The following is a 72,089-nucleotide window of genomic DNA, read 5'->3' as shown; positions in this document are numbered from 1 at the left end:
CAACTCCATTCCCCATACACCCCCCATACTACATATATCAAAGAGACCATTTTAACAAGCCATGGATACCTGATTAAGTCTATTTAGAACATAAATATATAGCCATATGCATTTATACTTACACATACACAAATATATCTATGCACACACACACATATACATATATATATATGTATATATATATATATATATGTAAATATATATATATATATATATATATATATATATATATATATATATATATATATATATATAGTACTGTGCAGTATATAGTACAGTATTCTATCAATACCTATGTAAGTATATAAAGTAACTAGGTAGCCAGTGAATAGTAATAATATCTAGCATTTATGAAGTATAATTATCAAAGAGCTTTATATGGTAACCCATATGACACCTACAACAATCTGAGTAGGCGGAAACTATTGTTATTCCCATTTTATAGATGAGAACACTGAGGCAGACAATGATTAAGTGATTTGCCCAGAGTCACACAGTTAATAAGTGCCTAAAGTAGGATTTGAATTGTTCCATATGGCAACAAAAATATACATACATAAATGTAGATATATAAACATAAGTTTACTATGAATGAATACATGTATACATATGTATGTATATGTGTATAAATCTATGTGTGCACACACACACATATATATATATATATATATATATATATATATATATATATATATATATATAAAAACTAGCTGACCTAAGTTTTTATAACCCCTCTAAGTTTTACAAATCACTTTATAGAGATGATCTCATTAGATTGTGACATCAATACTGGGATTTAACTACTGTGGGTATCGAAGCAGATTAATAGATTTAGAGATGGAAACAACATTAGATGTCACCTACCTACCACAGACAATGTTGCAAAGATGAGGAAGCTGAGGTATCTAGAGATTTAGTGCCCAATATAGGTCATTCAATTAATAGGAAGCAGACCAAGCATTGAAGATCAGTCCTTCTGGCTCTAAAATCTTTCTGGTGTAGAAGAAATGGAGGGATAGCTAGACAAGAGACATTCCTGTGGTTACATGTGTCATATAAGTATCAGAAACTAAACTGATCCCAGGTCTATCCTACTGCTTCTTGCAAACTCTGAAGTCTAAGGACATGGGGAGATCCAATGTCCAAACCGAACAGGAAGATTCTAATGAGACCCAAACAAGCCAAAGAGTTCTTGTAATTAACCCCACAATATTCCAGTTTCTCTAGATACCTCATGCCCTCCTTTTTCTTTCTCTGGATCTCTCAGTAGTTTTGGTAGTGTCATTCAATATCTTTCGTGTAATATTTATTTTTCCTGTAATAAAGATAAGCACATTGGAAAAGAGAGCACAAAGGAACTTCATGTATGTTAGTGGAATAATTATTTGAACTCATCAGTGCTATTTAAAGATTTGGATAAAAGCTTTGCTCATGGGAACCAAGATGTGAAAGTAACTGCAAACTCCCTTTCCTGTATTGTAACTATTTGCATAACTAACAGGATACTGTGTCAGTTTGTGATGAATTATATTTTTTCACAGAGAAGGTTAAGACAAGAGCAAGGGATTATGGAACATTGTAATGAAGTGTTGAATTCTGCCACTCCACATCTATGCTGATGAAGAATTGGCTGCTTGTGGGGGTTTAAATGGTTTGTCCAATTATAAATGCTTTGAAAAAATAGAAAGCATATCAGTGGCAATTGCTATACTGCAGTTGAGTGAAAAAAATTCATTAAAACCTCACACTTGTTATTGCTTGTGATTCTCTGAACTTTTCTGATCTGAAATGGGAGTAATCTTTTCTCTTGTTCATTCACAATCCAAAATAATATTTGTCATGTTTCCAATACTCCTATTCTATGATGAACAAAAAACTTATCCTATGTAAAAAATATTAATTTCATTTAACTTTTAAAATAATGAATCCCTTGAAATAGTCAACCTGTGAGATGTTAAACTCTCTTTTATGTTATATGCTAAATCACACCAAATTTCTCCTAAAGTTATTTCAAGTAGCATTTATACAATGCTTTAAGCTTTGCAAATATTATCTTATTTTATCATTATCTTCAAAACAACCCTGGATGACAGGCTCTATTACTATCCCCATTTTAATGAGTAAAGAGAGGAAGAGAGATGTTAATTGACTTGTACAGAGTCACACATTTAGTAAGTGTCAGAGCTCAGCTTTTAATTCATATTTTCAAATCTTATACTCTATTCATTGTGCTATCTGGCAGCCTAAATTGTAATCATACAGAGAAAAGGATCTGTGTTTGTCCAAAATATTATAAAATTCTCTGGAGAAATGGCCCAAGTTTTTTTTTTTTTTTTTTTTTTTTTTTTCATTTCAAGCATGCGTATGTTTAATATTGAGCCTGTACTCTGGAATTCTCTCTGACATAAACAAAACTCCTCAAGTCTCTTTTGGGGAACATTAACATGCATGATGGTATTATGAATACATAGTTCCATCCTGGTCTGTACTCAGACACAATTGCTTCCTTTGAAAGAAATTCTGTATATATGAATTGAATATAGATAGGACTTTTTTGTTAGACTATGAAAAGGATTTCTTTTTCTATACCTAATAATTAGAGTAATGCTGTAACTGACCAACAGTTTTCTAGAACTTTGTGGTGTTAGAAAATAAAGTTCTATCTATATTACAATTCACTGAAATATTCATTGAGAATGATAAATTGGATCAAAGTATTTTTGCTTAAACCCACTTCCTTTGAATTCTGACTAAATTCTGGTCTTTGTTTCCTGTTTGTCCTTTATGTCTCAAAGCTACCATTGGCCACCCTATTCCTTTGATTCCTTAAATATAGACCCATTATTTGCTAAATTTAAACTATTACTTCTTTAGTTAAATGTTCTTTTGCTCTCTTGTAATCCCCCTCCTAAATCTGGTCATTCATGAACAGAGACTTTGCTACAAAACTTATTATTAAGTTATTACTTTAATTTGGTTATTTCTATATATTAAAAGCAAATGAATAAATAAATATAAAAATAAATAAATTTACCACAAAAACAACAACAACTTGATTATTTCTTTGGACATCAAACCTGAAAGACTTGAACTATTGATATGGAAAAGTTTTAGTGTATACTTTGCGAAAGGCTAACCCCTGAGTCTAAAACAAAGGGTATCCAAGGGAATAGCACTAATCTACACATGTGTATTGTAAAGAGAGTGGATGAAAGACAAATTAAAGGGGAGTTTTCTTTTACAAGGGGAAGAGCAATTTGAAAAGGATCCAGGTCAAATCTGTCACTTAGTCAATAAACATTTATTAAACACCAGCTGTACATCAAGATCTCTGTTGAATTCTGGGGATAAGAAGCAAAAGTGTATGTGTGTGGGTGTGCTGGAGTGTGTGTGTGTGTGGGAGAAGCATGAGGATCCTTGAGTAGGGTTAATTTGTGACCTGGAATTAATTTGTGACCTGGAATTAATGTGACATGGAAGAAATTCATTCAGAACAACAACAACAAAAAAAAAAAAAAAAAAAAAGAAAAGAAAAGAAAGACAGATTTTTTTTTCCCCTACATGTGCATAGAAGACCAAGGCTAGGATTTAAATCTTCATTTACTTTGAGTTTTATATTTTGTTTTTATTACACTGGTAACCGATTTTTCATTTGTTTCTTTAAATCCTAGTTTAATTTGTTTTACTGATTAGCAGTAGAAACTCCTTCAAATTCAGGGAACAAAAGGGAAAGGAAATAGGTGCTTGTCTTGTATAGAGCATAGTAGCACTGGAGGATTGTAGCAGATGAGAATATCATGACAAATTTCATTTAGAAAATACCACTTGATCTGATTCTTAAAGGAAAAGGGCTGAGGTCAGAAGGAAATACATGTCAGACATAGGGAATGTCCAAGGCCAAGACACCTAATGGGAAATGGAATACCATGTGTAAGGAACAGGCTGCATTATAGAGTGTAGAATGGAGAATTATGCTACTGAGGTTGAAAATTTAAGTTGGTGTCAGGTTTTAAGAATTTTAAAGCTTAATGTAGCAATTTATATTTGTTTAGAGAGGTAATAAAAAGTCATTGAAATTATTAATTAAGAGATAGATAAGGTTAGATATGGGCTTGATGAACATCACTTTGACAACAGCATGGAAACTAGACTTGCAATGGAGAGGCTGGAGGCAGGATAATTTAATAGTTTAGTAGAGAGGCAATAAAAGTCTAAACTAAGTTGGTAACTATGAGTAGAAGGGGAAAAAGGTTAAATGGGAGAAAAAGTTTTAGAAGCAGAAAAAGCATGATTTGGTGATTATCTAGGTGGAGAAAGAGAGAGAGTGCAAGGATAAGTCCAAGGTAACAAACCTAGGAGACAGGAAGAATGACAGTGTCCTTGACATACTATTTCCTTAATTAGAAAATAAACAGCTTGAGAACAGGGGAATTTTCTTTCTTTCTTGGTATTCATAATACTCATTAAAGTACATTTATTTGAAAACACTTGTTGATTATTTGATTTTTCTAATATTCTAATTTTTCTAAACCTTTTGTTTGATAATTTTTTAAAATGATGATAGTAATGAATTAATTGGTCAGTAAAATTTTATTAAGTATCTGCTTTTTAATAGGTACTGTGCTAACTTCTGGAGTTACAAAGATTTTGTTATACCCATTTGATCAATAAGGAGAAAAAGGCAATGGAACCCAGAGTCATACAGCTTATAAGGGTCTGAGTCTGCCCTCAAAGAGTTTATAACATAAAGGGTCTGCAAACAAGATCTGTACTCTACTTTCTTCAAAGATTTGTATTTTCCCTCTTGCACTAGGGTAAAGTGACTATGTAAACTACCATGTAAGTCAGACACCATCTATTTGAAATCAGCTTGAACTTTATCTCCATCTCTTCCTCTCTCAAGTGTTAAACTTAAATAATTATTATTTAACATTCACAAAATGGTTGCTTTTGTAGGTTTTTGTTTTTCCTCTTTTCCCCCCACAGTGATGGAAACATTGAGATGCAAAATGTGAGGGTGGCTCACTGCATGTACTGTATGTTGTATTCAACTTTAATGGGCTCTTATCAATATCTTAAGTGTTTATGGTGTGAGCATAATAATGTTGCTCCCAGATCCTCAAGTTTTCCATTTTTACTGTTTAAATTTGCACACATAATGATGTTTCATACTGTATGTTCTTTGCCTTTGGCATCTGGTCTACAACAGCAAAATGAAAAGAAAAAATAAAATGCATCAGAAACACCAATGTTTATAAGAAAAATTTTAGGAATATACCTGGTTTATCAGGTCCACCCAAGTACTTAAATTTCCACATTATTTGGATGTTGCCCCTGCTTAGGATAATTTTACCTTCAGCATCACAAATCACTAATATGATGCTGTTATCCACATATCATTTTCTTCAGTTAACAATGGGGAATAATTTCTGACCCTCATTGCTTCCTGTTTTCAGAGTAAATAAGCCATTATAAATGCCAAATGACATTACTAAATATTTAATTATGATTTAAGGGTTTTTATTGAGAAGTAATTATTATGTACTAGAGCATTTCAGACAGTAATTTTCACACATTAGATGGTAGTCAGCAAGAAATTTAATGTCCCTGGACTCACTTTTCTTATCTATAAAATGGATTGGATCAGATGATTTCAAAGGAACCAGATAGCTTCAAAATTCTAAGTTCAATGGTCTTTTCCATATTTAATATTCTATGATCTAAATTATACTTTTAAAATAGTTTAACAGTTTGTGTCTCATAATTTTCACCCAATTTACTATGAAACACTAAAACATGTTTACCCAAATTTTCATTAAGTGACAAAAATGATTGTTTTAGTGATAAGAAAAGTAAGATTACAATGTATAAGAAGTATATTATGATAATATATATATATATATATATATACAAATATAAAATATAATGTTAAAATTCTATTGTTTTTCTAGGAATGTCTACCACATAAAATGTAGTGATTTATATAGCTCCTCTCACAAGCCCCTCAATCTCATTTCATTTCCCTATTCAGGCAAAAAGCCCACATAGGAATACTAAGACTTTGCCTTAGGAAGTCAAAACATGGAAGGTGTGCATGCTTCCGTTCTGAGGTGGACCTCTGGTTCAGCATCTCTATGCATTGTCTAATCTTGTCTAAGCCCCATGCTGCCCTGAACCACGTGAGCACTTATGTTCCCTCACCCAGTTCTAGACCACTGTGGTACTGGAGTTCCAGCTTCCTTCCCCCATGTGATTGTCATATTCTCCTTCATGCTATTTCCCTCCCCACCCATAACCCCCTGCCTCAACCTACATATATACTTGCTTCCTTCTAGATATTTGTCATTATCAGACATGATGGAGACATATAGGCTAGGTACTCTGTGATCTAAACTCACAATCAGAACCTCTGAGGTATGACGATATTCATATAGGGTTGACTGTATTGGGGACTCATGTTATACCTTTCATAGAAGACATCAGTGATATTTCTCCCATACATATAGAAAGAGCTAAGGGTTTCTGCTTCATCTTATAGAAAGCAGTGCCTGAAGGTCTCTCTTCTAATAGTATCTTGTGTTTTGAGGGACCTCATTTCCTAAAAAATAAATATTATAATTAAATTTGACCTAGTTGACAGAATTTATGGTAATTACTCTGCCTACTTAATATTTATTTAAGTATTTCCAAGCCCTTGAACTGGGGTATGTATAAAATATACACATAAACACATATGCATGCATGTATATATACATATATATTTTAATATGTTAGATAAAGTAGATTAATTCAGTTTCTTGGACTGTGCTTTAAGCCAGAACTAGGCTCTACACACAAACATAATTTAAATGCATCTACACTGTTTCTGATAGCACCATAACTTTCTCCTCACCATCTGAATATTAAGCTGTTTATATGTAAAAGCATTGGTCTTGACTCCACAGTCCAATACTTCATAAGGAGCAAAAAGCCTGAGCCAATCTGGACCCTGGCCACAGTATGCCACTGTGCTGATAAGTGAATTTCAGAGTTTAGAACCCAAGGTGTTCAGGGGAGGAAGGGCTGGATCATTTGTGAAAGGGTAAAATATCCATTTGTAAACAAAATAGTATCATACACAAGTTCTGATGAACCAGACCAAGGATGCCTGTGCTAATGAAGCACTTTGAAATTGTCACTTCACAGTTGGGGTATAGGAATAGTTGGCAAAATGGTTACTAATTACTCATGTATAGTAAGCTTTTTTTTCTTTCCACGAATGTTGATGTAGCTTCCCACAGATACTTATCCTAAATACACTTGCCAGAAGTTTCCCCTTTATTATCAACTTTCATTTTGGGAATACCTGATTTGGACTGAATTTGAAAATAACTGAATCTAAAACAGAGCAGAATTAATTTCAACTCCAAATGTTTATTAGACACCTATAGTGTGCAACTCACTGTGCTAAATACTGGAAGAGGAAAATAGAAGATAAAGTAAAATATAATTTCTTCCCTCTTGGATCTTATAAGAGGAGTAGAATTTTAAAGTGGAAGGAGCAAGAAAGTTCTTGCTTTGTGACCTGGCTATGAGTTTGTAATAACCTGGCTAAATTACTAAATTTTTCTGAGTCTTACTTTCTTTATCTCTAAAATGGAGATAATGTGTCTTGATCTTCTTATTTAATAGGAGCTTTGGAAGGAAAATTCTATGTAAATTTTAATATAGTGTGTCAGTTTCAACATTTATTATATGCTTATAGGGAATATTGATTGATGTGGTAGAAGGAAATAGGAGGCAAAGGACATAAATTTATATAATTACTTTACAAAATAGAGGAACACAAGTCCATAGGATATATGCAAAATTAGTTCTATATGAATTACTTCAAGAAGATTGAGGAAGTTTACAAAGAAGAGATGACATAAGAGTTATATCTCGGAAAATGAGTAGAATTTAAACAGGTATTATTGAGGACCAAGTAAGAAACATTAATAGAATAAAGCTCAACACAAACAAAAACTTGAAGGCAGAAGAAAATTAAGAACATAAAGAATGTAATGAATAGCAAATACAGTTAGACTGGATCACAGTGTATATTGAAGGGAAGAATGAGAAGGAGGACTAAGAAGGCATTTTGAAGTGACTTTGAATGCCTTACTAAAGAGCTTGAATTTCATAGCAATCCAGAACTGCAGAAGACTTTTGATCACATTCTTGCATAAAATCTAAAATTAACATGAGAGTGATATAGAGATTGAAATTCAGAATAGCAATGTTACTGAGACTGGTTAAGACATTCTGCAATAGTTCATGTGGTTGATAATAAAGATCTGTTTTAGCATGACGGTTGGTTGGTTGGTTGCTTGGCTATTGTCCTTATTTTCTCACAGAGAACCAAAATTATATTACTATGTTAGAATCAAGTTAAAATGTGTCAGACTACGGCTGATCAGACCAATATGAGCTTGGAATGCTGTACCACAGAATGGACACAAATAGCCTATGTGAACAATTGGGGTGGATTCTCTAAATTTGTGCATCTCATGTTTGGGTTTTTTTGTTTTGTTCTGTTTTGTTTTTAGCTACTTCAATTCTGCTTTGCAGAAGGATAGTAATAAAAATAAAGAGTAGGGGTTGAATGTACAATGTATTGCAGAAATAGAATCAACAAGATTTTTTAATAATTTATTGTGGGGGAGAAATAAGAGAGAAATAACAAATCATATAATTCGCATATTGCACCCAGAATATATTTTATTACTTTTCATATCATAAGTATATGTGTTTTATATATATATATATATATATATATATATACATGCATTTATATATACATATATGTATATGTATGTATATATGCATATATATTACATATTATGTCCATACATACATTATTTATTATTATACATATGCTGACATAAGTAAATATGTTATATATATGTACATATACATATATATATACATATACCTATATATATATATATATAGGTGTATGTATATATATTCCATATACATATTTCAGTGGTCCACATTTGCCTGTTTGTTTGAAACTTAGGAGGATTTGCATAAAGTTTTTCAATGTATTATGAGAAACTGCAAAAATACCTGGGGAAAAACACAACATATTTCATTTTCTTGCACATCTGTTAAGAAAGTGGCTCTTCAGTTTGGCTGACATTCTTCAATTCTCCATGTCTCAAAGCACCATTCCCCAAACTTTCATAAACACAGCAATAGTCCCTCTTCTTTATTGCATTCCCAGGAAGCAAATAACCAAAAGAATACTTTGATTTTCTTTCCTTTAGAAAGTTTTACAAATATGAGTTCATCTCTGAACAGTTCATACACTTTATCCGCTCATATCAATACCAGGCGTATATTATAAAGAGACCAAAGAAAGAGGGGGAAAAACTTGGATGTCCAAAAATATTTATAGCAGATACCTTTTGTAACAATAAAGGACTGGAAACTAAAGGGATGCCCATCAGTTGGAGAATGGCTGAACAAAATACATATATAAATGTAATGAAATAACTTTGTATCTAAAGAAATGAGGGAAGGAACTGTTTCAGACAAACCTGGAAAGATGTATGAATTGATAAAGAGTGAAATGTGAAGGCATTTGTTATGATTAATACTGTTAAAAACAACACTAAAATTTAATTTTTATAAAGACTAAAGAACACTTATTAATGTGAGAACCAAATATGAAACATAATTACTACCTCTTGACAGTGAGGTGAACACTAGGTGCAGAATGGCATGCATTTTCATACATGAATATAGGCATGGATTTATTTTGCTTGTTTTTTAATTGTTTTGTGTATTTTTTTTTCAGCAATCTAGCTTTATTGAAATATACAATTATTATTACATTATCTTTTTAGCAGAAGTGTTTTGTTATCAAGGAATTCCATCCGCTAAAAGAAAAGACAATGACACAAATATTGTGTTTGAGAAGAGCAGAGAGAAGTGGAAAAAGAATGAATTTAAATGGTTATAACAGAAATGAAGTAGAGAAATGTAGCATGGGGCAGCTAAGTGGCACAACAGATAGAGCACTATGCTTGGAGGCAAGAGGACTCATTTCTGAGTTCAAATCTAGCCTTAAGTCATTCACTACCTGTATGACCCTGGACAAGTCATTTGACTCTATTTGCCTCAGTTTCCTCATCCTGACAGAAATGACAGAAAAAAGGCTAGAGGAGACACTGGAAAAAGTAGCACATGTTACTTATTAGCTGTGTGACCTTAGACACATCCACTCTCCTTTGAGCCTTTACTTTCCGCAGATGGGAATAATAATTCTTGCACTATTTTTTATCTTATAGGATTGTCCGAATGATTGAATAAGATAAGGAATGCAAAATGCATTATAAATGAAAAATTTTATAGAAGTAACAGTTATTGATATTTTTATCAGCTGTGTTTTTAAAGAAACTGCTACAGGGCAAAAATTTTGAATTCTTAAACCTGTTTAAGACTTGTCCTCCTAAGTTTCATGTCCAGGACTAATTACCACCCAATCACCCCCAAACAGCACATACTCTTTTTTTTTTCTTTTTTTTTATTATATATATATATATATATATATTTTATAATATTATCCCTTGTATTCATTTTTCCAATTTACCCCCCCTCCCTCTATCCCCTCCCCCCGACGACAGGCAATACCATACATTTTACATGTGTTACAATATAGTCTAGGTACAATACATGTGTGCGAATATCATTTTCTTGTTGCACAATAAACATTAGAATCCGAAGGTACATGCAACCTGGGCAGACAGATATTAGTGCTAACAATTTTCATTCCCCTCCCAGTGTTTCTTCTCTGGGTGCAGCTACCTCTGTCCATCATTGATCAACTGGAAGTGAGTTGGATCTTCTTTATGTTGAAGATTTCCACTTCCATCAGAATACATCCTCATACAGTATTGTTGTTGAAGTGTACAGTGATCTTCTGGTTCTGCTCATTTCACTCAGCATCAGTTGATTTAAGTCTCTCCAGGCCTCTCTATATTCCTCCTGCTGGTCATTTCTTACCGAGCAATAATATTCCATAACCTTCATATACCACAATTTACCCAACCATTCTCCAACTGATGGACATCCATTCATCCTCCAGTTTCTAGCTACAACAAAAAGAGCTGCCACAAACATTTTGGCACATATATGTCTCTTTCCGCTCTTTAGTATTTCTTTGGGATATAATCCCAGTAGTAGCGCTGCTGGGTCAAAGGGTATGCACAGTTTGATAACTTTTTGGGCATAATTCCAGATTGCTCTCCAGAATGGCTGGATTCTTTCACAACTCCACCAGCAATGTATTAGTGTCCCAGTTTCCCCACATCCCCTCCAACATTTGTCATTATTTGTTCCTGTCATCTTAGCCAATCTGACAGGTGTGTAGTGGTATCTCAGAGTGGTCTTAATTTGCATTTCTCTGATCAGTAGTGATTTGGAACACTCTTTCATGTGAGTGGATATAGTTTCAATTTCTTCCTCTGAGAATTGTCTGTTCATATCCTTTGACCATTTATCTATTGGAGAATGGTTCGGTTTCTTATAAATTAGGGTCAGTTCTCTATATATTTTGGAAATGAGACCTTTGTCAGAACCTTTGTTTTTAAAAATATTTTCCCAATTTGTTACTTCCCTTCTAATCTTGTTTGCATTAGTATTATTTGTACAGAAACTTTTTAGTTTGATGTAATCAAAATCTTCTATTTTGTGATCAATAATGATCTCTAGTTCTCCTCTGGTCATAAATTCCTTCCTCCTCCACAAGTCTGAGAGGTAGATTATCCTCTGTTCCTCTAATCTATTTATTATCTCCCTCTTTATGCCTAAATCATGGACCCATTTTGATCTTATCTTGGTATATGGTGTTAAGTGTGGATCCATATCTAATTTCTGCCATACTAATTTCCAGTTTTCCCAACAGTTTTTTCTGAATAATGAATTTTTATCCCTAATGTTGGAATCTTTGGGTTTGTCAAAGATTAGATTGCTATAGATGTACCCTTTTTTGTCCTTTGTATCTAATCTGTTCCACTGATCTACCGGTTGTTTTGTGTATTTAATAAGGGTTTTGTTTTTTTCTTTCTTTCAACTGAGGCAGGGATTTGAGAAAAGAGGGAGGAAGTCCTGAAATATCTAATTATTATAAAAGATATATGCACCACCTACTTAATTGTCAGTATTATTTCCCAGTAGCTTGAGGATAAGAGAGAGGGAAGACCAGAAATTGAATATAGGCAAAAGGAGACAAAAAGGTCTGAAAATAAATATAAAGTACTAGATTTTGTCTTTTTGTTGCCAGTGTTTATCATAGTATGTGGCATGTATGTAATGACATATGCATGTGATATATGTGACACATATTCTAGTAAGGGACATCAAACATGATATCTCCTCAGAGACTCCTCTTGACTTTATTTTGCTTTAATTTAATGACTTGTTTTTATGCCATAGATATTTCTGTATTTATTCCCTCATTTTTCTTTAGTTAGTCTTCCTTGACAATCAAAATTGAACAACAGTCTTACTGTATGCAAGATTCTACTTCCATAGTCTTTTACTTCTTCAATAAAATGGAAAGAGATAAAAGTGATAAAAAATAGACAGGGTACTAATTCTTTGGACATAATCACAATGTATTTCATTTCTTATATGAACTACAACTCTTGCACTTGATTTTGAATGTTCTGAATAAATTCTTTTTGTCATTGCCCTCTCATCTAAGGTAGCCACTTCATGACCTAAGTTACCTCAGGTTTGGCACCTTCAGGGAAAAGGTTGGATAAAATGTCCAGGTTTCTAAACCAAGGATGTCAAAAACATGAAACTTTCATAGTCAACCTTTCAAGAAATATGAATTATCATAGAAAATGCAAAACATGACTATTTTTTTCTGTGTGGGAAAACTGAGTGATTTGTTGCTATTCTATGATTTCCCAGGGGCAAGGAGGCTCACTTGCACACCAGAATTTGCAGCCACAATAGAGCAGGGATCCTCTCCAAAGTTCTAGAGCAGAAAAAGAGTGTTTTTGGAACTTCCAGAAAAAAATCACAGATTAGGAAGTAGTAAATGCACATCTACTTTGATCATACTGCCTTGGAAGAGCTAAAAAATTGCAATTCCTTAGCTGAAAACAGCTGCAAAAATTCATAAATATGGGGCAGTGTTCTATCCTAAAAGCAGAGCCTTATTTTGACTAAAACTTGAACATCAAGTAATAGGCTGGGGAAATGAGCAGACAACAGCAAAAATTTTGACCATTTAAAGGTCCCTGGTGACAAAGAAGATCAAACACACACACTCAGAAAAAAATAATATCATAGCTCCTACATCCAAAATCTCCAAGAAAAAAAAAAGAATTGGTCTCAAGCCATGGAAGAGTTTAAAAAGGCTTTGAAAATCAAGTAAGAAAAGTAGAGGGAAAATTGGGAAAAGGAATCAGTGAAGCAAGAAAATCATGAAAAAAAGTCAACAGCTTGGTAAAGGAGACATCAAAAAATACTGAAGAAAATAGCACTTTAAGAAATAGAACAGGTTAAATAGTAAAATAAATTCTAAAAGTCAGGGAGGGGAAGAATGTCTTTAAAAGCAAAATTGGACAAATAGAAGAAAAAGCAGAAAAGCTAAGTGAAGAAAATAATTTCTTAAATATTAGAAATAAACTGATGATTTTTATGAGTAAGAAGAAACAATTAAAGAAAACAAAAATAATTAATAAAAACACCTAGGAGACAATGTGAAAAATCTCAATGGAAAACAACTGACCTAGAAAATAGATCTAGAAGACATAATTTTAAATTATTGGCCTATTTGAAAGGAATGATCAGAAAATGTTCCTAGACATCATCTTTAAAGAACTTGTAATGGAAAACTGTCCTAATATGCTACAACAAAAGGGTAAGAATAGAAATTGAAAGAATTCACCAATCACCTCCTAAAGAGATCCAAAAACGATTCCAAGGAATATGGTAGCCAAATTCTAGAGCTCCTCAACTCAAGAAGAAAATATTGCCCACAACCAGAAAGAAACAGTGCAAGTTTTATGGAACTACCAGTTAGGGTGATACAAAATTTAGCAGCTTATATATTAAAGGGCCAAAAGCCTTAGAATGGGATGATCCAAAGAGCAAAGAAGCTAGAATTACAATTTTAAAAATCACCTATCCAGAAAAAAAATTCTTCTGGGGGAAGAAGGAATGGATATTCAATGAAATAGAGGACTTTCAAGCATCGTTAATGAAAAGACAAGAGCAAAATAGAAAATTCAGCTTTCAATTACAAGACCCAAGAGAAGCATAAAATGGTAAAAAGGAAATCATAAAAGATTGAATAAGTTGTGACTGTTTATATTTTCATAATGGAAAATAATACTTAATAATAGAACTCATATAGACGTATATATAGACAGGTGTTACTTGAATTGAAGAAATGATATCTAAAAAAAAATAATGGGTAAGAGAGGAATGTGTTGGGAGAAAGATAAAGGGAGAGATAAAATGGAATAACATATTTCAAATAAAAGAGGCAAGACAACACTTTTAAAATGGAGAGAGCTAAGAGAGAGTAAACCTTACTCTCATTAGAATTGGCTCAAAGTAGGAAAAAACTTACATATTCATTTGAGTATAGATATCTATCTTATTCTACAGGAAAGTAGAAGCAGAAAGGGAGAAAAGAAGATAAGGTGACAGGAAGAAAGGCAAGTTGGGGGAGAGGGTAGGCAGAAGCAACACACTTCTGACAAGAGACAAGACAAAAGAAAAGAGGGAATATTATAAATGGGGAGAATAGGATAGAAGGAAATATAGTTAATAATAGTAATTGAAAATAAAACAATAGTTGAAGCAAGTTTCTCTGATAAAGGCATCACTTTTCAAACATATAGAAAAGGGTGTCTAATTTGTAAAAAATAACAGCCATTCCCCAAATGATAATTTGATCAAAATATATGAACAGTTTTCAAATGAACTAATCAAAGCTACCTATAGCCATATGAAAGTATGCTCTAATTCACTGTGGACTAGAGAAATGAAAACTAAAACAATTGTAAGGTACGGACTCATACCTATTAGATTAGTTAATGGGACAGAAAAGGAAAATGACCAATAGTGAAGGGGAAATAAGAAAAAATGAGACATTAATGAACTTTTGGTAGATTTGTGACCCAATTCAACTATTCTGTAGAGCAATTTGGAAATATGCCCAAAGGACATAAAGCCATGCAAACTCTTTGATCAAGCAATATCACCACTAGGTCTGCATTCCAAAAGATATTTTTAAAAAATAAATAAAAGGTCTTATACATACAAAAACATTTATAACAGTTCTTTTCTGGGAGCAAAAAAAATGGAAATTAAGGGGATACCCATCAATTGGGGAATGACTGACCAAATTGTGGCATATGATTATGATGGAATACTATTGATGAGAAGGTTATTTTCAGAAAAAAAAAACTGGAAAGACTTCCATGAACTACCTTGTACATCTAATTTATACAAAGCAACAGCAATATTTTAAGATAATCATTTGTAAATGACAGCTATTTTCAGCAATACAATGATCCAAGAAAACTTTAAAGTACTTATGATGAAAAATGCTGTCATTTTCAGAGAAAAAAAAAAACTGATGGTATCTGGATAGAGATTGAAACATACTTTTTACTCCCTTTATTTTTCTTGAGTTTGTTGTATTGTTTTTGGTATCTATGTTTTCTTTCACAACATGACTATATCATGGTAATGTTTTGCATGACTACCCATGTGTAACATCTATTGAATTATTTGCCTTCTCAATGAGTAGAGAGTGAAGAGGAAGGAATGGAGAGAATTTGAAACTCAAAGTTTTAAAAATGACTGTTAAATTGTTTTTATATGTAGCAGGGGAAAATAAAATACTAAATAAATAGAAAAAAAATGAATGACTACTCTGGGGATGAGTTCATTCACTCAACTGCCTTTTCAAATGCAAATGAGTTACTGAAAGACATGTTCAGAATGAACCTCTCATATCTGAAAAAAACTAACAATTTAGTCTGAATTTGTCATCTAATGACCCACTCATATTATCTCTTTAATTTTTACTTTATAAATGGCAAATTTGCTGAAGTTTGAATATAGTAAGTGCATGCAGAATATTAGCTAGGTGGAACAATGCATGGAATGCTTGACATGATGTCAATAGGACCTAAATTCAAAACCCACCCCAGACTCTTACTAACTTTGTGATATAGGCAAGTCACTTAGCTTCTTTCTGCCTTATTTTCTTCAAGTGTAAAGTGAGGTTAATATTAGTACCTACTTCATAGGGTTATTATGAAAATCAACTGAGATAAGATTTGTTGAGTGATTTGAAAGCCTTAACTATAAAAATGCTAGTTGTTATTATCATAGTTATAAGGTGCTCGAAAACACATTAGAAGGGGTCTTAGCAAATAGAAAATTTGACCCAGAAGGATCTTTTGAATATTAGAAGAGGATTGAAGGCATATGGAAGGGATTATAGAGCTCATGTAGTTCAACCTTCTTGTTTTATAAATGAGGAAAGTGAAACATGGAGATTTCCCCAAGATTGCATACATAGAAAGTGGGATAATTTACATTTGGAATTGATCCTTCTCTTTAGAGAGGAGCAACACACTTCTGACAAGAGACAAGATAAAAGAAAAGAGAGAATATTATAAATGGGGAGAATAGGATAGAGGGAAATATAGTTAGTAATAGTAATTGAAAATAAAACAATAGTTGAAGCAAGTTTCTTGTTGAGTAATTTGTTGTATTGTTTTTGCTATCTAGGTTTTCTTTCACAACATGACTATATCATGGTAATGTTTTGCATGACTACCCATGTATAATATCTATTGAATTATTTGCCTTCTCAATGAGTAGAGAGGGAAGAGGAAGTAATGGAGAGAATTTGGAACTCAAAGTTTTAAAAATGACTGTTAAATTGTTTTTATATGTAGCAGGGGAAAATAAAATACTAAATAAAGTATTATTACTATTAAAGAAATATTTCCTTCCCAAACTCATTTTAAGTAATCATGGTATATGAAAACCCCGATGTTTGAAAAATAAGTGAGTTTTTAAGAAAGCCCCTTCTTTCTCTTTGGACTCTATCTCTCACAGACCTCCTAAAGTACCTTTTTCAATGTGCCATGATCATGTGCCAATTTTGTCTTTAATCTGTCTTCCTAAATCCAGTCTTCCATAAGAGAAACTTTTTATCTTCAGGAATTGGATTACTTGAAGAAGGACCTGGGACAGATTGCATAAACCAGGACAAGGCTATCAGTCACTCCAGCCTTTAGGTTTTAGGAAGAACCAGTCCTAGATGAGCATCTGGGTAGTGTAGTAGGTAGAATGCAGCCCTGAATTCAGGAAGACTTATCTTCCTGAATTTAAATATGACCTCAAAAACTTACTCTATGATCCTGAGCAAGTTACTTGATCTTATTTGCCTCAGTTTCTCTTCTACAAAATGAAATGGAGAAGGTACCAAATGGCAACCATTCCAGTATATTTGCCAAGAAAATGTCAAAAGGGGGCAGGCAGAGTCAGATGTGACTTAAAAAAAAAAAACAAAAAAAAAACAAAAAAAAAACAAAAAAAAAACAAAAAAACTCAACAACAAACCAGTAGTGAAATTGAACTACTTATAGGTACAGGACTCTACAATCTAGAGATAGGGAGATTACAGAACAAAAGCCTCAATCACATAGAAATTATGATAATGAAATGATGATTGCTATCATAATCATGAGTGAGTGAATCATAATGTCCTGTGGAAATCAAATAGAAGAGGGGGATTCTTGCCACTAGTGGGGAGAGGCAGATAGTCCTATTTGCAGATGCCATGACCATTTGTGTTGATGCTATCCTTATAATGAGTTCCATACCACAATTTCTTTTCATAACATCCACAGCCATTCAGAAGATACCATCCTAAAGCACCAAGTAAATAACCAAATCAAACAAAACCAAGGAAAAGGAATGAATAATGCAAACCGCAGATTTTGAATTTCAGTTTTTTGGGCATCCCATTGCATTTGAACATTGATAAATATATCTTAAATGGGCAATGAATGGTAAATCAATTGAGCTTGGAAATAACAATATATTGGGTTCCATTTAATTTGAGAAGGGGTATATAATTTTAATACTTCCAAATAATCATTGTTTCCCAAAAATCCTTATTGTTTTAATATCCAGTATTCTCTTGTGATAGAATATTCTTTTTAATCATTCAATATTATGATCTCAGAAAAATCAGAATCATATGTATAACATGATAAAAATACTTGCTACAAAAAGCAAGAAATAATAATTTATTTATATGTAGTTTTTATAATTTGTTAATTTTTATAGAAAAAAATTTGCTTTGATGTTCATAACTTCTCTGTGAAATAAGTACACAGTATATTATGATCCACATTTCATTGATAGGGAAACTAAGGCTCCTCAAGGTTTAGAGATGCATTTGTGGTTACACTGTTTACAAGCATCAGAAACATGTGCTAAACTCAATTCCTCCTATCTGAAAGTCCTCTGTTCTAGCCATTAGCCATTGATCTCACAGATAATTGACTAGAAGAAAAGTTGGACAAGACATGGATAGCAGAAAGACAAATTAAGCATATTACTAATCTCCACAAATTACTAAAAGTCCCAGAGAAGACTCCAGTCCATTACATCAATCCTCTGAGGAAGATTAATGGAAACACTTGGATAAAAATCACAAAGGATGAGAAGGCATGTAGGAATTGCTATTGTTACAAGTCAAGGGAGTCCCCATGAACATCACAGATCAATAGATGTATCAACATAAAAACAGCCATGATTATAATTATGATACTAATGGGTTGGTATGGCAATTAGAGAACAAAGCAAAATAGTGACATAATCACAAACTGGGGAATAGGGTCTGCTCCTGCAGATTCTAAGATGCTAATGAAAGGAGATAAAGTGAGGTTTAGTGCAGGCCAGAATATAGTTTAAAAAGGGGGTTATTACTGGTATCTTTATGAGAAGCAGGGTTACCTAGTAAATAGAATACTAAATTTGGAGTCAGATTTAGCTACTAATCCTATTTTAGACATTTGCACATTATTTGGCCATGGGCAAGTTATTTAACCTGTTTCATAAAAATAGAAGGGTTATTGGATCAAATAAAATTAAGTACATAATGCACTTTATTAGCCTTAAAATGTTATACAAATATCAGCTGCCATTGTTACAAAAGGAAGAAGAAGGTCTAGGTTAGGGAAAGGACAATGATCTTCCTCTATTTACTTTGCTTCTGTTGAGTAAGTGACAATGAATGAAAAAATAAATCTATTATTTACTCAGTACCAAAACTTACCCATAGATAAAATCACACAGGATGAGAAGGCATGTGAAAATTGCTTTTGTTACTACTGTTAGCACTAGTAATACAAATACTAAAACAAGATAATCACCACTCAACAAGGAGTTGATATTTTAATGGGAAGTGGTAGACAAAGAAGTGAGATGTGGTTTGGAAAGCTACAAAGAGGTAAGTGGCACAATAGGGCAGGTCTTTAACATATCCTTTCCATAGCCAATGATAAGGTTCATTTTGAAAACAGTTCACAGACTGAGACAGAAGTAGAGATTGAGTAGAGATTTAGCAGTGTAAGAATATGTAGAGTGAAAAAGAAGATTCATGAAATTAGGGAGTACAAACTGAATGATTTAGCTCCTCCAAGATGTGATCTCTCTGCCAGGCACTTTGCTATATGCTGAGAAAAATCCACTATAAGATATACACACACACACACACACACACACACACACACACACACATATATATATATATATATATATATATATATATATATACATATATATATATATATGTATATATATATATATACATATGTATATATGTATATATATACACATACATACACATATATATTATATATTATACATATATAGAAATTATATAATTTCTGCTCAGATGGAGTTTACACTCTAATCTAGGAAGACAAAGGTAAAGAGAGATAAAAAGTGAGGACAGAGAAGAAATATAAGGGAGGAGGAAGGACATGATTTTGAAGTCCAGAAATCAGGGAAAAGGCCCAAAGAGGAATAAAAGTTTCTTAGATCCCTCTAGGAAAATGGAGGGACATGGAGAAATCCATCTCTCTTAGCAGGCTTCCTCACAGAAAGATATAACATAAAAGGAGTTTTAGGAATGGTTGAATATTTCAAGATACCCCACATCCTGAGGCAAGTTCCAGAAAAAAAGCAACAATAAAGGCAAAATTTTGAAGTTCAAAAATCAGGAAATGGATTGGGAGGAGAATGAAACCTGACTTGGGTGATTTTACAAAGTTTGGAGCAATGAAAGTAGATTATTCACCCAAGGCTTATCTGCCACACTTTTATAAGGATCTTTAAGTATTAACACCATTTCAGAAGTAAGATCTGACATTTATAATAGTTCATAGTTTAATTGCTAAAATAATGTTCAAAATGCTTGTCTTATAACACTATGAGATAGAAAATAAAAATGCCATTATCATCAGTGATCTTGACACAGCTTTTCTTCTGAACTCCAATATGTCTTTATCTCTATCGCCCTTCAGATATCTCAAACTAGATGTCCTATAGACATTTTAAATTAAACATATCCAAAACAGATCTACAGTAGAATTGTTTGCTTTTAACCTTAAACCCTTTCCATCTTCTCCCTTCCCTATCATTACAGAAGGTAACACTATTTTCCCAGTTCCTTAAGCTCACATCTTAAGAGTCGTTCTTAACTCATCACTATTTCTCAGTCCTCCTAACTCTCCCATCCAATCTGTTTGCCAGGGCTTATTTATTTAATCTTTGTAATATCCTTTGAACATATCCCCTTTTTTCTGACATTGTCTCTACTCTGGTACTGGCTCTTATCACCTGGTCTTGATTATTGCAATAGCCTGCTAGTAGACCTGCCTGTCTCAACTCTTCTCATTCCAATATGTCCTTCATGCAGCCACTAAAGTGATTTTTCTAAAGTTCAGGTTTAAATTCATTCCTACTCCTTCCACTCAACAAATTCCAGTGGGTTCCTATAGTACCTTCAGGATCAAACATAAAATATTTTGTTTGGCATTAATCAAACCCCAAAATTTAACCCCACTCCTACCTTTCTAGTCTTCTTATATATTATTCCCATATATGTATTCTTCAAATGAGTGCCATTGGACTCTACGCTGTTCCCTGAATAAGATACCCCATCTCTCTGCTCTGATTATTTTCTCTGGCTGTCTCTCATTCCTAGAAGGCCTTCCCTCCTCAATTTCATCTATTGAAATCTCTGCCTTCCTTTAAATTCTATTCTTTTCTTTTATAAGAAATCTTTCTCATCACTCCTTATTTGGATGTTTTTCCTCTTGTAATTATTTCTTATTTACCTAGTATATAAGTTGAGCTGTTTATATTTTCATGTTGTCTTAAAAGATCCTTAAAGCAGAAACTATCTTTTGCTTCCTTTTGAATCTCCAGTGCTTAACGTAGCACATTATATTGCCTGGTATATATTAGGTGTTTAACATGTGTCTTTGGATTTTTTAGTAGAATGGTACCTCTCTAAGACCAGCTGGAGTGTTTGCAAGGGATCCCTTCATTCTATTATCCTATTATATTTTGTATATCAATATGGATATTAAAAAAATCAAAACCATAGATTTATAACTACAAAAGATCTTGGAGGTGATGAAGCTGTAGTTTATCCCAGTATCTATCCCAGAGTAAATCAGATAACAACTAGCAGAATTAGAATTTTGTTCAGGCTTTATTTCTCCAAATTCAGTGGACTTCTAATTCACTACACAACTTCAATCCATTAGCTTTGATCTAGGCATACAGTTAGCCTTTGTCTTTTTAGATTCTGGAATAAAAATGGCTCAGGATTAATCTTGCCTGTGGTTACAGAATATAATGATTGTTATTTGCCTAAGTCTTTACTTCTGAGGCAGAAAGTAGAGTGAGAAAGGGAAAGAAATCCATTTTGTGTGCTCTAATAATACCTCAGTGCTCGGAGTTCTAGTTGAGTTTCCTAACAAATGTTCCCACTTACAGTAAAACTGACAGGAATAGTTGTAAATGATGATATGTGGAGCCAATTGGAGCAATCTATCCTCAGTATGGTGTGCACGTTCCAGGGAATGTGGCTACAAAGACAAAAAGCATCTTCAATTATTCACAAAGGTCATTTTGGATGATTTTGTGTGAGATTCTATAAAATATTACCATTTTCAACAGGCATTAAGACATGGATTAAAATTTGAATAATAGCCAGGAAAGCGATTTGCTTGGTGTATTTCTGTCACCGTTTGTTAATTTTCTGAGTGCCCCCACCCCTCCATCCTTCTTTCTTTCAAAAAGCATGGAAGTACAACATGAGAAGGATGTTTTTAAAATGTAATAATAAGTTGGTTTGGGGAGTAATCCTTACTTGGCAAGTTGTCATGCCAGAGATTCTGTTCAGTTTGAAGAGATTTGAAGCTTCCTTCCCGAAGGCACACATTAAAGGGAAATAAATACACAGACAACAAGTAAAATTTGGCTAGAAGAAATGAAAATAGACAGATGATATAGATACATTCTTATTAATGTTGCAAGTAGACATAATAGAAAATTATCCTTTTGTATCTAGGAAGAAAAGAATTAGATCTGTGATTTCACTGGTACAGTAAACTATTGGGTAAAGAAACTTTTCTACCACTGCAAGTCAATATATCTGCAATTTATAATTATAGAGAATTGCAGAAAGAATTGAGAGTTGAAGTGACTTGTCCAGAGTTATATTATCAGTGCATGTTAGAAGCAAGATTTGAACTCAGGTCTTCTTTGTTTCAAGGCCTATCTTACTATCTATTTTTTCTTTATATCTAATGACATGGAAAGAACATTGGATATGGCAGTCATAAAATTATATATTCTTAAATTCAAAATGAACTTCAAAGTCCATTTGATCCAATCAATATCTGAACAAAAAATTATAGGGGCAGCTAGATGGTACAGCAGATAAAGCACAGGCCCTGAGGTTAAAAGGATCTGAGTTCAAATCTGAACTCAGATATTTAACCCTTACTAGCACACCCTTGAACTTCTTTCTAGTCATAAAAATTCTATATTATTTAACTCTAATGCTTTATCTGGAAATGGCTCCATATTTCAGAGTTGGAAAGAAACTTAGAAATTATATAGACTCATTTCCCCCCTTTTATAGAGAAGGAAATTTAATCCTAGTCTATGGCTTGTAGATACACAGAGAGAAGTAGCAGAACCATGATAAAAATCCACATTGTTTAATTTCAAATTCAGTCCTTGTTTTTTGACCTGTTTCATTTAGACACGGTATTGACTGAGAGTAAATTATCAAGTACACTGGGTTTATTTTACCAAAAGAAAATGGAATTTTAATTTGGATCCATGTTCATAGTTGAATAGACTAGATCTTGGTAAGGAAACTGAGCTTTGGCACTGCTCTGTTTTTGGAAAGAAATTTATTTCATCATTATATTTTCAATACAAGTCTCCAAAATAATCATTTGCATAAAGAAATTAGTAATAGATGGAATGACATGCAAGTTTTAAAAGGATAGTTCATTCATTCCTTTGAAGCCTAACTTTGCCCTAAGCAAGCTGCCATGTTCTCTAGATTTCTAACTAAAGATTTTTTTTATTCATTTTTCCAAATTATCCCCTCCCTCCCTCCACTCCCTCCCCCCAATGGCAGGTAATCCCATACATTTTACATGTGTTACAATATAACCTAGATACAATATATGTGTGTAAATACCATTTTCTTGCTGCACATTAATTATTAGCTTCCGAAGGTATAAGTAACCTGGGTAGATAGACAGTAGTGCTAACAATTTACATTCACTTCCCAGTGTTCCTACTCTGGGTGTAGTTATTTCTGTCCATCATTGATCAACTGGAAGTGAGTTGGATCTTCTTTATGTTGGAGATTTCCACTTCCATCAGAATACATCCTCAAACAGTATTGTTGTTGAAGTGTATAGTGATCTTCTGGTTCTGCTCATTTCACTCTGCAACAGTTGATTTAAGTCTCTCCAAGCCTCTCTGTATGCCTCCTGCTGGTCATTTCTTACAGAACAATAATATTCCATAACCTTCATATACCACAATTTACCCAACCATTCTCCAATTGATGGACATCCATTCAACTTCCAATTTCTAGCTACAACAAAAAGAGCTGCTACAAACATTTTGGCACATACAGGTCCCTTTCTGCTCTTTAGTATTTCTTTGGGATATAATCCCAATAGCAGCAATGCTGGGTCAAAGGGTATGCACAGTTTGATAACATTTTGGGCATAGTTCCAAATTGCTCTCCAGAATGTCTGGATTCGTTCATAACTCCACCAACAATGTATCAGTGTCCCAGTTTTCCCACATCCCCTCCAACATTCTTCATTATTTGTTACTGTCATCTTAGCCAATCTGACAGGTGTGTAGTGGTATCTCAGAGTTGTCTTAATTTGCATTTCTCTGATCAGTAGTGATTTGGAACACTCTTTCATATGAGTGGAAATAGTTTCAATTTCATCATTTGAGAATTGTCTGTTCATATCCCTTGACCATTTATCAATTGGAGAATGGTTTGGTTTCCTATAAATCAGGGTCAGTTCTCTATATATTTTGGAAATGAGACCTTTGTCAGAACCTTTCCTTTTAAAAATATTTTCCCAATTTGTTACTTCCCTTCTAATCTTGTTTGCATTAGTATTGTTTGTAAAGAAACTTTTTAGTTTGATGTAATCAAAATCTTCTATTTGGTGATCAATAATGATCTCTAATTCTCCTCTGGTCATAAATTCCTTCCTCCTCCACAAGTCTGAGAGGTAGATTATCCTCTGTTCCTCTAATCTATTGATTATCTCCCTCTTTATGCCTAAATCATGGACCCATTTTGATCTTATCTTGGTATATGATGTTAAGTGTGGATCCATATCTAATTTCTGCCAAACTAATTTCCAGTTTTCCCAACAGTTTCTTCCGAACAATGAATTTTTGTCCCTAATGTTGGTATCTTTGGGTTTGTCAAAGATTAGATTGCTATAGATGTACCCTTTTTTGTCCTTTGTATCTAATCTGTTCCACTGATCTACCGTTCTATTTCTTAGCCAGTACCAAATGGTTTTGGTGACTGCTGCTATATAATATAGCTTTAGATCAGGTACACTTAGACCACCTTCCTCTGACTTTTTTTTTCATTAGTTCCTTTGCAATTCTCGACCTTTTATTCTTCCATATGAATTTTTTGTTATTTTTTCTAGGTCATTAAAATAGTTTCTTGGGAGTCTGATTGGTATAGCACTAAATAAATAGATTAGTTTGGGGAGTATTGTCATCTTTATTATATTCACTTGGCCTATCCAAGAGCACTGAATGTCTTTCTAATTATTTAAATCTGATTTTATTTTTGTGGCAAGTGTTTTGTAATTTTTCTCATATAATTCCTGACTATTCTTTGGTAGATGGATTCCCAAATACTTTATACTCTCAACATTTGTTTGGAAAGGAATTTCTCTTTGTATCTCTTGCTGTTGCATTTTGTTGGTGATATATAAGAATGCTGAGGATTTATGTGGATTTATTTTGTATCCTGCCACTTTGCTAAAATTCTGAATTATTTCTAATAGCTTTTTAGCAGAGTCTTTGGGGTTCTCTAAGTATACCATCATGTCATCTGCAAAGAGGAATAGTTTGATTTCCTCATTTCCTACTCTAATTCCTGGAATCTCTTTCTCGGCTCTTATTGCCAAGGCTAGCATTTCTAGTACTATATTGAATAGTAATGGCGATAGTGGGCAACCTTGTTTCACTCCTGATCTTACTGGGAAAGGTTGCAGTTTATTTCTATTGCATATTATGCTTACTGATGGTCTTAAATATATGCTCCTGATTATTCTAAGGAATAATCCATTTATTCCTATACTCTCAAGAGTTTTTAGTAGGAATGGATGTTGGATTTGTCAAATGCTTTTTCTGCATCTATTGAGATGATCATATGATTATTATTAATTTGATTATTAATATGGTCAATTATACTAATAGTTTTCCTAATATTAAACGAGCCCTGCATTCCTGGTATGAATCCTACTTGATCATAGTGTATTATCCTGGGCATGATTTTCTGAAATCTTTTTGCTAATATCTTATTTAAGATTTTAGCATCAATATTCATTAAGGAGATTGGTCTATAATTTTCTTTTTCAGTTTTCAATTGACCTGGTTTAGGTACCAGTACAATGTCTGTGTCATAAAAGGAGTTTGGTAGGACTCCTTCATCCCCTATTTTTTCAAATAATTTATATAACATTGGGGCTAATTGTTCTTTAAATGTTTGGTAGAATTCACATGTGAATCCATCTGGTCCTGGGGATTTTTTCCTGGGGAGTTGATTAATAGCTTGGTCTATTTCTTTTTCTGAAATGGGACTATTTAAGCAATTTATTTCCTCCTCTGTTAATCTAGGAAGCCTATATTTTTGGAGGAAGTCATCCATTTCACTTAAGTTATCAAATGTATTGGCATAAAGTTGGGCAAAGTAACTCATTATTTCTCTAATTTCCTCTTCATTGGTGGAAAGATCCCCCTTTTCATTTATAAGACTGACAATTTGATTTTCCTCTTTCTTTTTCCTGATCAGATTTGCCAAAGGTTTATCTATTTTATTGGCTTTTTCATAAAACCAACTCTTGGTTTTATTTATTAATTCAATAGTGTTTTTTTTTACTTTCAATATTATTGATTTCTCCTTTTAATTTTTGTATTTCAAGTTTAATTTTTGGTTGGGGGTTTTTAATTTGGTCTTTTTCTAGCCTTTTAAGTTGCAAGCCCAATTCGTTAAACTTCTCTTTCTCTGTTTTCTTCAGATAAGCCTCTAAAGATATAAAATTTCCCCTTATTACTGCTTTAGCTGCATCCCACATATTTTGGTATGATATCTCATCATTGTCATTATCTTGAGTGAAATTATTGATTGTTTCTATAATTTGCTCTTTCACCCAGTCATTCTTTAAGATGAGATTATTCAGTTTCCAATTACTTTTTAGTCTATTTATCCCTAACTTTTTACTGAATGTAGCTTTTATTGCATTGTGGTCTGAGAAGAAGGCATTTATTATTTCTGCCTTCCTACAGTTAATTTTGAGATCTTTATGTCCTAATATATGGTCAATTTTTGTATAGGATCCATGAACTGCTGAGAAGAAAGTATATTCCTTTCTATTGCCATTCAGTTTTCTCCAAAGGTCTATCATACCTAGTTTTTCTAATGTTCTATTTACTTTTTAAATTTCTTTCTTATTTGTTTTGTGGTTTGATATGTCTAAATCTGAGAGTGCAAGGTTGAAATCTCCCACTATTATAGTTTTACTGTCTATTTCTTCTTGCAACTCTCTTAAATTTTCCTTTAGAAAGTTAGATGCTATACCACTTGGTGCATATATGTTTAGTATTGATATGGCTTCATTATTTATGCTACCTTTCAGCAGGATATAGTTGCCTTCCTTATCTTTTTTAAAGAGATCTACTTCTGCTTTTGCTTGATCTGAGATAAGGATAGCTACCCCTGCTTTTTTGGCTTTACCTGAAGCATAATAGATTTTGCTCCAACATTTTACCTTTACTCTGTATGTATCTCCCTGCTTTAAGTGTGTTTCATGTAAACGACATATTGTAGGGTTCTGATTTTTGATCCAGTCTGCTATCCGTCTCCATTTGATGGGAGCATTCATCCCATTCACATTTATACTTAAAATTACTAATTCTGTATTTCCTGCAATCATATTATCCCCAGATTATGCTTTTTTCCCTTGACCCCCCTGAACCCCTTCCCCAATATTTAATTTATAGACCCCTCTTGTGACGTGCAGCCCTCCCTTTTTTTTTTAGTATCCCTCCCCCCTCCCTCCACGTCCCTTCCCTTATTCTCCTTTTCCTTTTCTCTTTTCCTCTCCCCCTTTTTAATGAGGTGAGAGAGAATTCTCTGAAAAACAAACATGACAATTATTTAATATTTGAGCCTATTCTGATTAAAGTAAGGTTTACACAATGATTCTCCCCCTATCTAAATTCCCTCAGATATGGTGTATTTTCTATGCCTCTTCCTGGGATGTAGTTTCCCTTTTTTTATCACACCTTCCCCTTTTGCTGATACTACCCCCTTCCCTTTACTACACCCCATCCTTTTTTTTTCTTTTATATCAGTAAAATCAAATTATTCATGCGTACTTTCTATATATCCACAACAGAGATACAGTTCTCAAGGGTTCTGTGTACCTTTTTCTGTTTCTCTTCAGTCTTGTGGATGTAGATCAAATTTTTTGTTTAAGTCTGGTTTTTTTCTTAGAAACATATGGAATTCCTCTATTTCATTGAATGACCATCTTCTTCCATGGAAAAAGATGCTAAACTTAGCTGGGTAGTTTATTCTTGGTTGCAGTCCTTGATCTTTTGCCTTTCGGAATATCAGGTTCCAGGCCCTTCTATCTTTTAATGTGGAGGCAGCCAGATCTTGTGTGACCCTTATTGTGGCACCTTGGTATTTAAATTGTTTTTTTCTAGCTGCTTGCAGGATTTTCTCCTTTGTGTGGCAATTCTGCAGCTTAGCCACAATATTCCGTGGTGTTCTTTTTTTAGGGTCTATTTCAGAAGGAGTTCGATGAATTCTTTCAACATCTACTTTCCCTTCTGTTTCTATTATCTCTGGACAGTTCTCTTTGATAATTTCCTGTAAAATAGAATCTAGGCTCTTTTTTTCGTCATAGTTTTTGGGAAGTCCAATGATCTGCAGATTATCTCTCCTAGATCTATTTTCCAGGTCTATAGATTTTCTCAGTAAGTATTTGACGTTATTCTCCAGCTTTTCATTTTTTTTTTTTTTTGTTTTGTTTTGTTTGACTGATTCTTGGGTTCTCAATGAATCATTCATTTCTATTTGTTCCATCCTGAATTTTAAGGAGTTATTTTCTTCATTCACAGTTTTTAGTTCTTTATGTAAATGCCCAATTTTGTTTTTAAATTTGTTATTTTGCTCTATTGAATTTTTTTCCATTTCCCTAATTTTTTTTTGAGAATTATTTTCTCTTTCCAATTCAGAAATCCTATTTTCTTGAGACTTTTTTATCTTCTCCAATTCAGAAATCCTACTTTCCTGTGATTTTTTTTTACCTTTTGTAATTCATTAATTTTGTTTCCCTGCATCTCCTGTGAATTCTTTATTTTTTCCAACTCCAATTTCATACCTTCTCTTTCCTTTCCCCATTTTTCTTCAAAATCTCTTAACTTTTTAATAGTCTCTTCAAGGAGAGAGTTATGTGATGGAGGGCAGGAATCATTCCCCTTTAGGTTGTTATCTGCTGACTCTCTGCTGTTAACTTCCTCGGGGTTGGATACCTGCTCTTTCTCTGTGTAGAAGGAATCTATAGTTTTTTTGGGCTTTTTGCTCATACTTAAAAAATCTTTTGGGGTCAGTCCCTGGGGTAGGAAATTATTAATTTATTTCTTTACCAGATTCCTCCCAGACCAGATGGATGCAGCGGCCCCTGAGCCTGAGCTGAGAGAGAGCTCTGGGAGAGAGTTCCCCACCCCCTCCCTGGATGTGCCTTAGAGGTGATAAGCACTGCTGTGCTTTGAGGGCGCTGTGTTTTAGCGGCTTCCCTAAGGTTTGAGACTGAACAGTAAATGCGACTCAAAGCCTAGCCTATGCGTCCCAATGGGACGTGGATGTCTGCAGCAGGTCATGTGAAATGCCCCTGTTCTCAAACTGGAAGTGTCTGCCAGAAACAGAGGTTCCTAGTTCAAAGGTTCCGCTTCTCTGGGACTTCCTTTCCACAGCCTCCGGCAGAGCCAGGCACTATGAGTTATTGCCCCGCCCTATCTTCAATCTCTTAACTACTCCCAGGTGAAAGCCTGGATTGCCTATGTCGGCCACACCCACAGTGCCGAGATCTGCTGAGTCACCCCCGGGATCCAGGAAGATCCAATCTGGTTTTAAATTTTAAAGTTGCTTAGATTTCTCTTCTGAACTCTTCTGCTGTATTATAAGCAGAGAAGAGCTAACAGCCTGTGCCAGATTCTTTTATCTCAGTGGCTTCTCTGATCCCAGAGACCTCCCCAGTGCTACCGGCACAGTGTGCCACTACCCCACCGTCTGCGCTGGCCTCTCTTCTTCCTCCCCTGGGAGTTGACCTTTCCTGTTGAAACTCCAGATTCTCTTCAGCTGGTAAGTCGTGATTCCAGTCCTTGTGGTATCTATCAGTCCAGCGCTATTTCTGAGGCTGATTATATCTAGTTGGTTGTGAGGGAAGAAAGGAGCTTACAAAGTTGCATGTATCTTCTCAGCCATCTTGGCTCCGCCCCCTCTATAGAAAGATTTTTAACAATAATTCTGATCCCTTTAGATTTTTAGCAGTTCAACACTTCCAAGGAGGTACCCAAAAAGAATAATACAATATTGTCATTGAAGGTTCAAAAAAGGAAGCCTTATAATAAACTTAATTTTTTTTTTCATTCAACAAAATTTTATAGAATGTCTACTTTGTCAGGATCATAGAATCTTGGTGAACAGGAACCACAGAAAACCTTTAGTCTATTATCTTGTTAATGCATGGTTCACCTCTATGACATGCCTAATAAATGATAATTTAACCGGCATGAACACTTCCAAAAACAAGAAATTCACTACCTACTGGGATAGTTCATTCTATTGTTGGATAGTGCTAAGTGTTGACTTTTTAAAAATAAATATATAATATTTTATTTTTTCTAATTCTATGTAAAGATACCTTTCAATATTTTTGTAACATTTTAAGTGCCAAATTTTCTTTTCTCTGTCCCTTCATTACCTTTCCTCTCATCAAGATAGCAAGCAGTCTTATATAGGTTATATATGTACAATCATTTTAAACATATTTCTATAGTCATCTTGTGAAAGAAAAATCAGAACAAAAGCAAAAAAAGCAATTTTTTAAAAAAAGGTGAAAATAAGATGCTTTGATCTGCATTCAGTCTCCATAGTTCTCTCTCTAGATGCAGATGGCATTTCCATCCCAAGTCTATAGTAATTGTATTCCTGTAGTGCTGAGAAGACCTGTCTCTAATAGTTGATCATCACACAGTCTTGTTGTCATTGTGAACAATGTTTTCCTGCTTCTGCTCATTTCAGCCTGCTTATCATTTCTTATAGAACAACAATATTCCATTACATTTGGAAAACATAACTTGTTCAGCCATTCCTCAACTGAGGGGCCTTCATTCAATTCCCAATTCTTTGTTAGCAACTGTTGTAAACTAAACACAATTATTGAACATTTTGAAGGCTGTAGTGATGATGATAATAATAAAAAATAATGACTAACACTTATATATGCCAGATTCTATGCTAATGCTTTACAACTATTATCTCATTTGATTCTCATAACAACATGGAGTCATAGGTGCTATTATTATACTTATTTTCCAAATAAGGAAACCAAGGCAAAAAAAGAGCAAATGACAGCTAAGAAAGCTCCAAATTTGAATTTGACCTCAGATTTTTTTGTCTGTATGCACAGAACATTATCCACCATACCATCAGAAGTCTAGACTAAACCAAAACCAATATGAATTTGAATAACAAGAGAACATTTTATGATAATATAATTGAAAAAAAGATTATAATTGAAGTTCATATGCATTCATAAGACAATAAGGAGATTGCTGTTGAGGAGAGAATGCATTAAGTTTACAACAGGAAGAACTGACTTCAAATCCTTAATGAGCTCCTTCACAAGAACACAAATTTAGATATAGGTCAAGAATTCCACAAATAATATATTCTCCTGCCTTTGTCTCTTTTTTCCCATACAATTTCTCTCTAACCATGTTTTTTTTTCCTATCTTCTCCTTATGAAATTAGTTTTGGACCCAAGAATTGTAAATTTAAATTTGCATTTGCTCTTAATGAATTTCATCTGCAAGATAAAAGGTGAACATATTATTCCCAAGGACAAAACTCAGCCATTGTCCTTTTTTGTATAGATCTCTTTAAATTTTAAAATATAAAATATTTTATTAAAGAATATAGAAATCTATCCTTAGTTTGCTGTAGCCATTCAAAATCAAGGGGAAAGCAGAACCTATCCCATGTGCTTTTATACTACATCACAATTTCATTTCTTTTTAATTGGAGGCAATAGCAGAACGTCAACTAGAATAAGCCCCAGTACTCTAACCTACGAAGATATTTTTGATTACTCACTTTTTCATTCACTAGTTGATATTAAGTACTCCCATTTTTGAATCATATGCAAGTTCAATGCACATATCATTTGTTCATTAACCCAATTGATTGATAGAAAATGTTATTGAGTAAGGTCAATAATCAGAGCTCCCTGGAGTCATTTTTTTGTTCTAAGTTGATGTTGAAATATTAACAAGTTTTCTTTCAGATAACTAATTCAATTGTTTACAAGGTCATTTATGTATATTATTATCTAGAACACAGCTCTTTAAGCTTTCACAAAATTAAAATGTGATACTTTATCATTTTTGCTAAAATTTAGGTAAATTGTAATCATCATATTCTCTTACACTCTCATTTAGTAAATCTGTCAAAATAGGAGATAAAGTTAGCCCACTATAAAATGTTATTTTTTTATTTATTTAATAGTTTTTATTTACCAGATATATGCCTGGGTAATTTTACAACATTGACAATTGTCAAACCTTTTGTTCTAATTTTTCCCCTCCTCTTCCCCACCCCTGATGGCAGGTTGACCAATATAAATATGTTAAAGTATAAATTAAATACAATATATGTATACATGTTGAAATAATTGTTTTACTGTACAAAAAGAATCAAACTTTGAAACAGTGTACAATTAGCCTGTGAAGGAAATCCAAAATATAGGAAGACAAACATAAAGAGATTGGAAATTCTGTGTACTGGTTCATAGTCATCTCCCAGAGTTCTTTCGCTGGGTGTAGCTTGTTTAGTTCATTATTGCTCTATTGGAACTGATTTGGTTCTATTGGAACTGATTTGGTTCATCTCCTTGTTGAAAATGGCCACATACATCAGAATTGATCATCAAATAGTTTTGTTCTAAAAGTATACAACTATCTCCTGGTTCTGCTCTTTTCACTCAGCATCAGTTCATGTACCAGGCCTTTCTGAAATCATCCTGTTGGTCATTTCTTTTTTTTTTTTTTAATTTAGATTTTTTTTCCACAGTATATATGCATGAGTATTTTTTTAATAATATTATCCCTTGTATTCATTTTTCCAAATTATCCCCCCTCTCCACTCCTTCACCCCGATGACAGGCAATCCCATACATTTTACATGTGTTACAATAAAACCTAGATACAATATATGTGTGTAAATACCATTTTCTTGTTGCACATTAAGTATTAGATTCCGAAGGTATAAGTAACCTGGGTAGATAGACAGTAGTGCTAACAATTTACAATCACTTCCCAGTGTTTCTTCTCTGGGTGTAGTTATTTCTGTCCATCATTGATCAACTGGAAGTGAGTTGGATCTTCTTTATGTTGAAGATATCCACTTCCATCAGAATACCTCTTCATACAACATTGAAGTGTACAGCGATCTTCTGGTTCTGTTCATTTCACTCAGCATCAGTTGATGTAAATCTCTCCAAGCCTCTCTGTATTCCTCCTGCTGGTCATTTCTTACAGAGCAATATTCCATAACCTTCATATACCATAATTTACCCAACCATTCTACAATTGATGGACATCCATTCAACTTCCAGTTTCTAGCTACAACAAAAAGAGCTGCTACAAACATTTTGGCACATACAGGTCCCTTTCCACTCTTTAGTATTTCTTTGGGATATAATCCCAATAGCAGCAATGCTGGGTCAAAGGGTATGCACAGTTTGATAACTTTTTTGAACATAGTTCCAAATTGCTCTCCTGAATGGCTGGATGTATTCACAATTCCACCAACAATGTATCAGTGTCCCTGTTTTCCCACATCCCCTTCAACATTGTGCATTTTATTTCCCTGTCATTCCAGCCAATCTGACAGGTGTGTAGTGGTATCTCAGAGTTGTCTTAATTTGAATTTCTCTGATTAATAATGACTTGGAGCATCTTTTCATGGCTAGAAAGAGTTTCAATTTCTTCATCTGAGAATTGTCTGTTCATATCCTTTGACCATTTATCAATTGGAGAATGGCTTGATTTCTTATAAATTAGAGTCAATTCTCTATATATTTTGGAAATGAGGCCTTTATTGGAATCTTTGACTGTGAAAATATTTTCCCAGTTGATTGTTTCCCTTCTAATCTTATCTGCATTAGTTTTGTTTATACAAAAACTTTTCAATTTGATATAATCAAAGTTTTCTACTTTGTGATCAATAATGATCTCTAGTTCTTCTTTGGACATAACTTTATTCTTCTTTCACAGGTCTGAGAGGTAAACTATCCTATGTTCCTCTAATTTGTTTATACTCTCATTCTTTATGCCTAGGTCATGAAACCATTTTGACCTGATTTTGGTGTTTGTTGTTAAGTTTGGGTCAATGCCTAGTTTCTGCCATTTCCAATTTCCCCAGCAATTTTTGTCAAACATTAAGTTCTTTTCCCAAAAGCTGGGGTCCTTGGGTTTGTCAAACACTAGATTATTAAAGTTATTGGTTATTTTGTCCTTTGGACCTAACCTATTCCACTGATCAACTAGTCTATTTCTTAACAAATACCAAATGGTTTTGGTAACCGCTACTTTATAATATAATTTTAGATCTGGTACAGCTAGGCTAATTTCATTTAATTTTTTTTTTTCATTAATTCCCTTGAAATTCTTGACCTTTTGTTTTTCCATATGAACTTTGTTGTTATTTTTTTCTAAGTCATTAAAATAGTTTTTTTGGAAGTCTGATTGGTATAGTGCTAAATAAATATATTGATTTAGATAGTATTTTATTATATTTGCTCGTCCTCTCCAAGAGCATTTAATATTTTTCCATTTGGTTAGATCAGACTTAATTTGTGTGGAAAGTGTTTTGCAGTTTTGCTCATATAGGTTCTGATTTTCCCTTGGCAGATAGATTCCTAAATATTTTATACTATCAGTAGTTACTTTAAATGGAATTTCTCTTTGTAATTCTAACTGTTGGATTTTGTTAGTGACATATAAGAATTCTTATGTGGGTTTATTTTGTATCCTGCAACTTTGCTAAATGTGTGGATTACTTCTAATAGATTTTTAGTAGAATCTTTGGGCTTCTTTAAGTATACCATCATATCATCAGCAAAGAGTGATAATTTGATTTCCTTCTTACCTACTCTAATTCCTTTAATCTCTTTCTCCACTCCTATTGCCAAAGCTAGCATTTCTAATACAATATTGAATAGTAATGGTCATAGTGGGCAACCTTGTTTCACTTTTGAGCTTATTGGGAATGGTTTCAGTTTATCCCCATTACATATGATGCTTACTGATGCTTTTAAATAAATGCTACTTATTATTTTAAGGAAAAGTCCATTTATTTGTATACTCTCAAGTGTTTTTAATAGGAATGGATGTTGGATTTCATCAAATGCTTTTCCTGCATCTATTGAGATGACCATATGTTTTTTGTTAATTTGGTTATTAATATTGCCAGTTATACTGATAGTTTTCCTAAAATTGAACCAGTTCTGCATTCCTGGTATAAATCCTTCTTGATCATGATGTATTATCCTGGGGATGATTTTCTGTAGTCTTTTTGCTAAAATCTTATTTAAGATTTTAGCATCAATATTCATTAGGGAGATTGGTCTATAGCTTTCTTTCTCTGTTTTCAACCTACCTGGTTTGGGTATCAGTACCATGCCTGTGTCATAAAAGGAATTTGGTAGGACTCCTTCATTCCCTCTTTTTTCATATAGTTTATATAACATTAGAGCTAATTGTTCTTTAAATGTTTGGTAGAATTCACATATAAATCCATATGGTCCTGGAGTTTTTTTGTTAGGGAGTTTTTAATAGCTTGTTCTATTTCTTTTTCTGAAATGGGGCTATTTAAGCAATTTACTTCCTCCTCTGTTAATCTGGGAGGCCTATATTTTTGGACGTAGTCATCCATTTCACTTAGGATATCAAATTTATTGGCATAAAATTGGGTAAAGTAACTTCTTATTATTTCTCTAATTTCTTCTTCATTGGTGGAAAGTTCCCCCTTTTCATTTTTTAGACTAACAATTTGATTTTCCTCTCTCCTTTTTCTAATCAAATTTACCAAAGATTTATCTATTTTATTAGTTTTTTCATAAAACCAACTCTTAGTTTTATTTATTATTAGTTAATTTTTTTTTACTTTCAATATTATTAATTTATCTTTTTAATTTTAAAATTTCAAGTTTAGTATTTGGTTGGGGGTTTTTTATTTGGTCTTTTTCTAGCTTTTTAAGTTGCAAGGCCAATTCACTGATCTTCTCTTTCTCTATTTTATTCAAGTAAGCCTCTAAAGGTATAGCATTTCCCCTTATTACCACTTTAGCTACATCCCACAAATTTTGGTATGATGCCTCATCGTTGTCATTATCTTGGGTGAAATTATTGTTTCTATAATTTGCTGTTTCACCCAGTCATTCTTTAAGATGAGACTATTTAGTTTCCAATTACTTTTTGGTATATTTACCCCTAACTTTTTGTTGAATGTAGTTTTTATTGCATTGTGATCTGAAAAGAAAGCATTTACCATTTTTGCCTTCTTGCATTTAATTTTGAGATCTTTATATCCTAATATATGGTCAATTTTTATATAGTTTCCATGAACTGCTGAGAAGAAAGTATACTCCTTTCTGTCACCATTTAGTTTTCTTCAAAAATCTATCATACCTAATTTTTCTAATATTCTATTTACCTCATTAATTTCTTTCTTATTTGTTGTGGTTTGATTTATCTAATTCTGAGAGTTCAAGGTTGATATATTATAGTTATACTATTATAACTATTATAGTTTTGTTGTCTATTTCTTTTTGCAACTCTCTTAACTTCTCCTTTAGGAAATTAGCTGCTATACCACTTGGTACATATATATTTAATGTTGATATTGCTTCATTGTCCATGCTACCCTTCAGAAAGATATATAGTTTCGTTCCTTATTTCTTTTGATTAGATCAATTTTTGCTTTTGCTTGATCTGAGATAAGTATGGCTACCCCTGCTTTTTTGACTTCACTTGAAGCATATTAGATTCTTCTCCAGCCTTTTACCTTTACTCTGAATGTATCTCCCTGCTTTAAATGTGTTTCCTGTAAATTGCATATTGTGGGGTTCAGACATTTGATCCAGTCTGCTATCTGTCTCCACTTAATGGGAGAGTTCATCCCATTCACATTTACAATTGAAATTATTAATTCTGTATTTCCTGCCATCATATTATCCCCAGATTATGTTTTTTTTTTTACCTTGCCCCTTCCTCAGTATTAAATTCATACGCCCCACTTGCTCCCTCTTTAGTATCCCTCTCTATTCCTTTTAAATCCCTTTCTTTTCCTTTTCCCTTTTTCTTTCCCACTTTTTAATGAATTGAGAGAGAATTCTCTGTAAAACAAATATGTCAATTATTTTCTCTTTTATCCAACTCTGATGAGAGTAAGATTCACACAATGCTCCTCCCCGTCTCTAACTTCCCTCAGATAATAGGTTTTCTTTGCCTCTTCATAGGATGTAGTTTCCCTCTTTTGATCTCCCCTTTTCCCTTTTTCTGACACTATTCCCTTTCCATTTCTATTTCCCTTTTTTATGTTGTATCAGTAAAATCAAATTATACATGTGGACTTTGTGTATATCCACAATAGAGATATAGTTCTCAAGAGTTCCTTTTATCTTTTTCTGCTTCTCTTGAGTCCTAAGGTTGGAGATCAAAATTTTTGTTTAGATCTATTTTTTCCTTAGAAACAAATGAAATTCATCTGTTTCATTAAATGTCCATCTTCTTCCATGGAAGAAAATGCTAAACTTAGCTGGGTAGTTTATTCTTGGTTGCATTCCAAGTTCTTTTGTCTTTTGGAATATCAGATTCCAGGCCCTTCAATCCTTTAATGTAGAGGCAGCCAGAGCTTGAGTGAACCTTATTGTGGTACCTCAGTATTTGAATTGTTTTTTCCTGGCTGCTTGTAATATTTTTCCTTAGTCTTATACTTCTGAAATTTGGCCACAATATTCCTTGGAGATTTTTTGTTTGTTTGTTTTGTTCTGTTTTGATTTTTTAGGGTCTTTTTCAGAAGGTGTTGGATGACTTCTTTCAATGCCTATTTTACCTTCTGTTTCTATTACCTCTGGGCAGTTCTCTTTGATTATTTCCTGTAAAATAGTATCTAGGCTCTTTTTTTCAATCATAACTTTTGGGAAGTCCAATAATCCTCAGATTATGTCTCCTAGATCTATTTTCCATGTCTGTCTTTTTTCCAAGTAGATATTTGACATTTTTCTCCAGTTTTTCTTTTTTTTTTCTTTTTTTTTGTTTTGCTTGACTGATTCTTGGTGTCTCAATAAATCATTCATTTCTATTTGTTCAGTTCTGATTTGTAATGAGTTATTTTCTTCATTAGCTTTTTTTACTTCTTTTTGTATATGTCTAATAGAGTTTTTAAATGAGTTGTTTTGCTCTATGGATTTTTTTTTTTCCATTTCACTAACTTTGTTTTTTAGTGAATTATTTTCTTTTTTTCCAGTTCACAAATCCTGCTTTCTTGGGAATTCTTTATCTTTTCCAATTCACAGATTCTACTTTCCTGTGATTTCTTTACCTTTTCCACTTCACTAATTCTGTTTCCCTATATTTCCTGTAAATTCTTTACCTTTTCCAATTCACATTCCAGGAAATTGTTACTCTCTTGCATAGCTTCTCTTTCCTTTCCCTATTTTTCTTCTAACTTTCTTTTGAGATTTTTAATAGTCTCTTCTAGGAGAGTATTATTTGGGTTATTGTCTGGAGGCTATTTGCTATTAGTCTCCTTGGGGTTGGAAACACACTCTCTTTCTATAAAGAAGCTATCAATCATTCTCTGATTTTTTACTCATTTTTTAAAAAACCTTCAGGATCTTCCTTCAGGGCAAGGATGTTACCAGCTTCCTCTGCAGAGCAAGGATGAGTATATGGACAGTAACTGTCCTCTCAATGGGCTGCAAGGAGCAGCCGAGCTGCGGGAGTTCTCTGAGAGAGCTCTGGGAAGAGCTCCACACAGAAGTGACTAGGCCTAGGCATGAAGGGCTAGGCTGTGTAATTGTCTGCCAGGAGCCCCTCTGTGAGGATTAATGACTGCTTTGAGGCTAGAGGTTAAGCAGCAAAAGTATCACTGCACCATCCCCCCCAAAGGCCCACTTTGAGTATTAGCAGTCGCCCTATCCCTTACCACACAGGAAGTGTCTCTGCCTGGGGAGCACAGTGGAGTTGGGAAAATTCCACTGCCACAGGCTGAGCCCCACATTGTGCAGATGAGAGGCTGCCCAGTGCTGTGCCCCTGCCATGCAGTTGTGACTGCCCCTTAACAAGACCGCTAGCTGTAGAATGCCACTGAAGAGCTGTGTTATGGTCTGCCCTGAGTCACTTCTGGTCCTGGGTGGGCACAGCCAGATCCTGTTAGGCTCTGGCAGCTCTCAGAATACTCTCTACCCTAGGCTCTAATTTCTCTGCTGGTTTACTACTCTGTGACAAAAGCAGAGCATTCAGGCTATGGCAGAGAGCTCTATGTAAACCTTCCAACTGCAGAGGCTGCCCCTTCTCCCAATTCTATCCCTGTGCTGTGCTGGTCTGTTCCTGCCACTCAGGACAAATCTTTTCTAGTGATATTCCTGATTATCTTCTGTTAGTGAGTTGTTGTACTTCCAATCTTCATGAGCCTTACCAGTCTAGCACTATTTTTGAGACTGATTTTAAAAATTTGTAATGAGGGTATGAGAGGAACTCAGAATCTCATGTGTGCCTTCTCCATCATCTTGGCTCTGCCCCCCGCCCCAGCTATAAAATGTTCTTGATAAAACTTTAGTAGCTTTTTTTAATCATTGTATCCTTTTCTAAGTGTTCAATAGCCATTTAGTTAATGATTTATTCTATATTTTTCCAGGAATTGAAATGAAATTCAATAATCAGTACTCTTCTGATTTTGTTCTCTTACCTTTGTCAAAATTTACCACATAAGGTATTCTTTTTCATTGTGGTATTAACTCTCTCAATCTCCCTTATCTTTTAAATGTCACCAACAGCAGATTTGCAGTCAAATCTGCTAGTTATTTTAGAGGGGAAGGATATAGTCCAAGAGAGACACATTGCTTGAATTCATTGTGAATTCAAATTCTAAATTTGTTACATTGGACAACTCCATCAAGCTCTCTGGAAGACTTACTTCATCTATAACATGGAGAGTTCTATCTCTATGGTACTTTTCAGCCCTAAAATTATTTAATTTCTTTGAATGCTCAAAGAAGTTCTAATGCATTGAAGCATGTAAGGAGAGAGGGAATGTTGAGGGGAAAAAACAGGTTTGAAAAGTTATAGAGAGATTAATGTTCTCCTGCCTGTCAAGTCAATGAATTGAGGATATATTGTAAAAAATGCTAGAGAAGCAAGTGAAGAAACAAACAAAAAAAAAAATGTCAGCTGTGGTTTCCATTTCATTTTGTCAAAAAATATATAGTTTCATCAATGTGAGGACTATCTTTTTGATATAGAACTAAACCCTATATTTTTGTAGTAGTTTGTAGAGTCATTATAGCCAAAAGAATGTCTTATATAGTGTTAAATTTTCTGATGATATCTTTTCTATAAGGATTTAGTTATGGTGCTTCTCAAATGGCACAAATAATAGTTCTGCACTTAGGCATTTTTACAAGACCTTATTATCACTATAGAATTTGTCAAAATATAAATATCATTGGCAAAGCTATTAAAAATCCAGGGTTCCTTTCCAACCCTTATTGTGCATAAAAGAGAGATGTATGTGAATGTGAATAATGATTGCTATTCAACCCATGTGGGCGATGGAGGAGTAGGCTAAATTTTTTTGTATGTGAGTTTGGTTTAGGCCTCCTCATCCTCCTAAGATGGTCGATAGAAGTGCAAAAGTAATGAGAATATTTATGTTTAGGCAAGGAGCGATTTGGTAAAGAATACCAAGAAACTTCAAAGTATCCATGTTCATTTCAAAATTTATTTATATGCCTATGATTACTAGGTTACCTAATCATGTTATTTTGCATTTGTCTAACATTTTTTTTTCTTTTCAAAGCTTTTGTGTGTTTGGACATATACATACATATATACATCCAATCATGTTATTCAATAGGAATATATATTTATATATATATATATATATATATATATATATATATATATATATATATATATGTGTGTGTGTGTGTGTGTGTGTGTGTATATATATGAAAACTTCTATATAGATTCTATATATCAGGAGTCTGAGATACAAGGTTATATTAAATTTATATTTTGGAGATTAGTTCAACACATTGTTTTAATAAAAGAGAAAAGAAAAACCAGAGTCCAAGTATTTTAGCCAACATTGCCTACTAGTTTCCTAATAGTAGAGGATAAATTCAAACCTTTTTTCCCAGTACACATATTTTATTTTTAAAGTTACTTATTATTTGTATCTTATTTTATGTCACCCACATCTCCCATTATTCCCTCTCAAATAATTATACCATGTAAAATTAAAATAAAAAAGAGTTAAAGCAAAGCTAAGTCAAAATAATAATCAATAGTCTGACAGCATATTGCACACCCATGATCTTTCATCTCTACAAACAAATGGTGGGAGATATCTGCTAATATCTTTGGGGTCAAGGTTGGAAACTTTAATTTTTATTAGTTATTTCTTCTAGTTTGTTTCTACATTGCTATGATAATTGTAGTTGTGGTTTTTCTAGTTCTGCTCACTTCCCTTTACATCTATTCACATAAATCTTCTCATGCTTCTTTGTTTGTTTTTCTATAATTCTTCATATCTACTGTTCATTGTAGAACATTTATGTCCTGCAATTTTTTAAGCTACAATCATGGGCAAATCCTTATTTTTTAATGTTTTCCTCCCGTGAAAAGGCTTCCATATATAATTTGTTGTATAAGGTACCTTCTCTTTCACTGAAAACATTCAGAAGTTATTAAAGAAGTTTAATACTCTTCCAAAAGAGTTGCATTGAATGTTTATCTTTTCTAATTAGTAAGTTATAATGCTATGGAATGTTAGCTAAGAAGAAAAGGAAAAAGGAGTCATTGAAGTAAAATACTTTATTTCTTAAGGGCAATATTAATGATATAGCTTAAACCCAATTAAAGAAGTCAAGGCACTAAATGAATATTAAATTCTACACCCTATTATTAATAATAACACTACATTTTATGCTATAAATTCAGGACCCTAATTTCAGTCTCAAGAATTTTGGGGATTATATTCTATCTTTCTTCACATATAGGATAACTTTTAGAAGAAAGGAGAGAGAAAATGATATAAGCTGAAAGGATGAAAGATAAGAGAGAGAGCAACAAAGTGGGCGAGACTGAAGAGTAGAGACAGTATACTGATACACAATATAAAAATACAACTGAAGATAAAAGATTCATGAATTCATTCAGTAAATGTTTAGAATATGTCTACTATTTGCAAGACAATGTGTTCAACACTAATAATACAAAGATAAATACTATATAGACTCTTCCCTTAAAGATTACATGTGGGTACATTTGGTTAAAAAAAAATTACTTTAAAAGTCAAAAAGTAGAGAAGGTCTGACTACACTAAAATGTGCCTGAAAGAGATTTGTAGTTTTAAGAGATTACAAACTCAGTATGAGTGAAATGTGTGAAAGTATCAAATGCTATCATAAGGTGCTAGAAGAGAGAAGTTGTATCCAGAATTTGGGAGAAGAGGGTTCTGTCTGCTCCTCTCTGACCTTGTCAGACCACATTCAGAACATTTTATTAAGTTTGTAGTAACCTGTGTTAGAAAAGACTTTGGTAATTAGGGCAAATCCAAAGTATCAGAATTATGCTTGGTTTTGAGATTCTTCCATGGGAGGAAAAGTAACTGTGGGTGTTTAATTTGGAGAAGAGAAGTTATAAGGGAGATCAGATGACTATCTTCAAACATTTGAAAGGTTGTCATCTGGAAGGGTATTTTGGAGTGTTTTACTCAGTCTCAGAGGACAAAAGTAAGAAAAAAGAGGGAAAATCTGTGTAATAGGAAATTTAGGATCGATGTAATGAATGAAATTTTCTAACAATTATAGCTGTCTAAAAGTGAATAGGGTCTCTCAACAGAGTAGGATCCTCTAGAAGAAATTACTGCTTCATAAATTATCCTTCATCTACTTGGAATATGTTTCTTTGCATTTTTCCATCACAATAATTATACCATTGTTTTCAACATATCTCTACAAATGTTCATTTCTATATTTCACTTCTTGCTCTCTCAACTTCTTAATAGCTTTATCTGCCTTATCAATCTATTTAAGACACAATTTGCCTGGACAGAATTTTCTTCTATATTAGGACCTGATGAATTTATTTCCTCTACTTTTTACCTCTTCTCTATTCCACTTATTCCTAAAGACCAAAAATTGTTTCCCTTGGAAATTGCTTGCTCTTTAAAAATGTTGCTTATTTGCTGTTTGAACTTTTAAATGACTTTTGTCTAAAAATAAATGTGAATTTATTTTTGCATTCTGAAGACAATGTTTTCAAAAATGAATGCATCTTGTTTTGGAGAAGTAAGGTTAGAAACCCTCTGCCAAATAGCTTTACACTTAATTGTGAGCCTAAATTGAAGTCTCTGGAGAATTATGAGAAGGAACACACTTAAACAATAGTAAATGCTAAATAAATTACTCTTGCTTAATTACATAGGCATAATAGAGAGTCATATAAAAAAGTGAGAAAAAAGTCTGAGGAGAATTTAGACCATTTATTTTAGATTCTTAAACTAGAAATTCACAATCTTTTTTTTAATACTTTGAAAATCTTACTTCAATATAACTGGCATTCTTTTGTAGTTTTATATATTTAATTTTGTATATTTAAAAACATTCTGAGAAGATATTCATAGGTTCAACTAGACTGCTAAAAAAGTGCATTACAAAATAAAGATTAATAGCTCTGATTTAGACTAAATCTGTGTAAGGGTTTGAATTAATGAATCAACACAAGAAGTGAAATGTAGATAGCAGCCTCTAAGTCAAGAGATAATTGTACTAGCAGCCTTGGACTACATGCTTCATTCACCTGACCAGTCCATTATGTTTCTTCTTTGGACAAGAGGTATGATAATGACTATGTCTCCAACTTCCTTTCACTCCATAAATAACTGAAATTATAGGCAGTAGAAATCATTAGGTCTGTTTGTGGATCCTGAAGAAGCCCACTGATGAAAATTCAAGGATACTAGTGGCAAGTACTAGAAAAAAATTGATAACTAACTTGAGATGAGAATATGAAGAACCTTAGAATTGAGACGAATAATTTAGTCTGCTCAGCATGCAATTTTTGTTATTGTTGTAATTCATTTTGTTTTCTGAAAACTAGTTGGGCTATGACCATAAAATATCTATATGGTGTTTGTTTTAATTTAGAAGATACATGACAAGAAACTGGAAATTGAATGGATACTCATCAATTGGAGAATGGATGAATAAATTATGGTATATGAATGTTGTAGAATACTAGTTTTCTGTAAGAAATGACCACCAGGATAATTTCAGAGAGGCCTGGAGATAGCCACACGTACTGATGCTAAAAGAAATGGGCAAAACCAGATCATTACACACAGCAACAACAAGATTATGTGATGATTAATTCTGATGGACCTGGCTCTCTTTAACAATGAGAGAATACAAAATGTTGTGCCACAGTGCTCCTTTATTTTCCTGACTCAGTTTCCCTAAAATGTCCTGCCTTGGTTTCCCTGAATTGTTCTGCTCAATTCTGCAACATCACCCCCCCCCCTCCTTATCATGATGATCCAGATAAGGAGAAGACCTTCTATCTTAGACAACATCAGAATGTTGGATGTCTCTTCCCATTTTGTAATTTCAATTATCAGATGTCTCCCATGTCTTCCCTCACTGTGATTGTTAGTTCTGTATTCCTGCTCTAAGCACCCTGACTCTGCCCCTGCCTCAGTTTAACCCCTGTGTCTGAGCCACGTGTATATATGTCATTGAGAACTCACATTGTTTGCTGGATTCTTGGAGATGATAGTCTCATTCAGCCTGGGGACCAAACCATGGATCCATTTGGTACTAGTAAATCTCTCTCTTTCAAATAAAATAATAAATATCCTCTAATTTTTATCTTGCCTCAGTTTATCTGGCATTACAAAACCACTTCCAATTGTTCAATGATGAAGAGAGTCATATACACCCAGGGAGAGAACCATGGGAAGTGAGTGTGGTTCCAACAAAGGATTTTCATTCTTTTCATTGTTGCCTACTTGCATTTTATTCTGCTTATTTTTTGTTTTACTGGTTTGACTTGATTTTTCTTGTGCAGCACAATAATTGTATAAATATGTATGCAAAAATGGATTTAGCATATATTTCTACCATGTTTAACATAAAAAAAAATTAGAGACTACATAGAGGAAAATAGAGATTTCTTACCTGATGTTCTTTCCCTTCCCTTCCTCCTCATTAAATTGTGTGTAAGTTGAAAGGTTCTGAAATTTCTGGATTCTACTTTCTATGTAGATGGAGGATTTTGTGTAAATTAGAAGAAAGTGTTTCCCCCCTTTTGTTTTGTTTCATTTAGTTATTACTCATTGACCAAGATCACTGTAATTATCTATTAACAATAACACAAGGGGAGAGACACATCTAGCCATAAATAGAACTGCATAAGAAAAGGAAAGAGCAGTGCACCAGCTTAAGGAATTTGGTTTTTTTGTTCTTAATCAAATGTAAATGCATGCATTTGAAATTCTAATAATTCATTATATCTATATAGATAATAGATAAAAATATATATGCAATGTAAATTATTAGAACTTCAAATAAATTGTGAGGTTTATATAATTTGACTATGCTAATTTTTAAGTATATTTCTATGTTATAATTAGCTAACTATATGTGGATTCTATTCTGAGCTTATCTTTTGGCTACTGTACACAATGCCATATGATTTTCTTTTTCCTCTCAGTTTATATGTTGTGAAAAAATAGGGGTTTCATGAGTCAACAATGTGAAAAGCAATTAAATATAATGGAGAAAAAATTAAATGTGGAATTAAGAAGCCTGGATTTAAATAAGGGTTCTAAGAAATATTGTGTTACCAGAGACATGTCACAGGTACTGGTAGCCTCAGTTTGTAATGCCATAAAATGGGGATAAAAATCCTTATACTATCTGTATCACAGAATTGTGAGGAAAACTGGTTTGTAAACATTAATGTTCATTATAAATATGATTTAACATGGTTGTGTTAGACTCTTACACTAATTGAGGAAATCAAACTGCTAACATCATTCCAGATGGAGAAATAAACTCACAATTTGAACATTTTGACAATAATCACATTAGACAAAACCACATTCCAGGCAGTTTTTAATGGTTCTAATAGAAGACCAGTGACTCAGGGGAGCACAAGGCTATAGGCCAAAGAATTTTCACCACCCAAGAAGAAAACTAATGGCCCATTAAAGCACACCCTGGAGTGTCTTATTGTTGCCATTCAGATTAGAATATACATAGTTCCTTTTAAAATAGAATGTTATTTCTTTGACATTCTAACATCTTTCCTGCTTTTTCTTCCTTGATCTCTGCCTTAGAAGAGCCGCATATGAAAATGTGCCCATGATACTACCAAATTAAGATCTTTTATTTCCAGAACGAAAGCAAATGGGTATTGAGATCATTAAATCAGTTTGAAGAGCATTGGAATGATGCTATAGCTCAAATAATATTGCAAAAGTATCTGTATTAGAAAGTATATATGTGAACAATGCCAATGAATAGATTTTTTAATTTGAAAATATTATTAATGCTTTCAATCATTATCATTATGATTATTAACTATATCTTCTTTCCACCCTCACCTTTGCCATGAACTTTTCTGAGAGATAGAGAGAGAGACAGACAGACACACAGAGAGAGGAGTAAGAGAGAGACAGACAGAGGGAGACAAACAGACAGAGGACAAAGAGGGGGAACAGAGTGATGGAGGGAGGGAAATGATGATGATGAGAGAGATGGAAAAAAAAGAAGACAGAAAGAGAGGTAAAAACTAGCCAATAAATAGAAGAGTTAAAACAAAATCAACCAAATGATTAGAGATGGGGTAGGGAGAAGGTCAAAGCTGTGAATTTGACATTGTTCACCTATGGACCTCTATCTTTTACTAGGAAAGTGTTTTGTCATTTATTTTTCTGGATTACTACATAGATTTCCTCCCTTCTTTATTTTCCCTCAAGATGAAGCTCAAGCATAATTGAATGGCCTGCTCAGTAACTGCCTTCTGTTTATCAGCATTATATTTATTCTGTATAGATAACTAAATAAATAATAAATGAATGAATGAATATATATATATAAATGAAGATATAAATAGATACATTTTATTTATTTACAAATGCACTTGTATCCCACAATAGAGTATAAATTTTTTGAGAGTAAAGATTGTCTTATTCTTTAGATTTCATCCCCACAGTATAAAGCATGTATTAGATGCTTAATAAATGTTTGTCGATTAATTAAAATCTGGCTTAATACTTTCTTGAAGTGGAGGGATTAAATGGAATTCTATATGTGGGTGAAGTATAAGAGAAGAAATGTATTATATTAAAAAAAAAACAACCTTGTTAACCCAATTAAATAATATAATTATGAAGGGAATAAGAAATCTCATTGAATCCTTATGGAAAGTGTGAATTTAATGGTCTTATTTAAATGATGTAGTTTAAATGGTTTAGTTTATCAATAGTTTGATTGATCAACATTTATTAAGCACCTACTAAGATACCTTGCAAATTGCAATAGTAATACTAGTAATAAGTGCTAAGCTTTATTTAGTGTTTCTCTGTGCCAAGTCCTGTGCTAAGTGCTTTATTATTGTTCTCTCCTGTGATTTGCACAACAATCTTAGAAGATATGTGTTATTATTATCTCTATTAAAAAGTGAAGAAACAAGGTTAAGTGACTTGCTTGGGTAGCACAACTAGTAAGTGTCTGAGGCCAAATTTGAACTGGTTCAATTCCAATCTCTTCTACTCACTAAATGTGCCTCAGGTCATATAAATGTGCTAATACTGGGGAATGCAAAGATAAAAATGACATAATTCCTAAACTCATGGAGCTTATATTCTTTTGGGAAAAACAACATATATATGAGTATTACTCACCCTGAACTTGCTGCTTTAATCCCCACTCAAGCTAGAAAGTTGAATTTCTGAAAGACTCCTGAATTCCCTTTAAGGGAATAAATCTTAATAAACCTTAATTTAGTATGATTCACATTATTGATTAATAGCTTTAAAAAGTTGAAAAAGTATAGCAATAACAATAGTTAGATATTATTTCTCCTACCCCAAAGTATGTAGTCTTCTCTTTCACACAAGGGTTCCAGAGAATGGGCTCAAATTTGAAGAATATTAGAAAGTAAGATTGAATGTGTAGAGAACAAATTAAGATGAAAAGTTCTTCAGTACTCTTTCCCTAAAAGGTATTTTCTCTATTGGTAGAGTCCTTTGTAGGTTCCCTTTAGGTTTAATACTTTGCTGAACTCTTAGGATTGATACATTTCTGGATTCCATACCTGGTATTTTTCTTTTATGATAGTCCATCAGAAGGAAATCATAGAGGAGGGAAAAAGACCTATATGTGCAAAAATGTTTTAGAAGCTCTTTTTTTGTGTTTGAAAAGAACTGGAAAAGGAATGGCTGTCCATCAATTGGGGAATGGTTGAACAAGCTGTGGTACATGAAGATAATGAAATATCATAGTTCTATAAAAATAAATAAATAAATAAATAAATAAATAAATAAATAAATAAATAAATAAATAAATAAATAAATGATGAACAATCTGATTGTAGAAAGGCCTGTAAAGACTTATGTGAACTGATGCTGAGTAAAACAAGCAGAACCAGGAATACATTATTCACAATAACAACAAAGATATGCAATGGATAACTATGGAAGCCTGTGTTCTTCTTGGTGGTTCAGTGATCTGAGTCAATTCTAATAGATCTTGGACAGAAAATATCATCTTCATCCAGAAAAAGATGTAAAGAGACTAAATGTACATCAATATGTGCTACATTCATTTCTTTTATTCTGTTTTTTTCAATCTCTAAGGTTTTTCCCCTTTGCTCTGAGTTTTCTTTACCAACGTGATTCATAAAACAATATGTATTAAAAGTAAATAAGCTTACTACAATCAGAAAGAAAAGAAAAAAAAAAAAGAAATAAAATAAGAGTCGTAGTTCTAGAAATTGCCTTAAGATTCTTTCTTTCTGTGTTTATATATTGTCATTTTCTCTGTCAGTCACTACTACTCCAATAAATTCTATGGACTGGAGCTTACTTGTGGAAAGTCTGAAAGTTATGAGACATTGTCTAGTAATCTAGATGGTTTCTTCCCAGAATACTCATTCATCAAACATCAAAAATAAATAAATTCAAAACAAATAAAGATGATGTTCTCATAGCACTATAAGGTGCTATAAGAGGTGAGAGATAAGGTAATTTTCTTCTATCTGATAATTCATAAAAGTTGTATATTGTTGTTATGTAGTCTTTAAGTTGTATCCAACTCTACATCCCTCCAGGGACTTTGTTTGCCCACGGGATTTTCTTTGCAAAGATAATTGAGTTATTTGCCATTTCCTTCTACAATGTGTTCACATTTTATAGATGAATAACTGAAGCAAATAGGGGTTAAGTGACTTGTTCAGGATAATAAAACTAATAAGATTTTGAGGTCAAATTTGAACTCATATCTTTCTGACTCCAGGTCCAGTGCTCTGTTCATGATACCATCTTGCTGTCCATTGTTGTTCATTCCTTATTTTTTTAAGAGGATCAATGATCTCACAGGGTGATGTCTTGACTTAATGATTTAATTATATTAAATCAGAGTTGTAAAAAGTTTTTAGCCTCTCTTCTGTCTTCCTGAGTAGGTGATGTCCAAGGGCAGGACAAATGTTAAGAAAACTGATATTGGCCCAGTATGCATTTGAAAAAAATGGCATCTTTGATGTCTGATCAAGTTCCACATGCTCCACAGCACCTAGTTTAGCTTTTCTGTAGCTTTTGGAACAAATTGTTTTCATCAGCTTATTTTATTAGGAAAGTCTCACATGCATGGGGTAGACATCCTTCTAATTCACCAACATGTGAATTAATAAGAAATAATTAATAGAATTAACACCAACTCTGTTACTCTTAACCTGGTTTAAACTTTATGCCTAGATGGTTTTATTCTAGGTGTTCATGATACATGTTCTTAGAGCTGCAGGGGAAGGGGAACACTAAAGATGGATTAACAGCTTTGAAAAGAATTTTTGATAGGTTCTCACATCAGAGAAGTTAGTTTACCCTGTATACTCCATACACTCCAAGAAAAATAGGTAGCAAGGATCAATAGAGTCACATCTCTGTTTTATCATATGCATACTTTTCTAGGAATTTCATGCTACTTTATCTTGTAGCTAAACTGGACTAGTAGATGGTATAAAAAATAGTGTTCAATCTCCCACCTCCATATTTCATAATAGTTATCCTGTTAATTCTACCTTTGCAACATATCTCTCCTTTTCTCCTCTGTCTTGAGTACCACCATATAGACAAGACCTCATCCTCTCATACATATTCTGTTTACATAACCTGCTGGTTAGTCTTCCAAACCAAGTCTTTCCATACTCCAGTTCATTCTCCATTCAGCTGTCAAACTGGTCTTTCTAACTCAAGGTTCTGTGTTATCCAGCAAGTCAATAAACCCCATTGGATCACTATTACATTCAAGATTAAATAATAAAAATTCTCTATTTGGGCTTTAAAGCCCTTTTTACCCTGTCCCTTTCCTACTTTTCCAGTTTTCTTACATGTTAATCCCTTCATTATACACTCCAAACCAGTGACTCCTTACTTATTCCCATACAAAACTATTTTCCAACTCAATGTATTTTTGCTGTTTTTTTCCCTCAGTTTGCTACCTTAGAAGTTCACCAAGTTCCTTTAGGTCTTAGATATAATCTCCCCCTTCTACAAGAACACTTTCCTCTCAATGCATTTAATTCTTTTTCTCTAAGATTATTTCTAATTTATCATATATAGCTTATTTGTACATAGATTTTTGAACTCCATCTTATTAAAATGTGAGCTCTTTGAGAGCAGGGATTATTTTCTGTCTTTTTTTGTATCCCCCAGGATTTGGTACAATGTTTTGAACTCTTCTAAGACCTATGATTTCATCTGTGTGGCCTACAACATCCTTGACTGATGAAATCCAGCAAGTAATAGGCTTTGAGAAATCATAGTCACCAACAGTCCATATTGTGGAAGAGGAGTAGAATCTTTGTGTAGAGCTAAACCTACAACTCACTGAAAAAAAGTCCTTAAGATATTTATATATTTTTATATATGCTTTTTAACATGAAAGAAAATGCAGTTTCATTCTAAATCTCTGATATAGAGTGACATATGTGGATATGAAAAGTTGGAATAAGAGAACAAGGCATACAGATATCCCCTGCAACACTCTGGAATATAGTAACATTGGTGACTGATGGCTATGATTATCATTGCCAGAGCTGCACAGTGGCCCAGGGTACCAATCACTTCCTTAGGCAATCTGTGGATTTTTTTGAAACAATTACAATGATCTATCTGCATGCAGTATTAGCAGAGGGTTTGAAAGTTTCTTTCACTGTGATATATATTTTGACTGAGAAGAATAATGGGATTTAATATTCAAATAAAGATGATCAGGCATTTAAAAAGAGATATTTGGCAAAACATAACAGAATAACGTTTTGCAATCTATGTATAAACTGTAATTCTGATTTCTAATTAGAACAAGCTAACTAAGCTGCTGGCTAATGTGTCTGATCAATTTGAGATGATGCCTCACTCTCTCTCAGTTCTATGCATTATAGTTGTTAACAAAAGGCTTTTTTTTTTTTTTTTTTTTGGTAAATTCTTGTTGGCCTAAATATTTTTTCTTAGACAATAATCTAAATTTTATGCAAATGAATTTGGAAGAACAAAGAGGGCCATTGGTAGAGAAGTAAGGCAGATATATTAATAAAACAAATATGGGATATTTAGTTATCTGCTTGGAATTAATCTTTTTTGAAGATATGAATAATGTAGCCTATTTGGTACAAATGTGGTGGCCAATTCCATTTGTTACTTATATTTATTTTAAGCTGTTTGATTAAAGTTGGGCTCTCTGAACACATTCAGTGATGTGTGTTTAATAACTGTGCTCAGTCGCATAAGGAAAAGATCTAATGTTTTCTTAGGTGTTATGTTTTTTTGTTTGTTTGTTTTGTTTTGTTTTTTTAAGAACTACATGATGAAATCTTTACATTTGATACATTTAAAAAATAATGTCCTTCCTACTTTCAGGGATGGACCTTGTCAGTAAATGGAAAGGAATAAAAGAAAAAGAAAACAAACAAACAAATCAAAAGGTTGCTATGAATAAGAATTTTCAGTCCAGAGTCAGGCATATTGGGAGTAACACCTAGAACCCAAGCCAAAATAACATAATATTCAAGAACCTAGCTTTATTTTTGAATAAGGCTATATATTAAGCTGGAAACTTCAATCTATCATAGGCAAATAAAAACACAATAATTTAAATTATATCATAATTAAAAATAATTAAGAGGCAAAGTGTCTGCAGTGTATTTTCTTTCTCCTCATGAAACTCTTTGAAATAACTCACATTTATATGGAACTTTGTTATTTTTAAGCATTTCTAGAGGAAATTCAGAATGGATTCAGGAGGAAATCGGAGTCACTGGAAAGAGTGAGTAAAACTCAAGAGCTCTAGATTATTTCTAGTCCCAACTGCAATAACTTATATGACTTTGCATAAACCTCTTTTGTATTCTGTACTTTGGTTTCCTTCTCTATAGAGGATCGAGTTGGACTAGAAGCAGCTCAAATTTTAATTATTTTCTAAGGTCAAAACACCTCCAACATTCTGTTTTCTCATATTCCATAGTCAAAGGTTTCTTTTGGCCCTAAGAGTCTATAGTCTGACATTCTGTGGTCAAATGTCACTTCTAGCTACAGCATTCTGTGCTCCAACATTTTATGGTTTGTGTTCTTTTCTAGATAAAATATTTTATACATTAATAATTCATGTTTTAAAGTTCTTTTCAGCTTTACATTCTAAAGATTGATGATTTAATATTCCTTACAAAATACTTTGTGTTTGATATTCTAACATTCTGACATTATGAAGTATCTTCTATACAGAGCATTTTAGAAACCACTTACTTTTACCTTCCATAACCCCTGTGAGAGAAGTAGTCACAGGGACAAGTTAAATAATTTGTCCAAAATCACAAAACCACTAATATCAAGAAGAGGCTTCAAACCTAGGTCTTTCTGACTAGGAATCTATTCTACCACCCTTTTGCCTCTTGAGGCTTGCTATATAAATGATGGAGATGAACTCATTTTGGTTTATTGTATAATTATTTAATTTAAACTTCAGCAGATGGCTCCTTAATTCTAGTAAACATGAATTTTATTGAACTAATATAATCTAAGTTCATTTTAAAACTGTTCATGATATTTTGAACTTTGAACAGATTTCCTCTCAACTGTGTAAAGTTTCTTTTGGTCAAAAGGAAGTTTAAAGCTGAATAAGTTATCTTATTCTTTGAGCAGATCTATATGAGATTTCCATACTACCTTAATTTATTCAATCCAGTTCAGAAGAATAAAAACAAAATAGTGCAAAATATAAAAAGCAATAATGAAACTAACAACATGATTTTTTTTATTTGAAAAGACAATGTGGTATAGAGTGGGTAGAATTCTAGATTTTGAATGAACAAATAAAAGAGTTTGAATTACAATGACAAATTTCATGAATTTGCCATTTCTTATGAATATTAGTCTTAATTATTATTTGAAAAAGAAAAGAAAAAAAATTTACAAAAACAAAACTGATGCAGCCAAAATTATATGGAAAGCAGGAAAGAGAAAAAAAATACAAATTTCTCTAATAAATGATTCTTTTTTGCAAAAATACAGGAAACTGAGCTAAATCTATAAAATGTTGAGCAATTCTCAAATTGATAATAAATGGTCAAATGATATGAACAGCCTTTTTAGAAGAAATCAAAATGATCAATAGTTACATAAAATGCTCTAAATCACTATTAATTAGAGAAATATGAATTAAAACAACTCTGTGATACCATCTCACTATTTCATATCTATTAGACTGACTAATATGACAAGAAAATAAAAGTGATAACTTCTCAAGAGGATATGAAAAAATGGTACACCAATCTATTGTTAGTAGAGTTGTGAACTAGTACAACCATTCTAGAGAACAAGTTGGAACTATGCCTGAAGAGCTATACAATTTTGACCACTACTAATTCTGTATCACAAAGATTTCTAAGAAGAGGAAAAAGGACTTTTTGGTACAAAAATATTTATTGCAGTTTTTTTGTGATGGCCAAGATTTGGGAATTGAGGGAACACTGTTCAAATTGGGAAAGACTGAATAAATTGGGGTATATGATTATGATGGAATGCTATTGTGCTAAAAGAAATGATGAGTAGGATGGTTTATTGGGAAGACATATGGACTAATGCAAAATGAAGTGAGCAAAGAGATCCTTGGACATAGTAATAGTCATAATGTAAGAAGGATCAACTGTTAAAGAAATAGCTATTCTGACAAAGACAATGATCCCACACAATTCCAAAAGGTTCATGATGAAAAATACTACCCACCTAGGAAACTAGTAAGCTCTGTTTACAGATTGAAGGACAATTTTTAAATCTTTGCTTACTAAAAAAAAAAAAAAAAAAAAAAAAAAAAAAAAATCTTTGCTTACTTTTCTGTGTGTATATGTTTTCTTTTATAACATGATTAATGTAGAAATATGTTTTACACCACTTCACATGTATAATCAATATTCTATTACTTGCCTGCTCAAGGTGGAGAAAGAAGAGTAAGAAGGGAGAGAAATGCTAATTTTTTTTAAATGTAATTAAAAAAATAATAAGTTAAACTTATTTAAAGAAAAAATGTGATTCCTGCTAGATTCAAAGGGGTCTAAAATTTTATCTTTTTTTTTAAAGAGGACTAAAAACTTATTTTTTCAGTTCAAGTGGTAATTTTAAATGAATTCTGGACATACAAGATAGTTATATAAACAGGTCACAACAAATTTCCTCTTCTTAATGTGTTTAGTCTAGAAAAAAAAATGCTTGGGCCTGGGGGTGATAGTGGTGGGGCATTAGAACTGTCTTTAAATATCTAAAAGATTGTCATAAAGAAGAGGTTTTTGCCTTCTGTTTGGACACAAGAGCCTACAGCTCAGAGCACTCCCAAAAGGTTATCGGGGATAAATTTTAGCTGTACTTAAAGGAGTAGGGAGTAAGAATTAGGAAGACATTTCCTAATTATGTAGGCTGCTATTTTTTAAAAGGGCTTTTTCTTCAGGAGGCAGCACATTAACCATTGACAGAAGTCTACTAGCAGATTCTGAATGACTATTTGTTTATGTTGACATTCATGTTTAGTTAAATGTTGAAATACATGGCTTCAGAGGTTCCTTCAAATTCTGAGACATTGATTTAAAAAAAATTAATATTTCTGTTCCCTGTTCTATATCCATTTTACATAAGCATAATTTGTAACAGGAAGGATACAAATAATCTATTACAAACCTTATAATTTTTACAAATGAGGAAACTGAGGTTTAGAGAAGTCAAGTGACTTTCTGTGACTTCTTCATGTCTCTTATGTGTCCTACTTTTTTGGAGCTGCCATGGCCAAAGTACAATAAATTAATTCTATTATTTTACATTCATAAAGTGCCAGAGCACTTTCTTTAACATAAACTTATCAGGTAATGTAAATATGATTAGTCCACTTAATAGATGAAGATACTAAGGCACAGAAAAAAAAAAAAAAAAGACTTTTTCACAATCACACATAATTTGGGATTAAAATTCTATGCTTGAAAATCTTAGGATTCTTTGTGTAACAAACACCACATACTCTCTCTTTCCCTTTTACAGAATTGACTATAGCTTTGTAGAAGGAAATGGTTATTTTTTTGGTATCCTGTCTTGTCCTGTCCTCTCTTCTCATTTCCATTTTACTTCCAGAAAATAACGATAACTGGTAAATAGTGAAAATAGAGAGTCTTTTTTTATTTCTTGTTCAAAATAGAACCAAGACAAATCATGTCCCGGTCAAAGGAGAGCTTTAATCTAAATAATTTCTCTCACTCTGAGCAGATCTGTATGAATGTTAAACTTGAAGTTGAATCATTTTAATTCAGAAAAATATATATTTGACAGACTGATTTATTTAAAAAGTCATATTGATATAGAGTTCTAGATATGGAGTTCAAAAACCCAAGGGTTTGAATCTGCACCTGTTGTGTGTTAGCTGTGTGATGATGGGCATTTTCCTTAATTGTAAAATGATAATAACAATGTGTATAGAATCTACTGGACTATTGGAGGCTCAAATGAAGTACTATATCTAAAGTGATTACATGCCAATATCAAATAATGTCTCTTAAATTCACCTGAATAATTGAAATACACATTTCTAAAGCACCTACTGAGTGTAGAGCTAGGCAGAGAGCTTAATTAGAATAAAGTACCTACTAGGTGCAGAGTCCTAGAATGGGTGCTGAACAAGGTACAAAGTTTAGTTACACCAGTCCTACACAGAAGAGACATAAACTAATATTATATTCAACTACAATAGCCAAACTACACAAATTTTATGGTCTGCTTACAAAAACCACTCTCTCTTGAGTGAAATTAATTTCACAAAGGGCCTTCCACTCGATAACTATTGGTTGATTGAATTTTATTTAAAAGTCATAAAAGCCATATATATTTTTATCTCATTACTCCATTTTAATAACACATGCCCTACAATGCCTTCTATGATGATTACAATTAAATCAGAAGGCAGAGGAAATGTACAATTTGGAAATTGATTGAACTATTAAAATTTCTTTGGGGATTCTGGATTAGGGATAGGTTGGAGTCAGATGTGATGATCAGCATCATTATAATTAAGCATTAATGCAAAGGGGGTGGAAATGAGATTAATAGACCATAAGTTCATTATCTCATTTGGATTAAAATAAAAAAGAACATTAAAAACACATAGTAGAGTTCATAAATCATTTTAAACTCAGTATATAAAAGTGAAATACTGTTTTTTTGTTTCAGATTATTTTTTCCTCCCCTCCCCCCCTTTTTTTGAACAATATGGTTTGGAGAATGTCTTGGAAACATAGTTCAATAAACTATTCTTAAACCTATTTTTATTATTATAACTATCACTCCAGTCAAGTTGACCAGCTCAGTCTAAGACCCAAATCTTTTTGACTAACTTAATAGAAACACAGGTTAGTTGATTGATGTCCATTTTTCCCCTGGTTCTACTATTTCAGAAATACAAATACAAAGCACAATTTTCTTTGTGCTCTGACCCACAGGTCCTTGTGTATGGGCCAGGAAGTATTGATATGGAATAATTCAGAGCAAAAACCTTGGAATGAAACCCTTAGTTTTAGAAATGTAAGTTCTCTCTGAAATAACTATTCACAAAAAATATGTCCTAGGCTCCAGGGACTATGTCATGGAGGTTTCTGCTGTCCATATTGTTCTTTCCCCTACTCTCCCCCCCCCCACCAAACAAAAGGGAAGTCACCTGGAAAAGAAGGTAATAATTCACTTCCTTATATTAATTTATAAACTATTAATCAGATCACTGGCAGGAGCTTCTTTTTTGACTATTATTGATACTAGGATACTAACAGAAATCTGTTAGTAACTGAACAACACTGATTTTAGAATCAGAAGGCCTAAATCCAGGTCCTGGCCATGTTTTTTTTTTTTGTTTTTTTTGTTTGTTTGTTTTTTTTTTAATTAACTATGTGGCATTAAGCAAATTTGTTGCTTCTCTAAACCTGTGCTTTGTAATCTAAAATCATGGAGATCATTGGTAGTATAGTAAAGAGAGTGAAGGGCTTAAGTCAGCAAGACTTTGCTTCCCATATTACTTTCTATATTTACTAGCTATGTAGAAATGAACAAACTATGTGACTCAATTAGATTCAGCTTTTTCAGCTGTAAATTGAGATATAAATACTCATAGAGTTTTTACATCATGTTGTTTTTGTGAGGTAAAGTTTAACATTCATTAAAGTACTTTATAAATGTCATTTATTTTCCTTGTTATTATTATAATGGATAAATTACTTAATTTTCATGATACTCAAATTTCCTTATCTATAAAATGGGATGATAATCCCAGATATATATATATATATATATATATATATATATATATATATATATATATATATATATATATATATATATATATATATATATATATATATAAAGTGTTCTGTAAACTTTGAAATGTTTCAAGATTTCCGGTTACTGTTATTATTATTATATGCAATATTTCCCTCATAGCACTTTCTGCAGATTAAATGTAATAAGTAAATATTGTAAATGTTAAAATGTTGTAAGTTTGTTAATTACTATCCTGTGTTTGGATGTTGGTAGAGCCTTGACATTTGCTGTTTAGTGGGAGGTGCCCTAAGAAAACATAAGCAGATTATTTAGTCTTATTTTCTCTATTTTTAAGACCCAGTAGGTTCTAACCATTGTCCTGCCACATGTGGTTTGTACACATGCTGAATGATTGACATATAACATTATCATTAAGCTGTTATTTCTATTCATCTTAGAGCAAATAGTTATTGGTGAGCAATTATATATTTTTTTCTGTATATAATTTTAAAAGTCGGCAAAGTAACCTTCTCTGCCTTGACCATCAGCAGTGATTTTTGCTATTAATATCAAACCAAGAACCCATGGAGACCCATCATCAGTAGACTGATATTGGATAGATGTTCTCTGTCCTCTGCCAGAGTTAGGGTTTTCTGCATCCCTAAGTTTTAATTCTCACTTAGGGAAAGGAGTATGGAAAACTGGCTAGGATGTATATATGGGTTTATGTGCACACAGATAATGTTATATTGACAGACATGAGGTAAAATGTCAATTTCTGATGATCCTTCCCCTGTGAATGAATTGATAATATTAAGGTTGTTGTCAGGATGATTAAGTTAAAATTCAATAGAATCCAATGATTTTCTAGACTGCTTAAAAGAATAAAAGAATGAGAAGAAATGTCATAATTCATTCAGCATTTTCTATGTATCAGGCACTGTGATAAGTATAGAGGAAACACAGCCAAAAGATAAAAACGTAAAGATTATCCTTGATATACATATATATATATATATATATATATATATATATATATATATATATATATATATATATATATATATATATAGTGTTAATGTCCTCATTGTCCAATTATTCTTGACATCTAGTGAGTACTTAATGATTGTTGAGTTATTAATATAAGTGAGGAAAATATAGAAGAATAGTGATTAGAGAAGTAACTTTTAGAAATTCCCAGGGATGGTGAATTGATATATGACTCATTGTATCATTTATACATCTTCTTTTTAGAATAAATAATACTTGTAGGTTACAGAATTCCTGAAGCAAGAAAACTCTGAGTCTCTTACCTTCCACTCCTAAGGGGCAAGCTAATTGTAACAAAGAAAGAGTCAGGGAGTTCAATTATGATGATATGAGTGGTTTAATAATCAAATCAGGTGACTTACTTAGGGTCTGTTTGGAGGTAGTGCCAGACAGTTCATCATATCTCATAACACCATGCAGCTTGAAATGGTGACCAGACTATTCAATAGAGCCCCAAAAGTCCCATGGTAAGTATAGAAATCAAATAAAGGGAGAAGAAGCTGCAAGGCATCATTACATATGTTATTAGGGATTTGCATTATGCATAGCAAGCAGTTCTAATTTTGGACCTGTGTCCCTGGTTTGAGTGTCATGCCAGTTCTCTTGGATGAGTGCTTTTTATGTCTTACTTTAGTTTGCACCTGGTTACTATATTCTTGTGATGATTTTCAACTCAACAAGGACTTCACAAAGCCATGCACTGGCTAGTTTTAGTGAGTTCCCAGACACACCAAGTTAATTGCTAGGCACAGCATCTTTGAAATAATTTTAACCTCTCCCCTTAGAATGGCTTTCACTCCAATGTATAGCTTTTATTTCAATAGCATGGCTTTCATCACTCAGGACACCACAGTACTACTGATGGAAAGCTGGGCAGAGTAGATGTATACAATTTCAAGAATATATCAGCATGGGTAGCAAGTTGGAACTTTGCCAATCCCTTTTCCAACTCTATCTGCTCTTAATCCTGAAGAGTCCCTTGATAGAGCTTATCTTGATATGGTTTAGTAGTAATTCATGTGTAAATTTATACTATTCTAAAGCAAAATTTAGCTTTTCCATAATACAATAATCACATTATACCTAATTAAATTTGTTTTTTGACAATTATAAAAATCCATCCATCACAATGGAGTTAATTCCTTTCTGGCTTATCCAGGAGTACTGATTACATATTTCTTGGGTGGGTGAGTGGACGGAAATCTTTCTATCTCTTCCATATGATGATCTAATTGATTTTTAAACATAATTGTCTTTCCTGAATGAACAAAAATACCCAGATAACATTCCTAGTGATACAAATTGACTCTCACTTCAGAAGAAGGATAGAATGTCCTACTATTTGGGACATTTTAAATTGGCTTGGTTTTCCAGTGAAAAACAGAAGAATAGCATAAAGGTTTGTGAGTCAAAAGATCGTGGTTTATATCTGATAAAAACCCATCTCTTTAGCTCACTGTCTAGTTAGGCTATGATATTGGGAAAAGACCTAATGTATAAGTCCAGAATGGATGAAATCAATCATTGCTAAGAGAATAGTTTTTGCATTTTTGTCTCACTTTTGGGTCTAGTCTCAGTTAACTTATTAGGGTTGTAGTAGAGAAAGATGGTGATGTATAATAAAATGATTACATACCTCATGGTCCTAGAATTTGTATTATCCTTGTGTCATTTATTTTTGAAATCATAACATAATAAGCCATTTAAAATGACCCTTAGGGTTACTATCAATATCAAACTGTATGTTACATGAAACACACAAATTCTGTGGAGAGAAATGATAGAGAACTGACTTTTGTTTTTCATATACTTCTTGTAATCAGTAGCTTTCTTCAACATGTCATTTTCTCACCACCATTACCAATTTACTGCCTTGTCCCATATTATGATTTACAGAATTTCTTACTCAACTGGAACATCTCTTAAACCAGATCTAGTTCATTACTACTGAAAAGGACCTTAAAATGATTACAACCTCATATTTTACAAATGAGGAGAATGAGTACTAGAGCAGGAAACAGACTTGCCCAGGGTGGCATAGTTATTAATAGCAAAACATGATTCAGGCCACAGTATGCAGCAAATAAAACAATGTTAGTGAATGAGGGCACTTTTCAAACTCTATCCAAAACAAGGAAATCACACATGAAAACCTAATATTCTGATTAGTTAAGTTTCTTCATCTCTGCTTTATTAGTGACCCTCCATGGTCTTCTCTGGCAAGAGCAGATCAATAGGTACTACTTCAGAAAGTATTTTCCTGGTCAGGAGGAATAGTTCACTTATGAAAGAAATGAAAGAAGACAGAAAGACAGAAAGGAAAGAAAGAAAGAAGAAAAGAAGGAAGGAAAGTATTAAAGAAGGAAGGAAGGTAAAGAGAGAATATAAGGGAAAATGAAAAGAAGAAAAGGAAGGAAAATAATTACTGAAAAAAAAAAGAAGGTAGAAAAGAAAGAAGAAAAAGAGAAAGAAAGGAAGGAAAAGAAAGACTGAAAGAAAAAATTAAAAAAGGAAGGAAAGAAAGAAAGAAGGGTGAGAGGAAAAGGGAGAGGGAAGGGAGGGATGAAGAAAAAAGGAAGGAAAAAAAAAGAAGGAATGGGGGAAAAGAACACTTCTGCAGGAATGACCTTCACATTTCTACTGTTGGCCATGGCTACCCCTTTAAACATGAAAAGTCTTTATGTGTCTTCTTGATCAGTGTAAGAACCTAACAGGTATTGCTCAGCATCACTAAGAGCTTGATGAGGGATCTCTATGATGAGTATTTAATGGCAATATGCACTTAATGAGGAAGTAAATACTCTGCTACTCAACTCCAAAGAGAATTTTGGCATTGTAAATCAGTCAGGAGAGAATGTACTGCTTGGGCTTTGAGATCTAGGAACAAAATGCATTCTTCAAACACAGGGCATTTATAATTCATTTCATAGCTCCAAATGGTAGTGAGAATAAGTGACAAAGAAAATAATAGAGAGGGGGAGAAAACACAAACAAATGAAATTATATTGTAATATGTGGGAAAATAAATGGTTGTTTATGAAGTTCTTGGGGTGGAGCCAAGATAGTGTAGTAAAGTCAGGAAGCTTCTCAACCTCTTCCAGTTTCCCTCAAAATCCACATGAAACCAAGTTTCTGAACAGAGTCTTATAGAATGAAATCACTCTCCAGCTAAAGGTACGCTGAAAAAACTCCAAGAAAGGTCATTCTCACTGGAAGAAAAGTGTGTTCAGTCCAGATCAGATAAATTTTGGAAAAACTAGTGAGAAAGTCTTAATTATGGCAAATCAGCAACTAAGAGCCTTTGTCCTGGCTCAGCAGCGAGCAAAACTTCTTGCTTAGAAGACAAACTCTGGGAAACAGGGCTGTTTCCTGGAAGGAGCAACCAAGCTACTCCCTACAAAGACAAGGTGTTCTTGAGCTCAAAGCCAAGCCTCAGAACTGCACAGGGACCTTGTGACAGTGCCATCTTTACCTCAGGAGCAAAGCTCCACCTTAAAAGTAAAACAAAAAAGAGGAAATATCAAAAGAAAAGGAAAGAAAATTAACAAGAAACAGACAAGAACCGTTACCTTTGAAAACTACTATGGTGACAAGGAAGACTAAAATACAAACTCAGATGAAGATAGAATGTCCATATAAGACATCTCAAAGAGTGATATAAATTAGTCTCAAGCCCAAAGAGGCTTGTAGGAAATGCTCATAAAAAATTTCAAAGTCAAATAAAAGAAGTAGAAGGAAAAAAAAATGAGAAACGAAATGAGAGGTATTCATGAGAGAATCTACAGTTGGAAAAGAAAGGAAAAATGTCTGAAGAAAGTCACTACTTAAATAGTAATTTAATGGATAAAGAGATACAAAAGATAACTGAAGAGAATCACACATTAAAAATAGAAAAGAGCAAAGGGAAGCTAATGATTCTGTGAGATAGCAAGAATCAGTCAAATAAACTAAAAAGAATGAAAAAAACTGAAGAAAAATGTTAGATACCTCATTGGCAAAATAGAAAACCTAGAAAATAGATACAGAAGAGACAGTTTAAAAATTATTGGCTTACCTGAAGGCCATGACCAAAAAAACCCAAAAAAACAAAACAAAACAAAACAAAACAAAACACAACAAAACAAAACCTTGGATAACATTCTACAAAAGGTCATTAGGGAAAACTTTTTTTCTATTTTCTAAATATTCTAAAACAGAAGGGGGAAATAAATACTCATTGAAAGAATTCATTTATCATCTATGGGAAAAGATCCCACAAGAAAACCCCAAGAAACATTGTTATGAAACTCCAAAACTATAATCTCAAGGAAAAAATACTGCAAGCTGTCAGACAAAAACAATTCAAATATAAAGGAGCTTTCATCAGGATTACCCAGGGTCTGGCAACTTGTACAATAAAGGATCCCTGCAATACCATATTCTAGAAGGCAAAGGACCTGGGATTACAGCCAAGAATTAACTTCCCAGAAAGATTCAGTATCATTGTTTAGGGAAGGCAATGGAACTTCAATGAGGTAAGAGACTTTCAATCATTATTGTTGAATAAACCCAAACTAAAAAGAAAATACAGTCTAAAAATATAAGATGCAAGAGCACCATAAAAAGATAAACAAGAAGAAAATGTGTCTTTAAAGGTTAAACTGTTTCCATACCTAGATGGGAAAACAATATCTGTAACTCTTGATAACTGTATATGTTACTGGGGCAGATAGAGGGGGGCTTCACATGGACTGAGGGTGTGGTTGTAAATTTACTCTGATGTGATGGCAAAAGAAAAAGTCTTTAAGGGATGCAAATAAAATACTAAGGTAAGAGAAGAAAGGGTGATAGAGGGTGATGTGGCTAAAAAAATTGACTAACTAATGGAAAGATAGAACAAAAGTATATATACGAGAGAAAGCAGGATGGAGGGAAACACAGAGTTAGTAATCATAATTGGGAATAAAAATGGGATAAACTTTCCCATAAAATGGAAGGAAATAGTAGGGTGGATTAAAAAACAGGATCCTAGAATACACTGTTTACAAGAAACATATTTGACACACAGAGACACATACAAAATAAAGGAGGGAAGGCTGGAACAGAATTTATTATGCTTCAGAAGTAAAAAGAAAACAAGCAGGGGTAGCAATTTTGATCTCAGATAAAGCAAAAGTAAAAATAGATCTTATTAAAAGAGATAAGGAGGTAAAGTACATCTTGACAAAGGGTACTATACATAATGTAGTAACAATACTAAATGTGTATAAATCAAGTTTTAAAACAGGGAGATTTCTAGAGAATATTTTAAGTCAGTTGAAGGAAGAAACACACAGCAAAACTGTTATAGTGGGGGAACCTCAATATTCCTTTCAGAATCAGAGAAATCTAACTACAAAATTAACAAGAAAAAGTATTAAATAATTAAAAATTATAATAATAATTATTGTTAAATAATTAAAAATTGTGGGAATCAACAAGATCCTCAAAAACCTAGATTTAATAGACCTAGGGAGAAAACTGAATAGAATTAAAAAGGAATACACCTTTTTCTAGGCAGTACCTGACACCTTCACAAATAGTGACCATGTATTAGGGCATAAAAACCTCACAATCAAATACAAAATAGGAGAAATACTAAATGTTTTCTTTTCAGATCACAATACAATGAAAATTATATTCAATAAGGGGCCAGGAAAAATAGATTAAAAACTAATTAAAATTAAATAATCTAATTCTAAAGAATGAGTGAGTCAACAACAAATCATAGAAACATTCCATAATTTCATTTAAGAAAATGATAATAATGAGACAATATACCAAAACCTATGGTATGCAGCCAAAGCAGTTTTTAGGGAAAGTTTTATATGTAAAATAATCACATAAATAAAACAGAGAAACAGAAGATCAATGAATTAAGTATGTAACTAAAAAAGCTAGAAAAAGAACAAATTGAAAAGCTCCAATTAAATACCAAATTAGAAATTTTGAAACTCAAAGGAGTAATTAATAAAATAGAAACCAAGCAACCTATTGAACTAATAAACAAAAGTAAAATTGTGTTTTATGAAAAAAAAAAAAACTAACAAAATAAATAAAACTGTTTAATTTGGTCAGAAAAAGGAAAGAAAAAAATCAACTCACCAGTATCAAAAATGAAACTGATGAATTTATTATCAACAAAAAGAGAAATGAAAGCAATAATTAGGAGCTATTTTGCCCAATGCTATGGCAGCAAGTTTGACAATTTAATCAAAATGGATGAATATTTATAACTATATTAACACAATTACACACAATTTTCACACAAATAAAGTCAGATCTAAACAACTGGAAAAATGTAAATTGTTCATCACTAAGCCAAGCTAATGTAATTAAAATGACTATTCTGCCTAAATTCGTCTACCTTTTCATTGCTGTACCAATCAAATTGCCGAAACATTATTTTATAGAACTAGGAAAAAATAAAATTCATTTGGATGAACAAAATGTCAATAATATCAAGTGAATTATTGGAAAAAAATAAAGGATGGTGGCTAAGCAGTGTCAAATTTAAAACTATATTTTAAAGCACCATTTGGTGCTGACTAAGAAATAGAGTAGTGGATAAGTGGAATAGATTAGATTATAATCAACACTTAAAGAAACCTAATCTTTCATAAACTCCAACTTCTAGAATAAGAATTCATCATTTGATAAAAATTGCTGGGAGTACTGGAAAATAATGTATCAAAAACTGGCTATAGATTTATATCTCACACACAGTCTCTAACAAAATAAGCTAAAAAATAGATATGTGAATTAGACATAAGGAGGATACCATAAACAAATCAGGAGAACAAGGGATAATTTACCTATCAGATCTTTGGAGAAGGGAGAAATTTATGACAAAAGAATATCTAGAAAACATTATTATCGGCTAAATAGATGAACTTTGATTATACTAAATTAAAAAAGATTTTGGACAAACAAGCAAAAAAAACAAACAAACAAAAATTTTGCACAATAGAAGCAAGATTAAAAGGGAAGTACAAATCTGTGAAGAAAATCTTTATAGTCAGTATTTCTGATAAAGGTCTCAATTCTAAAATATATAAAGATGTGTGTCAAATTTATAAGAATACAATTCATTCCCCAGTTGATAATGGTCCAAGGATATGAACAGACAGTTTTCAGATGACAAAATTAAAGCCATTTATAGTTATATGAAAAATATCTAAATCACTATTGATTATAGAAATGCACATTAAAAATTCTGAAGTACTACTTTACACTTCTCAAATAAACTAAGATGACAGGAAAAGATAATGATGAATGCTGGATGAGATATAGGAAAACTGGGACACTAATGCATTGTTAGTGGAGTTGTGAAATGATCCAAACTTTCTGGAGAGCCATCTGGAACTACGTCCAAAGGAGTATAAAACTCTGTATCCTCTTTGATCCAGCAATGCCAGTATTGGTCTGTAGCCCAATGAAATTATAAAGGAGGGAAAAGGACCCACATGTGCAAATATGTTTGTAGCAACTCTTTTTGTGTTTGCAAAGAATTGGAAAAGGTGTGAATGCCCATCAGTTGGAGAATGGCTGAAGAAGTTTAGATATATGAAGATAATGGAATACTATTGTTCTTTTAAAATTGATGAACAACTTGATTGTACCAAGGCACAGAACGATTTATAAGAACTGTTTCTGAGCAAAACAAGCAGAACCAAAAATACATTCTACACTATAACAGCAAGAATGTGCAATGATCAGCTATGAAAGACTTGGTTCTCAGTAGTTCAGTGATCCAAAGCAATTGACTTTGGACAAGAAATGCCACCTGCATCCAGAAAAAGAAATAAGGATACTGAATGTAAATCAATACATGCTATGTTCACTTCTTTTTTCTGTCTTTTTTTTTCTTTATCCCATGTTTTTTCCTTTTTACTCTGATTTTTCTCTCTCAACATCATTCATAAATCTATATGTATTAAAAATATAATTACTACAATAAAAATAATTCTTTGTGATCCTCATTGCTTTCATGAGTTAAAACTATCTTCTAAAGTGTACTTACTCATTAGGCAATGTTATTACAAAGAAATTGCTATTAAATTGATATTAAAATCCTGTGATTCTTTGTAATACTTCAAAATTTTACAAACTGTTTGGTGTACAAGAAAGCATGATATCCCCTGATGTAGGGGGTAGCAGGTGAAGGAGGGAAAAGGGTTATAAAGTAATGTCAAAATTAGCAACTTTCCAATACAATAACATTGTTAAAACATCCATTTTGTTCAATGAAGAAAGAAAAGTAAATAAAGTTGATAGCAACACAGGGAATATTTTCCAATGGACAGTGCATGATGTACAACTATCATTTAACATAGTATGCACAGATGAGCTTGCATTGATATTAACATTTATTGAAACACCATGATCAGAGGAAGCTCACAATGTAGATGTAAACAAAATATTAGCTATGCAATTATAACAATATATCAGTAGGATTATGTATTATGACCAGATGGATTTTTATCAGGAATGCAGTGCTGCTTCAAAGTTAGGAAAATTATAAACATAACTGAACAAATCAGTAACAAAAGCAATAGAAATCATGTGATTATTTCAATAGATAATGTACAAAAAAGCGTTTTACAAAAGACACTCGTTTATATAAAAACATGAGTGAAGGAATAAAGGAAGTTCATTAATTATTGATCAGTATCTATCTAAAATGATCAGCAAGTATTATATGTAATGGTGATAAGCTAAAAATCTTCCCAGTAATATCAGGAGTAAATCAAGGATGCTCATTATCACCATTAGTATTCAGTATAGTGCTAAAAATTTCAGCTATAGTAATAAGAAAAAAAAAAAAGGAATAGTGCTCCAAATCACTATTGTTCCGAGAAATTCAAATTAAGACAACTCTGGGATACTACTACACACCTGTCAGATTGGCTAAGATGACAGGAAAATACAATGACAAATGTTGGAGGGGATGTGGGAAAACTGAAACACTGATACATTGTTGCTGGAATTGTGAATGGAGCCAACCATTCTGGAAAGCAATTTGGAACTATGCTCAAAAAGTTATAAAACTGTGTATATTCTTTGATCCAGGAGTGTTTCTACTGGGATTATATCCCAAAGAGATCCTAAAGGAAGAAAAGGGACCTACATGTGCAAAAATGTTTATGGCAGCCCTTTTTGAAGTGGAAAGAAACTGGAAACTGAGAGGATGCCCATCAATTGGAGAATGGCTGAACAAAGTATGGTATACAAATGCTATGGAATACTATTGTTCTATAAGAAATGACCAGCAAGATGATTTCACAGAGGCTTAGAGAGACCTATATGAACTGATGCTAAGTGAAATGAATAGAATCAGAAGATCATCATACATGGCAACAAGAAGACAATGAGACGATCAATTCTGATGGATGTGGCTCTCTTCAACATTGAGATGATTCAACCAGTTCCACTTGTGCAGTGATGAAGAGATTCATGGCCATGAACACCCAGACAGAGAACCATGGGAACAGATTATAGAACACAACATAGTGTTCTCACTCTCTCTCTTGTTATTTGCTTGCATTTTGTTTTCTTTCACAGTTTTTATTTTTCTTCCTTCTTGATTTGATTTTTCTTGTGCAACAAGATAACTGTATAAATATGTAGACATATATTAGCTTTAACATGTATTTCAACATATTTTAACATGTATTGTTCTACCTGTCATCTAGGGAAGGAAGTGGGAAGGAGAGAAAAATTTGTAACAAAAGATTATGTAAGGGTCAGTGTTAGAAAAATTATCCATGTTTCTTATATATCACCAACAAAATGCAACAGCAAGAGATAAAAAGAGAAATTCCATTCCAAATAAATGTTGAGAGTATAAAGTATTTGGGAATCCATCTACCAAAGAATAGTCAGGAATTATATGAGAAAAATTACAAAACACTTGCCACAAAAATAAAGTCAGATTTAAATAATTGGAAAGACATTCAGTGCTCTTGGATAGGCCGAGCGAATATAATAAAGATGACAATACTCCCCAAACTAATCTATTTATTTAGTGCTATACCAATCAGACTCCCAAGACACTATTTCAATGACCTAGAAAAAATAACAACAAAATTCATATGGAAGAATAAAAAGTCGAGAATTGCAAGGGAACTAATGAAAAAAAATTCAGAGGAAGGTGGTCTAAGTGTACCTGATCTAAAGCTATATTATATAGCAGCAGTCACCAAAACCATTTGGTACTGGCTAAGAAATAGAACAGTAGATCAGTGGAACAGATTAGATACAAAGGACAAAAAAGGGTACATATATAGCAACCTAATCTTTGACAAACCCAAAGATACCAACATTAGGGACAAAAATTCATTATTCGGAAGAAACTGTTGGGAAAACTGGAAATTAGTATGGCAGAAATTAGATATGGATCCACACTTAACACCATATACCAAGATAAGATCAAAATGGGTCCATGATTTAGGCATAAAGAATGAGATCATAAATAGATTAGAGGAACAGAGAATAGTCTACCTCTCAGACCTGTGGAGGAGGAAGGAATTTATAACCAGAGGAGAATTAGAGATCATTATTGATCACAAAATAGAAGATTTTGATTACATCAAACTAAAAAGTTTCTGTACAAACAATACTAATGCAAACAAGATTAGAAGGGAAGTAACAAATTGGGAAAATATTTTTAAAAGTAAAGGTTCTGACAAAGGTCTCATTTCCAAAATATATAGAGAACTGACCCTGGTTTATAGGAAACCAAACCATTCTCCAATTGATAAATGGTCAAAGGATATGAACAGACAATTCTCAGATAATGAAATTGAAACTATTTCCACTCATATGAAAGAGTGTTCCAAATCACTACTGATCAGAGAAATGCAAATTAAGACAACTCTGAGATACCACTACACACCTGTCAGATTGGCTAAGATGACAGGAACAAATACTGATGAATGTTGGAGGGGATGTGGGAAAACTGGGACACTGATACATTGTTGGTGGAGTTGTGAAAGAATCCAGCCATTCTGGAGAGCAATTTGGAACTATGCCCAAAAAGTTGTCAAACTATGCATACCCTTTGACCCAGCATTGCTGTTATTGGGATTATATCCCAAAGAAATACTAAAGAGTGGAAAGGGACCTGTGTGTGCCAAAATGTTTGTGGCAGCTCTTTTTGTTGTAGCTAGAAACTGGAAGTTGAATGAATGTCCATCAATTGGAGAATGGTTGGGTAAATTATGGTATATGAAGGGTATGGAATATTATTGCTCTGTAAGAAATGACCAGCAGGAGGAATACAGAGAGGCTTGGAGAGACTTAAATCAACTGTTGCTGAGTGAAATGAGCAGAACCAGAAGATCACTATACACTTCAACAATACTGTATGAGGATGTATTCTGATGGAAGTGGAAATCTTCAACATAAAGAAGATTCCAACTCACTTCCAGTTGATCAATGATGGACAGAAATAACTATACCCAGAGAAGGAACACTGGGAAGCGATTGTAAATTGTTAGCACTACTGTCTATCTACCCAGGTTACTTATACCTTCGGAAGCTAATAATTAGTGTGCAACAAGAAAATGGTATTTACACACATATATTGTATCTAGGTTATATTGTAACACATGTAAAATGTATGGGATTACCTGCCATCGGGGGGAGGGAGTGGAGGGAGGGAGGGGATAATTTGGAAAAATGAATAAAAAAAAAAAAGAAAAATTATCCATGCATCTGCTTTGTAAATAAAAAAACAAAAAAAAACATTAATTAATTAATTAAAAATCTTAGTAAAGTTGCAAAATATAAAATATACCCACATAAATCTTTAGCATTTTTTTATATTACCCCCCAATCCCAAAGCAATAGGTAGAAAGAATGCTTTCATTTAGAAATAATTAGTAACAATATAAAACACTTAGGAACCTACCTGTCAAGACAAATGCAGGAAATAGATGAACAGAAGTACAAAATGCTTTTTACACAAATAAAGTTAGATTTAAACAACTTGAAAATATAATTTCTTATGGGAAAGCTGAGCCAATGTAATAAAAAGTTCAATTCTGACTAAACTAACTTATTTAGTAATATACCAATCAAACTATTAAAAAAAATCTACCTGCTAGATCTAGAAAAAAAAAAAAAAAAAGAACAACAAAATTCATCTGGGAAAACAAGAGATTAAGAATAGTCAGGGAAAATCTACCTGCTAGATCTAGAAAAAAAAATAACAACAAAATTCATCTGAAAAAAAAGAGATTAAGAATATTCAGGGAATTAATGAAAAAAAATTGCAGGGGGGCGGAGCCAAGATGGCGGAGAAGAAACAGACTACTCAGTGAACGTCCTCACTCCCTCACAACCAATTAGATAAATTAAGTCTCAAAATTAGCTCAGGACTGATAGATACCACAAGGACTGGAAGCACGACTTACCAGCTGAAGAGAATCTGGAGTTTCAACAGGAAAGGTCAGTTCTCAGGGGAGGA

This window comes from Sminthopsis crassicaudata, chromosome 2 (assembly GCF_048593235.1).
Source record: "Sminthopsis crassicaudata isolate SCR6 chromosome 2, ASM4859323v1, whole genome shotgun sequence".
Taxonomy (NCBI): Eukaryota; Metazoa; Chordata; class Mammalia; order Dasyuromorphia; family Dasyuridae; genus Sminthopsis; species Sminthopsis crassicaudata.
The sequence above is the reverse complement of the archived record's forward strand: the minus strand, read 5'-3'. Positions refer to the sequence as shown.